General features: G+C 44.6%; 3 protein-coding genes and 1 pseudogene across 5 annotated transcripts; 1 reads left to right on the top strand and 3 right to left on the bottom strand.

Moving 5' to 3' along the window:
* Positions 1-4,919: 4,919 nt before the first annotated feature.
* Positions 4,920-18,788, bottom strand: LOC130704508 (zinc finger protein 501-like). The gene is made up of 3 exons (XM_007175441.3): positions 18,439-18,788; positions 15,815-15,941; positions 4,920-14,500 (listed from the first exon to the last, which is right to left on the bottom strand). Exons 1-3 carry the CDS (start codon positions 18,655-18,657, stop codon positions 13,335-13,337), a joined length of 1,512 nt encoding a protein of 503 aa, XP_007175503.2. The 5' UTR covers positions 18,658-18,788; the 3' UTR covers positions 4,920-13,334.
* LOC130704507 (zinc finger protein OZF-like) lies at positions 18,781-30,768 on the bottom strand. Of its 3 annotated transcripts, XM_057533434.1 has the most exons (6): positions 30,525-30,768; positions 27,312-27,350; positions 26,444-26,573; positions 25,392-25,518; positions 22,603-24,058; positions 18,781-19,000 (listed from the first exon to the last, which is right to left on the bottom strand). In XM_057533434.1, exons 3-6 carry the CDS (start codon positions 26,507-26,509, stop codon positions 18,916-18,918), a joined length of 1,734 nt encoding a protein of 577 aa, XP_057389417.1. In that variant the 5' UTR covers positions 26,510-26,573; positions 27,312-27,350; positions 30,525-30,768; the 3' UTR covers positions 18,781-18,915. The 3 variants fall into 3 exon arrangements, with proteins under 3 accessions (XP_057389417.1, XP_057389416.1, XP_028020642.1); XM_057533433.1 differs by lacking the exons at positions 18,781-19,000; positions 26,444-26,573 and having other exon boundaries at positions 19,783-24,058; XM_028164841.2 differs by lacking the exons at positions 18,781-19,000; positions 25,392-25,518; positions 26,444-26,573; positions 27,312-27,350; positions 30,525-30,768 and adding an exon at positions 25,242-25,292 and having other exon boundaries at positions 19,783-24,058.
* A 3,537-nt stretch (positions 30,769-34,305) lies between these two features.
* Positions 34,306-37,640, top strand: LOC130705697 (zinc finger and SCAN domain-containing protein 5B-like; annotated as a pseudogene).
* A 9,522-nt stretch (positions 37,641-47,162) lies between these two features.
* LOC103013979 (zinc finger protein 548-like) lies at positions 47,163-55,975 on the bottom strand. Its single transcript, XM_028164842.2, is given in 5 exon segments — positions 47,163-47,320; positions 47,323-48,846; positions 50,375-50,510; positions 53,105-53,146; positions 55,725-55,975. Coding segments are annotated over 5 exon segments (1,827 nt in total). The 5' UTR covers positions 55,740-55,975; the 3' UTR covers positions 47,163-47,210.
* Positions 55,976-57,534: the final 1,559 nt, after the last annotated feature.

Here is a 57,534-nt window from a genome sequence, read left to right on the forward strand (position 1 = left end):
AGGGGGCATTTGAACCCTGAGGTAAAGGATTGGATTACATAATCCTCTTTCCTTGCTGGGGACAATATAATTTCACCAGCAATTGCAGTAACAATGCATGGAGAGTTGATATCATCTCAGAAAAATATTTGTGAAATTTGGAAATTGCTGAAATCTATCATTATTTAATTATTCAAAGTTAGTGGCCAAAATAGCCCTTGGCCATGTGAACAAGGTTAGGCTCTCAGTGCAGTTTCTAGAGACACTGAAGTCTGAGAAGTGAGGGAATGAAGCAGAGCACGTAGTTACACAGGAAACTTGGCTAGCTTGTGGTTATAGCTTTGTAACATGTGATCTATTATTTATTTATTTAAAATTTTTTATTTAAGTACAGCTGGGAGGGCTATGTAAAGAGAGCAGACAGCTTTGCCAAAATGCTAAAAACAAACAGGGCATCTGTAGCATCATATTTACTCCCTCCTTAAGAAACTCTCATTAAGTGCCTACCCCATTCCAGGCACTACTTTGGCTGCATCAAGATCAAGAGAGACAAAAACGCCTGCCCTCATGAGTCTGAATTTCCAGTCAAAGGAGATGGACAGTAAAAATTAATGACAACACAGTCAATTACAGAATACATTTATGTGTTTTGAGTGTTAGCCAAAATTTCAGAAATGAAGACCTGATTGAACTAAACAGGCATTTACTTAGGGCTTGTTAGGACACCCGGGAAACGTAGATGCGAGAAGCACTTGAATTGTTACCTGAACTACAAAATGGAGGAAGCCTATAAAGGCAAAAATGTAAGGCCACAGTTAGTTCCATGAGCTGTTTGTCAAGAATTATAATTGGAGCTGTCAAGAAGTAAGGGTGCTTATAAAGCAAGGATTGGTTAGGGTCAGAAATGGCTATATAGTTACAAGAGGGGAATGTTGAAACTGCAAGGTTGTAGTTAGCAGAAGTTTTAAAAATGTCTAGTGTCTGTTATCAAACTGAACCTGGGTCTGCTCACCTACTTTCTTCTGATTGGTTGCTGGTAAGGTCACAGGGTGATTTTCAGGAATCTTCATCATCAACTTTCTGGTTCCAACCAGTCTCAGGCCTACGTGCTTGTTGTCATCATGTAGTCACCATCCTCCACCTGGCTGGAGGTCTTGTTTCTGCAAAACAACTCAAGAATATGCATCAGATTGTTATCTATAACCTTTCAGAAGGAACTAGAATTCCTGTGAGTATTTTACCACTGAACTATTGTTCCAACTGTCATTACTGTTTTTATTTGACTGCTTTTCCTTTCTTTCTGTACTCTCTCACCTCTCTAGTTAGTAACTACTTGAATCTGTTCTTTGGAGCTCAGGGAAGGCCTAGGAAACTAAAGTCTTTCTCTATGTACAGGAAACAAGGGGGACTTCCCTGGTGGCACAGTGGTTAAGACTCTGTGCTCCCAACGCAGGTGGGCCTGGGTTCGATCCCTGGCCAGGGAACTAGATCCCACATGCATGCCTCAATTAAGAGTTCACATGCCACTACTAAGTAGTTCACCCACCACAACTAAAACCTGACACAACCAAATAAATAAATAAATATTAAAAACAAACAAAAAAAGAAACAAGTGGGACAGACTTTTGTACCCAGGAGGGCCCTGCAGGGTCCTGTTCAGTTTCAGAAACAAGGGTACCATGGCTTGCACAGTCTGGTTCAGCTGGGCCTCAGAGGCGCCTCTGTAACGTCTCTTCTTGTGCTTTTCCTCTTGGTCACCTCCACGTGGACCCAGCGCTCTAGAAGCCCATACAGGTGGGAAAAAGCCAGAGTCCATAACAATGCCATCCCTAAAGGATGCAGGAAGTTCCACTCACCTGGTGTGCACTGCATCTTAAGAGCACTTTGCTAAGCCTTCATTGGCTCAGTCACTACACCTGCAGACTGAAGTGACTTCTGGGTAATACAGTTCCCAAATGAAGCACGTAGATCTCCAAAATGTGATTCTTTTTCATACTTGAAAACACGGGTACTTAACTGCTTAGCAGGGGAGGTGAAGACAATATTTAGACTTGCCAGAAAGGTAAAAATGAATAAAGAAGCTGTACTGTGGTGTGTATTCACTGGCCTAACAAATGTACCACAAGCACCTAAGGAGTTTCAACCACAATAGTAGGTGCATGGGACATATTGGGAATAGGTTGTCAGCTGTTCCGTGTATACAGCACAAGTCCTGTATTTCACAATTTTGTCCAGAGTCCTTTGACTTCGTCAGCACAACATAAACATCCTACATCCCGCTTTTTGCAATGATTTCCAAAACGCCGGCAGTTAGATTTGGACAATGCTTTATGGTTTCTCTCAGGTTTGACTGAGGGAAGACTAAAAACAGATACTAGCAAATAAAGTGCTTACTTTACATAGTCAGGAAAGGGGAAAGGGTGTTCCTTGGCCACAGTCCAAAGTCATGAACAAATAATCATCGTTTCTAAGAGATAACTTTCGATAAATACATGTGTCCTCAAAATCAGCGGGGTCAACGACAGCCTCAACAGAGAAACTAAGCTTTTGGAAGTTAGCAAATCATTGATAGGGACAAGCTTTTGAAATTTAACCAATCGGTGATAGACTACCGCTCCCCAACCCGAGTCCTGAAAGACAGCCAATCAGTGACAGCTCCAGGCTCCTAAGCAACAGTCAATCAGCAACTACCTCAGTTCCATACCCCAGCTTCTGAAAGTCAGCTGGTCAACAGGAGTGGCCACACTAACACTGCTGAAAGTCCAGAAATCCTTCAACACACACTTCTGAAATTCCTCCATTCCTGAATGACTGGCTCCATAAAAGATAAATGCAGCTCAAGCTTTGTTCTAGGACACTGCCTGACAACTACAGCTCTCCCTTGTATGCATGCATAAGGTCCACATTTTTTGTATAAATATTAAGTTCAATTGATTGTTAGCTCAGAAGTTTGCAACCTTTTCAATGGTTCAACATTTGTTTATGACTTCTTATGAGTTTAGAGTTAATGGCTATGTATAGATGGCAATTTGGGTGGCGATGCAAGGAAAAGAAAAGAGAAGGGCACTGAAACCTTACTGAGGCAACAGGCATATTCATTATGACAACTCTGATGATGGGTTCAATGTCTATACATATGTGAAAATATGTCATGTTGGACACTTTATATAAGTGCAGTTAATCTACATCAATAATCCCTCAATGAAGCTGTTTGGGGAAAACTTTTTCCCATAAAGTGTTAAAATGCTATTCCTTCTAGAATATCAAACAACTGACAAAGCTGTACTGATCATCAGGACCCTCTCCCCACGTCTTACATGAGTCAACTCTGATTCCTTGTCTACAAAACGGGAGAATAATGGAAATATGCCCACTCATGTCACCAAGAATGATGGCTAGGACACAAAAGACCCATCCCTGAAGAAGAGAATCTCCCTTCACTCCCTCATGAGGTTCCTGCCTTGCCATTATGGTTTGAGGGAAACAGCCCAGAGAGATTACAGGGATCCATAAAACCTCTGGCTCTGCTGCTCTGCCAATAAACTGGCTACGGGGACTGGTCTGTAGGTCCCGAGTTCTGTACACTCTCTTTCCACCTGGCCAGTTACTCAGATATTCACAGATGCCCCTTTGGAAGTGGCTTATCCACTCTACTTTGGGGCAGTCTCCACCAGTCCCTATTAATCCAGTCACCATTTCTGTACACAATATGGTTCCCAGCCTGGGCCTTGTTAAGTTTTATGTCCATGGACATAAACCTACATGATTTTTCTTCCTCAGGACACACAGCTCCTAGGTGGGTAACAGGAGACAGCTATCTGTCAATAATGCCATGGAACATCCACGAAGTTCATGGTACTGTCAAATACGCTATTGTTTGCAAACCAACTGCCCCAGTTTGTGGAATCACAAATAATATTCACATCCAGGTCAGGAGATCCTGGTGCAGGGGTCCTTCAGACTTTCCTAGGAGGCCTCAAGCAGCAATGCAATTAGGCCAAATCTACACTTAGAGTTGTGCTTTGTCCTCCTGCTATTTCCTTTGGAGCACACAAAGTTGAGAGCCCCAGAACTCTGTACTTTTTATTCTGGCAGAGCCAAATTCTGTTCTCAACCCACAGCATACAGTAAACAGAAACCCAAGAGTAAAGGTGGCTTAGACAATAAGACCTAGGGGAGGGATGGAGTGGGAGGTTGGGGTTAACAGATGTAAGCTTTTATATACAGAATGGATAAACAACAAGGTCCTACTGTATAGCACAGGGAACTATATTTAATATCCTATGATAGGGGCTTCCCTGGTGGCGCAGTGGTTGAGAGTCTGCCTGCCAATGCAGGGGACACGGGTTCGAGCCCTGGTCTGGGAAGATTCCACATGCCACGGAGCAACTAGGCCCGTGAGCCACAATTACTGGGCCTGCGCGTCTGGAGCTTGTGCTCCGCAACAAGAGAGGCCGAGATAGTGAGAGGCCCACGCACCGCGATGAAGAGTGGCCCCCACTTGCTGTAACTAGAGAAAGCCCTCACACAGAAACGAAGACCCAACACAGCCATAAATAAATAAATAAATAAATAAATGGATCATCACGTAACAAAAAAAAAAATCCTATGATAGGGCTTCCCTGGTGGTACAGTGGTTAAGAATCCGCCTACCAATGCAGGGGACACGGGTTTGAGCCCTGGTCCAGGAAGATCCTACAGGCCGTGGAGCAGCTAAGCCCATGCGCCGCAACTACTGAGCCTGTGCTCTAGAGGTCGCAAGCCACAACTACTGAGCCCATGTGCCACAACTACTGAAGCCCACAAGCCTAGAGCCTGTGCTCTGCAACAAGAGAAGCCACTGCAGTGAGAAGCCCGTGCACTGCAATGAAGAGTAGTCCCCGCTTGCCACAACTAGAGAAAGCCCATGTGCAGCAATGAAGACCCAACACAGACAAAAATAAATAAATAAATAAATTTATTTATTTATTAAAAAAAATCCTATGATAAACCATGTGGAAAAAAATATTTGAAAAAAATATACATATATCTGAATCACTTTGCTGTATACCAGTAATAAACACAACATTGCAAATCAACTGTACTTCAATAAAAAAGAAAAAAACAAAGAAAAACACCCAATAATAACTTTACTGCAAAAACCAGCAAGGTGAGCCAGCAGTTACTAGGGTGGGTAAAATGGAGGCTCGAAAAAATCTGTCAAGAATGTTATAAGACAATCAATAATGACCCTGAAACAAGAGAAACCTCTGTAAGCCGCCAGCCAACAGCAGATGGAGTCCTCTGTCCAAAGTGGGTGATGTCCACACCTGAACAAATCAAAGGGGTGGGCATGAGGTCTCACCAAAGGGCTCAAATGGCTGGCGAATACTCCAGAAAAAGCAAGAGACTACAGCAACCTGTTCTCCCTGCTTTCTAAAAAAATTGAGATATAATTAACATATAACATTTATTAGTTTCAGATGTATAACATAATGATTCAGTATTGGTTTATACTGCAAAATGATCACCACAATAGGTCCACTTCACGTTTTCCTCATAGTTACATAAGTTTTTTATGTTGAGAACTTTTATGATTTACTCTTAGCAAGTTTCAAACATGCAATACAGTATTACTAACTATAGTGACCATACTCCCTGCCAGCTAATATCAGGAGAGTGGCTTCTATAATACACATGGGCAGTGACAGAACTCCAGTGACAGCCCCAGGCAGGTCGGAAAGTGCAAAAGAGTTCACCAGTTTCCCACAAACCTGGCCCTTACCGTGAATCTCCCTAGTGAGGATGTCCGGATGTACGAGATGCAGTTTCTGGGGGTTATCTCCCTCGCAGGGGCTAATCTCCAGAACTTTCATCTGTTATTATGTTAAAAAGCCAAGAGCACAGTGGCTGCACGTGTAACGTCTTTCTCCAGTGTGAGCTTCCTGGTGCCGAATGGAGACAGACTAGTGGCTAAAGACTGTCCAACATCTGCCATACTCATAATACCCTGCTGGGTGTGGAGTTGTTCTGTAAGATCAAAAGGTTCTTGATGGTGGAACACATAGCACAATGACACTGGGATACATGAAAGACAGAACTGTTTGTTACTTACAGCTCAGAATGAGAGAAAGACATTAGACAGGGCAACAAAGAGGGCTGAGCCCAGGGACAGGATTAACAGCAAGCTGGAGCTGTGGTGGGCAGTTTATATGTGGCAAGAGTGATGGGATTAGCTAGGTTTCATGAGCTTTCTGTGGCTTGCCTATTTTGAACAATTGTATGGGTTCCAGAACATAGGGGCTATCACTAAATGTCTGACACCTTGGTGTCTGGTAGTCCAGAGTATGAGAGCCTGATAAGGAAATTGGTTGGGGTTGTGGGCTTCATCAGCTGTTCTAGAAGGGGAAAGGACAGTCCTTCTCCTGCCAGGGCTTCAAAACTGAGTCAAACCACTTTCAAAAACTTAAAAAGTATATATCAAAATGCTGTGGTATTGACATACACACACATATAGGAGAATGGAATAAAAGCACAGAAACAAACCTTCACATACATGCTCAGATGTTTTAAAAGGGTGCAGAGACCATTCAAAGAGAAATGAGTTTTTTCAGCAGGTGGTGTTGAAAAAACTAGATATCCATACATAAAAGAATGAAGTTGCACCTGCACCTTACATGATATAAGCTTCAAGCTGTACTGGTGTAAAATGGTACAGCTACTATGGAAACAGCCCCTCAGTTCCTCAAGAAATTTACATATTGAAATAATGATCCAACAATTCTACATCTGGAAACATACATAAAAAGGACAGAAACCAGGGCCTCAAAGAAACATTTGTGCAATTGTGCTTACAACAGCATTATACGCAATAGCCAAATAGTGAAAGCAACCTAAGACCCCACTGATGAAGGGATACAGAAAAAGTAGCATATACATAAAATGGAGTACTACTCACTCAAAAAGGGCGGAAATTCTGACACATGCTAGGACGCAGATGAACCTTGAGGACATTGTCTTCAGTGAAATAAGCCAGCCACAAGAGGAGAAAAACTTTATGACTCTTATGTAAGGTACCCAGAGTGGACAAATTCATAGACAGAAAGTAGAATAGCTGTTGTCAGGGGATAAGAGAAGGGGGATGAGGAGTTGCTGTCTAATGGATTTAGTTTCAGTTTTATAAGATGAAAAGACTTCTGAATATTTGCACAAAAGGTGAATGTATTATTACTGATGAACTTACAGTTAAATATGGTTAAGACTGTAAATGCTATGTTACAGGCATTTAATCACAATTAAAAAAAATTTAAACACCTGCAGAGCAGTACTTCCCCGTGCTAAATCAGACTTTTCCCACATTCACTGCGTTTATATGGCTTTTCTCCCATGTGAACTCTCTGATGAACGAGCGTGAAGTGGTCTTTTAACGCACTTCCCACACTGGCTGCACTCATAAGGCATTGGCCTAGTGTGAGCTCTCTGGTGTTCAATGAAGCCAGATCTTTGTGTAAAGAACCCTCCACATCCAAGGTGCTCATATAGCCTCGTTTCAATGTGGATTTTCTGGTGCTGAACCACGTGGAACGGTCTGATGAAAGTCTTCCCACTTTCGCTGCAATGGTTTTTCTGGTGCTCAACAAGTATGTGTTCATGGCTAAAGGTTTTACCACATTCACTGCACTTGTAATCATTCTGTCCACTTTCAAAGGTCTCCCTGCCCCCCATGTCGCTGTGTGGCTTCCCTCATGTGAGGGGCCTGGTTCTGGAGAAGGCCTGAACTGGCCGGAAAGTCCTTCTCTCCTGTTCAGCACGTCAAGGTCCTTTCTGCCACATGAAGGCTGCAGTTCTTCACCAATGAAGTCCTCCCTTCATCCCATCTGGGGAGTTTCTTCCTACTCGGCTCCTTTTGGTGCTGGGAAAGACTCACCACACACATTTACACCTCTTGCTCGGGGTGTGTCCCATCATACTCAGCCAGGCGCAAAATGTCTTTCAAGAGTGGGCCACACATCACATTAAGAATGAGACTTCTGGGACTTCCCTAGGGATGCAGTGGTTAAGAATCCGCCTGCTAATGCAGGGGACATGGGTTCAAGCCCTGGTCCAGGAAGATCCCACATGCCGTGGAGCCACTAAGCCCACGAGCCACAACTACTGAGCCCGGATGCCACAACTAATGAAGCCCATGTGCCTAGAGCCCATGCTCCACAACAAGAGAAGCCACCACAATGAAGAGTAGCCCCTGAGTGTTGCAACTAGAGACAGCCCATGCGCAGCAACGAATACCCGATGCAGCCAAAAATAAAAAGATAAATTAATTAATTAAAAAAAAAAAAGAATGAGACTTCTGGATGGATGGACCTGGCTTTGGAGTCTTGACCTGTGACTCTATAACTGCATCACCTTGCTCTGAAAGCGCCTCCTCATCCTGGGCTCCGTGTCGACAAGCTGGAAGGAGAGAGATGCCAATAAACGTGGCCCCAGCAGAAATGTGTCTCAGACACACTCAGCAGTAAGTCCTTAAGATTGCTGAGATGCGTGGGGCCAGAGCCTGTGTGAGGAAGGCCTGCTGTGCAAAGCTGAGCCTGAGAAGCTCATCTGATGGCAGAGCACAGACGATGGGTAAGAACACGAGGAAGGGTCTTCAACTTACCTTTCAACAAAGCCTGGCTACTGGTGACTGGTGAGCAATGAGTAGAAGGCGGTGTCCAGACCCAGAATGTCTGAATGCATCACAGCAGCTGGGCTACAAGGAGTATTTAAGGACACATGCACATATCCCAACACTTTAAGTGCAGGTCAATGTTGACAGCACTGCAAAGGGAGCAGTGGAAGGGAATGGGTGAGAACCAGAGCCAGAAGTGAAGAGTCAAAACATCAACAGCGGACTTCCCTGGTGGTGCAGTGGTTGAGAACCTGCCTGTCAATGCAGGGGACACGGGTTCGATCCCTGGTCCGGGAAGATCCCACATGCCGCGGAGCAACTAAGCCCATGCGCCACAACTACTGAGCCTGTGCTCTAGAGCCCGTGAGCCACAACTACTGAGCCCGCATGCCACAACTACTGAAGCCTGCGTGCCTAGAGCCCATGCTCTGCAATGAGAAGCCACCACAATGCGAAGCCTGTGCATTGCAACGAAGAGTAGCCCCCACTCACCGCAACTAGAGAAAGCCCGCACGCAGCAGCGAAGACACAACACAGCCAAAAATAAGTAAAATAAAATAAACTTATAAAACAAAACAAAACAAAAAACATCAACAGGAAAGTAAAGGTAGAAACTCTTGGACTCTGTCGCTGGTACCACACACTGGTGGATATAGGACACAGGCCTGGTGTGATGGGAACCCAGCTCTGATACCTCACCATTTCCTCACCCCCATACACAAGGGCCACATTCCTTTCAGCCTCCCTTGATGCTACAGGAAAAACATCCACCCTCTCAGGCACCCAGGGCCCTCCTATTGCTCAAGGTGAGCAACCACCTGGGCCTGAGGAGGCCAGTCAAAGAAGAAAAACAGGGAAAGGGAGTGGGCCCCGTCCCATGAGATCACACATTCTAAAATTATAAGGACATTAAAGGAAGGTCTTAAAAGAAACAAGCCAGTGGTCTCCTCAAGTAGTGACCAGGTCAGCATGTGAACATCCTGGCATAAGCAGGCCCCAAATTCTGTCAGCAAAAGACAGTGGAAGGCCTGGGACACCGAGGTTCCATGCTGCTGGACAGAGTCACCCAACCACGGACAGGGAAGGCTGGTGGGATCTTTCACACAAACATCAAGATTTCTGACTCCTGAGCCCTGTCTTACAAGACCTCAGAGCAGCAGGGATGGGACTGCTGGGAGAGAAGGAATACAGTGCACAGAGCCCAGCCCTGGCAGCAACGACACACATGCCAGGAAACCAGGAAAGGAAGCATTACCCATGGTCTCACTGTGGGAAGCTCAGAGGTTTCACTTGGCTTGCTCTGACTCTGGTTTGGTAAAAACCTCATATTAACAGCTTGAAACTGCCCAGAGTTGGAGCATTTATACCAGGGAAACTGGCAAACGCAACAATCAAGGGTTGGCTGGGTTTTTTTTCTTTTTACTAACTGTCTAGACTTAAAGTAATGGAGACTATGCTAATAATGAGGACTACACATGGTGAGTAATGTCGTGAATAGAAACATTTATTCCACCCAGCAAAGTCACTGAAGAAAAGTCAAGTTCCAACACATTTATTGTCTTCTTACTTACTAAAAAGAAGACATACACCTGGCAAATGAACACAAAAATGTTCAACATCATGAATCACTAGGGAAATGCAATCAGATCACAGTGAGATACATCTCCACACTTTAAAAACAGATAATATTAAAAATACTGACCATACCAACCTAGTTCTGGTGAGGAATATAGGGGAACTGGAATGCTCCCATACTGTCGATGGGAATGCAAATGGGTACAGTCATTCACTTTAGAATACGAATCCCTATGTTCATATAAAGAATTTTATGTACACGTTCATAGTAAGCTTATCTGTGATAGCCAAACTGGAAACAAACCACAAAACCTCATCCTTTAACAGAGAGATGGATAAACAGTCAAATTGTGGTATATCTAAACAGTACATTTTTCAGATATTAAAAAAATGGTCTCTTCATGGAGACAAATTAGATGATTCTCAATATAATTATGCATTGTGAAAGAAGAAAACAAATACAAAAGTAAACATTAAGATCACAGTGATATTAAAAGTCTAGAAAACACTAGCTAATTGAATGGGAAAAAAGTAAATCAAAGGACTTCTCTGGCAGTCCAGGGATTGGAAATCTGTGCTTTCACTGCCACAGCCAAGGTGTAATCCCTGGTTGGGGAACTAAGATCACGCAAACTGTGCAGCATAGCTGGAAAAAAAAAAAAAAAAAGTAAATCAATACTAGCTACCTGAGAGCCCTGGGAGAGATGTCAGAAGTTGATATGGGAATGATGGATGTTTGTTATTATGATGATGATTCCACGGCTTTAGAAGTATTAAAATTTACCAAGCTGTACATTTTAGGTATGTTTATTTCAATGCACACAAACTATACAGCTCAACTAAATTTTAATAGGAATTGGTTTCACATAAAAATCTGAACCTCTTTTCTGAATCTCTTTTCAGTAGAACTGTGGCAACCACAGCTCAATTCCATCACCTCTCCTACTCTCATGAGGGGATTCTGTCACAGCAGCAATGAAGACTGGCGAGCAATAAAACGTGTTTCCACTTAAGCTATCCAGGAACTCTGCCTGGGTTCTAAAATTCACATGCCTGAACTACATGATTTCTACTCTCATTCCCCATTGTTTTCACTGTGCAGCAATGGGCTTCAGATAAAAAATTTGCAGACGCTACGGGAATCCTACAACCTTTACGTTATTCAGTCTGACACAGACTGGGGGCTCAGGGGAGAGAAATAGCTCTGTAGCTCCTGAGAATTTCTGCAAAAACCTTATCCTAAACAGCCATAGTCATGGGAACATTCGTGGATGCAGCTTTAGAAAAGGCTCATCCCTTCTTGTTGCTAGTCTCTCACACCCTATTAATTCCCAGAGTGTTTCTGTACCAAATATGGTTCCTTCCTGATATCTGTAATCTAACACTCAGGAACACCAGCTACCACATTGCGGACATCATAGCACACGTGGACATAATGGCACACGGCTCTTTTCCAGCTGGACCTAGAGAACTTCTTCTCTTGAACAGTACTGGAGGCATGATGTGACATCCCATGTGAAAAAGAGAACCATTCATACTGCTCCAAAAATCACTGGTGGTTCTCACAACTGTCCTCATCGCAGGGTGATCTTGGTGCCCACCAAAACTTCTGACATCCAGGTCACAACATTAGTCCCACAGAGCCCTGCAGTCTACCCCAGGAGGCCTTCAACAACAATTCAAATTAGTGGAAACTATTCTCCGCCATGATACTATCCACAGTGAGGTATACAAACTTTGGAACACCCACAAAACCTGTTCCTCTTCATCCTGACAGTCCAATTTGGTTCTCAACATCAGTCTAACAGTGAACAAACCCCAAGATGAAAGGTGGCTTAAATAATAGTCTTTATTATGGCATAGAGCAGAAAAACGGAGGCAGATAATTCCCAAACAGGGTGACTTGGACTTAAATAAAATCCACCATTAGCATGGTATTAGACAATGCCACCAAAGAAGGCAAACCACTGTGAGCCACCAGGAGAAACTGGACAGGATCCCCATGATCAAAGCTGCTTTGGTCCTGTCATAGGCAGTTGACAGGAACTAAGAGAATGACAAAACCCAAGTGCTCAGGGTCTCCATGCTTTTCTACAAGGGATAGGAGAGCACAAAAGCTGACCTACCCTGATCACACTGAGATGACTGATTCCCAGTATTGGGATCTTTCTTAGAGATAAGAAACTCACAGTGACATTAAGTATGGCAAGGGCCCTGCACAGGTTAGAAGTAGAGCATAGCTCTTTAAAAGCTTCCTATGAACCTGGTACTCACAGGCAATCTGCACACTAGGGCTGTTTAGATGTAGGGCATTCAACTTCCAGTTGATGACTCCCTCACAGAGCCTATTCAGTATGATGTACTAACTAAGGAGACAGCTCATTCAAAGCTCTCCTCATCTCATTTGAAGGCCTTTCTCCAGTAGGAAGTTTCTGGTGACGAATGAGGTTAGACCTTCTGCTGAAAGCTTTCTTACGTTCACTGTGCTCACAGGATCCATCTGGCCTGTTAAGTTTCTGGTGCTCAGTCAGAGCAGACTCTGACAGAAAAATGTTCCACATTTGCTGTACTGGTGATGCCTTTCTGTAGCATGAGCTTTTTGGTGTTGAGTAAGTTGGGAGTTTTGGCTGAAGAATCCTCCACATACAGTGCACTCATATGGTTTTTCTCCAGTGTGAACTCTGGTGCTTAATGACAGTGGAGTATTGACTAAAATGTTTCCCATATTCAATGCACTTATAAGGCCTTTCCCCACTGTAAACTCTCTTGTGCAAAACGAGAGTAGTTTGGCTAAATCACTTCCCACACTCACTGCCCTTATAAGTCTTTGCTCCAGTGTGAATTCTCTGGTGTACAATAAGGTTGGAGCTTTGGCTAAAGAACTTCTCCTTTCACTGCGCTCATAAGGCCTTTCTCCAATGTGAATTCACTGGTGCCAAACAAGTGTGAGTGGGTTGCTATTTAAAAGTTTTCCCAGGGGCTTCAACTAAAGATGCCGCAACTAAAGATCCTGCATGCTGCAACAAAGATCAAAGATCCCAGGTGCCGCAACTAAGACCCAGCACAGCTAAATCAATCAACCAATCAATAAATATTAAAAAAAAAATGTTTTCCCACATTCAATACACTTATAAGGCTACTTTCCATTGTGGACTCTCTGGTGCTTAACAAGTGAGTCTTTGCGACTAAAGGCTTTTCCACATTCACTGCACTCATAAGGCCTTTCTCCAGTGTGGACTCTCCAGTGCCGAACGAGACTGTCTTTATAAATGAAGGTTTTCCCACATTCACTGCATTCATAAGGTCTTTCTCCAGTGTGGACTCTCTGGTGCCGAAAAAGGTTTACTTTAGAAATAAAGGCTTTCCCACATTCACAGCACTTATAAAGCAGTTCTCCAACATGGAGTCTCTGGTGCTGAACAAGTGACTTTTTGTGTCTGAAAGCTTTCCCACATTCACTGCACTTATAAGGCCATTCTCCAGTGTGGACTCTCTGGTGAACAAGTGACTTTTTGTGTCTGAAGGCTTTCCCACATTCACTGCACTTATAAGGCCATTCTCCAGTGTGGACTCTCTGGTGCTTAACAAGTGAATTTTTGTGTTTGTAGGCTTTCCCACATTCGCTACACTTATAAGGCCATTCTCTGGTGTGGACTCTCTGGTGCTGAATGAGCGAGCTTTTCCAGCTGAAGGCTTTCCCACACTCACAGCACTCATAAGGCCTTTCTCCAGTGTGGATTCTCTGGTGCTTAAGAAGTATCCCTTTAAAGCTGAAGGTTTTCCCACATTCACTGCATTCATAAGGCCTCTTTCCAGTGTGGACACTCGGGTGATGAGCCAGTTTGTGTTTCCAGCTGAAGGCTTTCTCACATACATAGTATTTATAGAGGCTATGTCCATTGTGAAAGGCCTCTGCATACTTGGCGTCCTTTTGTGGAGTGACCTGGTGCTGGAGAAGGCTAGAGCTACCAGGGAAATCCTTCCCAGCCTCCTGGCATGTGAAAGAGTTCTTGGATGCATGGACTATGTGGCTCCTCATAAAGGCCTTACCCATGTCTCTTTTAAAGAGTTTCCCTCCACTGTGCTGGTGAAATTTCACACCTGACACACATAGTTTCTGGCCAGGAATTGTTCCCAGGTCTTCAGCTACACACAAACTACTGTCTAAGGCCAGGCAGCACCTCTCCCAGGGATAGGACTTCCAGATGGACAGGTCTGTCTTTGAAGTATTTATTCGTGGCACTTCTACAGAAACATTATGCTCAGAAGTTATCTCCTTGTGCTCTGCTCCATGCCAACAACCTGAAAGCACAGACATATGGATGAACTTCATGTAGATTTTGGAAGAAGGAGGCGGCCCCATCACAAATATGTGTCTGACGTACCAAGAAATAAATCCATGGGACTATTTTCCAGACAAGGGAGCTGGCAGCATGCTAAGGAAAGGACCTCTGTGCAGCACTGTGCCTCTCCATGTCACAGAACAGGGAGGACTAACCGGGCAAGACACAAGGGTGGTGGGAGCTCACGGAGGAGCCAGGGGTCCACAACTCACTACTCCGGAAACAGTTGACAGGACTTGGTTGTTGGTGACACTCGTGTGCTGTGTGGAAAGCTGTATCCTGGACCAGGAAAATCCGACTGTCACTGAGTAGCTGGTGTAAAAGGAGTATTTTAAAAATAGGTGCAGACCTCATGACACATTAAGTGTAGGCCAATACTGGAGAGCACAGCAGAGTGAGGATGGAGAGGTCCAGTGAGGGGTAACCTTGGGTTGAAAGTCAGAGTAGAAATGAAAGAAGGAGCAAAGTATCATGAATGGGTAGGAAAGATAGAAATGAGAAAAACAGTCACTGTCCTTGGCACCAAAACAGTGCTCAGCACAGGACATGTGCCTGATATGATCTGAACCCAGCCATAATATCACTTCCTCCCCCTGATGCCAATCACCAGGGCCAGGCCCACTTTGAGCCCCCCTAGCTGTGGTTGGAGTCATGTCCACTCTGTCACATACCCAGGGTTCTCCTCCCAGCTCCAGTTGGAGAACAACATGGAACCTAGAAGATGCAACTTCTAAGGGAAAGATAGCACAGGTGAGTGGTCAGTACTGGCCAGGGGAACAACCAATCCCCCAAAAAAAACCTCAGGAAAGAAAAATAATGTCACAAAAATACTTGTTGAGGAGGGTATCATAGAAACAGCCTAGTGGACCCCACAAATAGTGACCATGTTGGTTCACAACAATGCCCGGTATACTCAGGGCCCAGGAAATGTCACCTAAAAGAGAACAGAAGCTGGAGCACAGAGGTGGCATGGGCCTACAGAGTCAACTTAGCTAGGAGTGGCTGAGAATTATGGAACCCACTGAACTAATTCCAAGTTTTTGAAGCAGAAAATCTTCACTGAACAAACCTCAGAGCAGCTGGTATTGGAGCTCCTTGTGAAAGGAGGCAGTCTACACACTCACCCAGCCTTGGCACTTACAGCATAGATGACAAGGAAGCATTAATAGAGATGTGCCCACTGTCTCGCTGTGAAAAGAGCAGACTTCCCCTTGGAAAAAGAAAGAAAGGCAGGGAGCAGCCCAGGATGCTGGGATAGGTGTGAGGGTCTTACCCAATGATGCAACAAGTGCAAAGGTCTCCAGCAACACATCGCGGTACAGGAGTCTCTGGGCCTCATCAAGAAGCTTCCATTCCTCCTGGGAAAAGTACACAGCCACGTCCTCAAAGGTCACAGGGCCCTGTGATGATGGGACAGATTTGTACATAAGCAGCCTCTCTCCCCAGGACCCCATAAGTACTTCTAACCCCAGCCCGTACTCACTCTGGGTTCATCATCCACCCCAGCTCCGTGACATAGAGGGCAGTGGGGCCCAATGACTCTTCATGCTTCCTTGATCAGTATGTACAACCCTGAGCAACAACAGGCAGGTGGACAGATAGATACCATCTAATCTGTGAGCCTGGTATGCAGGGCCCTTTCCCTTTCCTCCAAGACAACAGCCTGAGTGTACCCACTATCATGTCTCCCAGACACAAGCAAACTTAGCCCCATCCTTCTCTCTTATACTCCTAGTACTAGGGCCTGGGGCAATTACTTCATACACCTTCCCCACATGCATATTACTTACTGGACCTGCTCATACATCTGATCCCCATCACCACCACCCGGCCCACAAAATTGGCATGTCTCCTGCCTCCTCACATACCCTTCTGCACACGGCATCAGAAAGTGCCTGCCAATGCAATAGGATCCCACCGTACCCCAACTCTCCACTGGTGGTTCCCAGCCCTCTTCTGAAGGCTTTCCCACTAGGCCTTGTTCCTGACTTCTACCTCAGTCACAACACGCAGATCTAAATACGCCTGGTCAGGTTCATTTCCATATAGCACATTATGTCTCTTCACCAGTTACAATCTTTGCCCATATAACACCCATTCGAAATCCACACCCACTTGACACACCTTAGGTGAATTCATCTGACGTTGTGACAAACTCCCCAAGTTCCACCACAAAAGGCTGGTGAGTGCACAGGAAAAGAAATAAGCACCAGCCTGACTTTGCTATTACTTCACCTCCATTTCTGCCTTCCCTCTGCATCAATTTCATGGCCACTCTCCCATAAAAACCTGGGCCACCTGCTGGACTTTCCCTACCCCCTACCTTCCCGCTGATGACCACTCCTCTTGTCTGTCTTTGTGACAGACCCCCTCTCTTCCCTTGTTGCCTAATGGCATCCTGAAGCCTTCCCCAGCACTCTAGCGCTGCATGTTCAGCTGTCCACTTTTCTCCTATATTTGGGAGTCACTGGAACATCTGAGACTCAACATGGCTGAAACCCAGTTCACCTGGTGCTTTCACTGCCATGGGCAAGGGTATGATCACTGGTCAGGGAACTAAGATCCCTGCAAGCCACATGGTACAGCCAAAAAAAAAAAAAAAAAAAAGAGGGAGAGAGAGGGAGCAACAAGAAGGAAATGGCACTAGAAAATTAGTTTTGTGATAAAGAGGTTGTGGCTAGAATCATAGTTTGAGATAACTGGACATTACTGATAACTCTTTAAACTTAAGACAAAGGAAACAATCTATAGGACCTGACCTCTATTGCACCCTCATTATATAAACATGGAAATATCTTCTTGGGTTCTAAACATCTTGATAGGGATTCCCAGCATTATAACTTTTTATTCTTACAATGATTCGTTTTATCCCCTTTAAAAAAGGGATTTTAACAAGATGTCTTAATCATTTTCTCTTCCAATACCACCAGAGAACGATGATGTAACAGTAAAATAAGTACTATTAGAAGAATAAAATCACTGAAAAAGCAAAAACCCTCTAAGTGCCTGTATACTGTAAAACTGTTAAGTTTACCTAATGCACGATGAATGTGTATGAAAATACAATTATGGGATAGATTAAGACTAAGTATAATCATCTCATTCAAAGAACTAAGTTAAAATTAGTTAACTTGGAGCTAAACAAGATCAAAAAGTGGGAATGTTCATTTAAATATAATAGTAACTTTAATATACACGCTAGACAAGTGCATTCTTTATATACCCCACAACACATAGCAGATATGACTGCAATACGAAGTTTATAAATACGAAAGTAGACCAAACAAAAAAGCAAACAAAAAACCATAAACAAAGAAAAGCCTTTTAGAAGAGGATCTATAAAAACATTTTAATCATATAGTAATATCTACAGAATACTTCACAGAAAGGAAAATGAATGGATACTCACGAAAAACATGGGTAAAATAACACCATACTGTGCAAATGAAGAAAAACACAGAATTCTTATATGATTCAATTCATAAAAAATTTTAAAACAAGCAAGCAAAACTAGAATCATCAAATATTTCCCACATGGTTGGCAAAACTATCAAAAAAAGAAAGAAAATGCTTACTTGAAACATCAGCCAGTACATTAATTTTGGGGGGATGCGGATAATTGCTTTGCAAGAACCCCACAGGCGGCTTCTGGGGGTCCTATTTATATCGCATATTTTGACCTGAGCGGTGAATAGATATTAGTTTTAGAGCTTACTGAACTGCACATTGAAGTTCTCTGCAATTTTCTTTTTCCACGCAGGTCATATTTGAAAATTCGGAAAACCAAGGTTTTGGGGAATAAAAATAACTATAGAACGCTGGTAAGAGAACACAGATAAAATAAAACACTGCTGAATGAGAAGAGTTGGGTGAGGGCCCGGATGACGCAGCATTTACCTGAATCCGACACATCTGCACTGTCGCCGTCGCTAGAGGAGTTTGTGGGCGAAGGTGGGGCCCGAGCACAGGCGCCCCTCCCGGCCCCGAGAGAGAGTCAGGCCAGAGGGCAACCACGCCGAGCCTCAGACCAAGCTCAGAGCAGCAGGCACAGCGCCTTCCGGGCTCCCTGACCTCCGGCCGGCCCTGCGTTGCGAACTTCCCCACCTTCGAACACATCCGAGTTTACAAAATGACCACGGCAGACGCCGGAAAAGCCGCCCAGACGCAGTCCTATAGCTCGGAAGTGCCTCTTTAGTGAGACTTCATTGGTCCAGGGGCGCCGAGGAATGGGCGCAGTACCTTCAGGGTAATGTAGTTCACAGGCCTCCAGGACCTGGCAAGGGGCAGTGCTCCCCTCCTCCAGGAAAGGTGCCGTCTCTCCGCCAGGGTTGCTGGGAGTGAGGCTCTGAGGAAGGGGGCGAGGTTCCACGCTTCTTAAAATGGACGCACCAGATTTTCATGTAGTCTTTGCTGATCACAGAGAGGTACACGGACATAATATATGAGATGTTCCCAAAACCTACAAAACCAAATGGGCACATGATACCAGGTTGTCACTCAGACACAAAGTGCATCCATCCATAGCTGGGGTCTAATAAACACTGTATTATTGCTCTTCCAATGGATGTAGGCTAAAGCTTTAGACTCAATTTATGAGTTTCACTGTGTTAGGTCAGGGTCAAGAGAGCAGAAACTCCAGACAGGGCCATGGTGGACAATACAAAGGAGGAATGTGGGGCGGCCAGAAGCAGGGGGACAATTTGTTGTTTCTCTGGTTCCCTCAGAAAAAAGTAGAGCCAGTGACGTTGTCCACTTATGGACACCACTTTTGAACATGCATCCGTGAAGAAGCATGTAATGAAACACACCTGTACACACCGATTACCTCGCCTTTTCTCTAACTCTGATTGGCCTTTCCTCACACTTTAGACCACCCTGCCTCTTTATCCCCTAAATATCACAGGCACCTTGCCACCGGGAGGGTGGATCTGAGAATTGTTCTTCTGTGTCCTCACTTGGCTGCCTTGTGAATGAAAATACTCCCCAGCAAACCTTGGCATCTCAGCGTTTGGCTTGCTTTGCCTCCGGTTCAGTAATAACCTCATACACACAGCTTGAAATTGCCCACAGTTGGAGTATTCATACCAGGGAAATCGGCAAACACAACAACGAAGGGTCGGTTGGCTTTTTTATTAAGTGTCTAGGCTTAAAGTAATAGAAGTATCTTAATAATGAGTATACGTAGTAATAATGTTGTGAGTACAAATACCTATTCCACCCAGCAAAGTCACCAAAGAAAAGTCAAATTCCAACACATTTATTAACTTCTCAGTTACTAATAAGAAAACAGACATTTTGTCAAAGAAGACATACACTTGGCAAATGAACACAAAAACGTTCAACATCATGAATTGTTAGGGAAATGCAATCACACCACAGTGAGATATGTCTCCACGCTTTTAAAACAGGAAATATTCAAACTATTGACCGTACCAACCAAGTACTGGTGAGGAACAGAGGGGAACTGGAATGTTCCCATACTGTCGATGGGAATGCATTTGGGTACAGTCATTCATTTTAGAATGAAACCATGTGTTCATATAAAGGATTTTATGTACGTTAATAGTAAGCTTATCTGTGAGAGACCGACTGGAAACCACAAAACGCCATCCTTTAACAGATGAATACCAGTGAAATAATGGTATATCCAAAGAGTATATTATCATGAAAAAACCGAATTATTCACATCGGCAACTTAGATGATTCTCAAAGTAACTATGCATGGAGATAAAAAAAGACAAACACAAAAGTAAACATTCAGGCTCCAATGATATTAAAAGTCTAGAAAACACTAACTAATTGAATGGGAGAAAAGTCAGTCAATAGTAGTTGCCTGAAAGTCCCGGGAGAAATGTCAGAAAGTAGATATGGCAGTGACAGATGTTTGTTATGATGATGGTTCCGTGGCTTTACAAGTACTAAAACTTACCAAGCTGTGCATTTTAGGTATGTTCTGTTCAGTGCATACCAACTATACAGCTAATTAAATTTCAATAGAAATTGGCTTCACATAAAAACCTTAATCTCTTTGCTAAATCTCCTTTTCAGTAGAACTCTGGCAACCTCACATTAACCCCATCACCTCCCCTTGCCCATGGGAGGGAATCTGTAGCAGTAGCAAAGAAGACTGGTGAGCAGTGAAAGTTGTTTGCACTTAAGTTATCCAGGAACTCTGCCTGGGTACTAAAATTCACATGCCTGGACTACACAATTTCCACTCTCATTCCCCATTGTTTTCACTGTGCAGCAATGGCCTTGAGATAAATTATTTGCAGATGCTGATTCCTAAAACCTTTACATTATTCAGTCTGACACTGACTGGGGGCTCAGGAGGAGAGGAACAGCTCTGGAACTCCTGAGAATTTCTTCAAAAACTTTATCCTAAACAGACACAGTCACTGGAACATTTGTGGATGAAACTTTAGAAAAGGCTCATCCCTTCTTGTTTGCTTGTCTCTCACTCCCTATTAATTCCATGAGTGTTTCTGTATGAAATATGGTTCCCACCTGATGCCTGTAATCTAACACTCAGGAACACCAGCCTACCACTTTGGGCACATATGGCACATGGTCTCTTTTCCAGCTGGACCTAGAGAATTTCTTATCTTTAACAGTACTGGGGGCATGATGTGACATCCCATGTGAAAAAGAGAACCATTCATGCTGCTCCAAAAATCACTGGTGGGTCTCACAACTGTCCTCATCTCAGGTGACCTCGGGACCCACCAAAAATTCTGACATCCAGAACTCAACATTAGTCCCACAGAGCCCTGCAGTCTACCCTAGGAGGCCTTGGACAACAGATTGGACAGAAACTGGAGTGAAAACTATTCTCTGCCATGACACTATCCTCATTGAGGTATACGAAGTTTGGAACACTCACAAAACCAGTTCCTCATCATCCTGACAGTTCAATATGATTCTCAACACCAGTCTGACAGTGAACAAATCCCAAGATGAAAGGTGGCTTAAATAATAGTCTTCATTATGGTATAGAGCAGAGCAAACTGAGGCAAATAGTTCCCAGAGTGACTTGGACCTTGAAAAACCTATCCTGAGCATGATATGAGACAATGCCACCAAAGAAGTTGAACCTCTGTGAGCCACCAGCAGAACCCAGACTGGATTCCCATGGTCAAAGCTGCTTTGGTCCTGACAGGACCAAAGAGAATGACAACACCCAAGTGCTCAGGCTATTCATGCATTTCTAAGGGGATAAGAGCGCACAAAGATCTACCTACCCTGATCACACTGAGGTGACTGGTGCCAAGAATGGGGATCTACCACTTGGGTGAGGTAAGAAACTCACAGTGACATAAAGTCAGAAAGTACAGCATACCTCCTTAAAAGCTTCCTACGAACCTGGTACTCATAGGCAATCTGCACACTAGGGCTGTTTAGATGTATGGCATTCAGCTTCCAGCTGATGACTCCCTCACAGAGCCTATTCAGTATGATGTATTAACTAAGGAGACAGCTCATTCGCTGCTCTCATCTCATTTGAAAGCCTTCCTCCAGTATGAACTTTCTGGTGATGAAGGAGGATGAAGTTAGACCTTCAGCTGAAAGCTTTCTTACATTCACTGCACTCATAGGGTTCATCTGGGCTGTTAAATTTCTGGTGCTCAGTCAGAGCAGACTTTGACAGAAAAATTTTCCACATTTGCTGTACTGGTGATGCCTTTCTGTAGCATGAACTTTTCGGTGTTGAGTAAGCTGGGAGTTTTGGCTGAAGAAATCTCCACATTTATTGCACTCGTGGTTTTTCTCCAATGTGAACTCTGGTGCTTAATAAGAGTAGAGCTTTGGCTAAAACGTTTCCCACATTCACTGCACTTATAAGCCTTTGCTCCAGTGTGAACTCTCTGGTGTGAAATGAGAGTAGAGTTTTGGCTAAAATGCTTCCCACATTCACTGCACTCATAAGTGTTTGCTATAGTGTGAATTCTCTGGTGGACTTTAAGGTGGGAGCTTTGCCTAAAGAACTTTCCACATTCACTACACTCATAAGGCCTTTCCCCAGTGTGAATTCTTCTATGTTTAATGAGGCTGGAAATGTACCTAAAGACTTTTCCACATTCACTGCAATCATAAGGCTTCTCTCCAGTGTGAATTCTCTGGTGCTGAACAAGCTTGCGTTTACAGCTGAAGGCTCTACTGCATTCTCCACATTCATAAGGCCTTTCTCCTGTGTGGACTCTCTGGTGCTGAACAAGTTTGCTTTTAGCGGTGAAGGTTTTCCCACATTCACTACACTCATAAGGCCTTTCCCCAGTGTGAATTCTTCTATGTTTAACGAGGCTGGAAATGTACCTAAAGACTTTTCCACATTCACTGCACTCATAAGGCCTCTCTCCAGTGTGAATTCTCTGGTGCTGAACAAGCATGCGTTTACAGCTGAAGGCTCTACTGCATTCTCCACATTCATAAGGCCTTTCTCCTGTGTGGACTCTCTGGTGCTGAACAAGTTTGCTTTTAGTGGTGAAGGTTTTCCCACATTCACTGCACTCATAAGGCTTGGCTCCAGTGTGAATTCTCTGGTGCACAATAAGTTGAGAGCTTTGGCTAAAGAACTTCCCACATTCTTTACACTCATAAGGCCTTTCCCCCGTGTGAATTCTTCTATGTTTAATGAGGCTGGAGTTGCATCTAAAGGCTTTACCACATTCACTGCACTTATAAGGCCTTTCTCCAGTGTGGATTCTCTGGTGCTTAAATAGTGTGGGTTTACGGGTGAAGGTTTTCCCACATTCACAGCACTCATAAGGCCTCTCTCCAGTGTGGACTCTCTGGTGCTGAGCAAGTCTGTATTTGCGGCAGAAGGCTTTCCCACATTCACTGCATTTGTAAGGCCTTTCTCCAGTGTGAATTCGCTGGTGCCGAACAAGTGTGTGTTTGTCGCTAAAAGCTTTCCCACATTCGCTGCATCCATAAGGCTTTTCTCTAGTGTGGACATTCCAGTGCTGAACAAGTATGTATTTATAGCCAAAGGCTTTCCCACATTCATCACATTCATAAGGCCTCTCTCCAGTGTGGACTCTCTGGTGCTGAGCAAGCCTGGACTTCCAGCAGAAGGCTTTTCCACATTCGTGGCATTTATACTGCCTTTGTCCATTGTGAGAGGCCTCCACACACTTGGTGTCCTTTTGTGGAGTGACCTGGTGCTGGAGAAGGCCAGAGGTACCAGGGAAATCCTTCCCAGGCTCCTGGCATGTGAAAGACTTCTTGTATGCATGGACTGTGTGGCTCTTCATAAAGGTCTTACCCACATCTCTTCTAAAGAGTTCCTGTCCACTGTGCTGGTGAAAGTTCACACCTGCCCCACACAGTTTCTGACCAGGGTTTGTGCCAAGGTCCTCAGCTAGATGCAAACCACCTTCTAAGTACAGGCAGAACCTCTGCCAGGGATAGGACTTCAGGGTGGACAGGTCTGTCTTTGAAGCATTTATTTGTGGCACTTCTACAGAAACTTTCTGCTCAGAAGGTGTCTCCTCATCCTCTGCTCTATGCCAACACCCTGAAAGCAGAGAAATGTGGGTGAACTTCATGTAGATTTTGGTAGAAGGATGCAGCCCCATTACAAATATGCATCTGACATAGAAACGAATAAATCCATGGGACTATTTTCAGGACAAGAGAGCTGGGGCAGGTTATGAAAGGACTGCTGTGCAGTATTGGGCCTCTACATGTCACAGAACATGGATGACTCACCAGGTTAAAGACACAGGATGGGGTGGAACACACAGAGGAGCTGGGGTCCACAACCCACTCCTCTGGGAACGGTTTTCACCAGGGCCTTGGCTGCTGGTGCCACATGTGCTGTGCTGTGTGGAAAGGTGTGTCCAGGCTCAGGAAAATCTGTCACTGAGTAGGTAGTGTTCAAGGACTATTTTAAGGATACGTGGAGAACTCATGATACATTAAGGTAGGCCAATATTGGAGAGCACATCAGAGTGAGGATGGAGAAGACCAATAAAGAGTGGAAGACAGAGAGGTGAGGGATAATCCTGGGTTCGAATTCAGAGTTGAAATGACAGAAGGAGCAAAGTATCAAGAATGGGTAGGAAAGACAGAAATGAGGTACACAGTCACAAGCCTTGTCCCTAAAACACTGTGGGGCACAGGACGTGTTCCTGATATGATCTGAACCCAGCCATGATATCACTTCCTCCTCCTGATGCCAGTCACCAAGGTGGGTCCCACTTTGGGTCTCTCTAGCTGTGTCTGGAGTCATGTCCACTCTGTCATGTACCCAGGGTTCACCTCCCAGCTCCAGTTGGAAAACAACATGGGACCTAGAAAATTCAAGTCCTAAGGGAAAGACACGACAGGTGAGTGGTCAGTACTGGCCCAGGGGGACAACCACTCCCAAAACAACCTCAGGAAAGAAAAATAATATCACAAAAAAAATCTTTGAGGAGGGTCTCACAGCAACAGCCAAGTGGACCCCACAAACACTGACCACATTGAGTCCCAACAATTCCTGAAATAGTCAGGCCCCAGGAAATGTTAGCTAGAGGGCAGAGCCAGGAGTACAGTGGTGTATGGGTCTACAGAGTCAACTTAGCAGGGAGTGGCTGAGACTAATGGAACCCACTGAACTAATTCCAAGTCATTTGACCCAGAAAACCTTCGCTGAGAAAACTCCAGAGCATCTGGTATTGGGGATACTTCTGAAAGGAGATTGTATACACACTCACTCAGCCTTGGCACCCACAGCACAGCCAACAAGGAAGCAGTAATAGAGATGTGGTCACTGTCTAGCTGTGAAAAGAACAGAGTTGTCCTATGGAAAAAAGGGGAAAGGCAGAGACCTGCTCAGGATGCTGGGATAGGTGTGAGGGCCTTACCCAATGACGCAACAAGTGCAAAGGTCTCCAGGATCACATCACGGTACAGGAGTCTCTGGGCCTCATCAAGAAGCCTCCATTCCTCCTGGGAAAAGTACACAGCCACGTCCTCAAAGGTCACAGAGCCCTGTGATGACGGGGACAGATGTGTACATAAGCAGCCTCTCTCCCCAGGACCCCATAAGTACCCCTAACCCATACTCACTCTGGGTTCACCATCCTCCCCAGCTCCCTAACTTAAAGGGCAGTGGTACCCAAAAACTCTTCGTACTTCCTTGAGCACTAGATACAACTCTCAGCAACAACAGGCAGGTGGACAGATAGATGCCATCTAAGCTGTGGGCCTGGTATTCTGGGCCCCCTCCCTCTCCAGCGAGACAACAGCCTGAGAGTCCCCAGGATCACGTCTCCTAGACACAAACAAACTTGGGCTCATCGTCCTCTCTTAAACTCCTGGTATGAGGGCTCTGGGGCAATTTGGTCACACACCTTCCCCACATGCATATTACTCACTGGCTAACTCCTCATATATCTGATCCCCATCACCACCACCCGGCCCACAAAATTGGCATGTCTCCTGCCTCCTCACATACCCTTCTGCACACAGCATCAGAAAGTGCCTGCCAATGCAACAGGATCCCACTGTACCCCAACTCTCCACTGGCGGTTCCCCAGCCCTGTTCTGAAGGCTTCCCCACCAGGCCTTGTTCCTAACTTTAACCTCGGTCAAAACATGCACATCTAAATACGCCTGGTCAGGTTCCACTTCTGTGTTCCTCACTATGTCTCTTCACCAATTAGAACCTTGTCCATATAACACCCATTCAAAATCCACACCCACTTGACACACCTTAGGTGAACTCATCTGACATTGTGACAGAAACTCCCCAAGTTCCACCACAAAAGGCTGGTGAGTGCATAGGAGGAGAAATAAGCACCAGCCTGACCTTGCTATTACTTTACCTCCATTACTGCTTTCCCTCTGCATTAATTTCGTGGCCACTCCCCCCACAAAAACCTGGGCCACCCGCTGGACTTTCCCTACCGCCTACCTTCCCGCTGATGTTCACTGCTCTTGTAGTTCTTTGTGACAGCCCAAGTCTCTTCCTTTGTCCCATAAGGGCATCCTGAAGCCTCCCCCAGCACTCTAGCGCTGCATGTTCAGCCGGTTGTTTCCTATACCTGGGAGTCAATGGAACATTTGAGACTCAACACAGCCAAAACCCAATTCCTAATATTCTCACTGAAAATGACTCCTACCACTGACTTCCCCATCCCAGTTCATGGCACATACCCCCTTCCAGATGCAAAGGGAAAAAAACTTTTGGAGTCATCTGTGAGCCCTCCACATCAAAATATCTGGTCCACCTCTACTTAAGAAACAAATCCAGAAGCCAAGTATTTCCTACCTCCACATCTGTCACTCTCGTCCAGGCACAACAAATGTGCTTCTAGAGGATTACAAGAGCCTCCTTGATTATCTCCTTGTCTTCCTCTCCCCAAGTCTGCTGTGCACACCGCAGCCAGGGGTAGCCTCTTAAAACCTAAGTCACATCACTTTTCCCCTCTGTTCCAAAAATTCCGTATCTGCCATCATTCTCAGAACAAAAACCCAACTTCTCAGGCTACCATTCTATGCCTGACTCTGGCCCCCTTGTTCTCTGTTCTCACCAGACATTAACAGAGACCTACAAGTCCTAAAACACTCCCATCTCAATCTCATCCTCAAACATTTGTACGTACTACCCCCATACCTGAGACAACCTTTCACATCTCAGTCCATTGACTGCCAAAATGGGAATCTGTCCATATAACCTCTGGCCTGGACTTGGAAACCTGGGCTGAGGGTTTCTCTAGGGTCTACAGCCACCAAGTCCAGGAAGAGTGACAGCAAAATACTTCCAGGACACCTACACTCACCGGTGCAGAGTTCATAAGTGGTTCTGTTGAACGTGGAACCTGTGGGAAGACCAGGGCCATGTAATATTAATTCCCATCAGCAACATAGACAAAAAAGAAGATTAATGAGTGAAACATTTAATATTTCAGGCAAAGACAAATACTTAAGGGAAAAACAAAGCATGTAAAAGAGGGCAGAAAGTATTTTGGAGTTGTGCCATAAAATCATGAGGATATCTTGAGAAAAGGCTTTCCAGAAGTGGAAAACACAAGTGCAGAGACTCTCTGTCAGAGTCACGTCTGGCGTGTTTGACTACCATCTATGAGGACAGTGTGACTGCAGCCCAATGAGAAAAAAGAATACAGGATCATGTTGGCAAAGAAATGGTTGTGTCAGGATATATAACACTATTAGAGCCCTAAGCCACAAATACCAAATTAAGTCTCATTTCATGTACAGCTCTGTTTCTGACACTTGCATTTGATTCCCTTATTCTGCCTCTCCCTTGCCAATAACACATTTTTCTCTTCTTGTGGCTTGTAGTTGGCCATAACAGCTGACCAGGAGTTTTTATACTTCCTTTTCAAATTTTACTTTGGTTATGTTAAAAATTGTTTTGTATAAAATTCCAATTTACATAATCCATAGATTAAGTTCTGATTTGAATTATTATAACATTATATAATAGGATTCAAGAACATGTACTTTTTTCATTTATTCATATTCTTTGATATATCCATGTTTTTTTCCCCACAAATGTTCAGAGATTATTTGTAATTTCCTAAATGCTTTTTTCCATTGTGATAGAGAATGGAACTACCATTTACTGGCTTCACATCCAAACTGAATCTGTGATAAAGGGGTTGTTGCTAGAATCAGAGTAAAAGTGCTTGCCCTTCAGCAGTTTGGGATAACTGGTTGTCATTTCTGATACTTTAAACTTAAGAGAGGGGAATTCCCTGGCAAACCAGTGATTAGGACTCCGTGCTTTCACTGCCAAGGACGCGGCTTTGATCCCTGGTCTGGGAAGTAAGATCCCGCAAGCAGCATGGTGGGGAAAAAAGTAAAGTAAAAGTAAAGTAAAATAAAATAATCTTAAGACAAAGGAAACAAGCTGTAGGACCTGACCTCTAGTCCATCCTCTATGGAAATATCTTCTTGCTTTCTAAACGCCTTGAAAGGGATTCGAAGCCTTATAACTTATTACCCTTACAATGATTCATTTCGTCCCCCTTCAAACAAGTATTTTAACAAGATATTTCTTAATCATTTTCTTTTCCAATACCACCAGAGTAAGAAAACTTAACAATAAAATAAATATTATTATAAGAGTACAATCACTGAAAAAGCACAAACTCTCTAAGTGGACGAACACTGTAAAACTGTAAGTTTACCTAATACATAATAAGTATGTATCAAAATGTAACTATGGGGGACTTCCCTGGTGGTCCAGTGGGTAAAGCGCTCCCAATGCAGGGGGCCCAGGTTTGATCCCTGGTCGAGGAACTAGATCCCACATGCGTGCTGCAACTAAGAGTTCACATGCCACAACTTAGAATTCTGCATGTCGCAACTAAGGAGTCCGCATGCCACAACTAACAGTCCACATGCCACAAGGAAGAGTCCACATGTCGCAATGAAGATCCCGCGTGCCGCAACTAAGACCCAGTGCAACCAAAATAAATAAACAAAATATTCCTTTTTAAAATGTAACTATGGAATAGATTAAGTAGAATCATCTCATTCAAAGACCTAAGTTAAAATTAGTAACATGGAGCAAAACAAGATCAAAAAGTGGAAATGTTCATTTAAATACAATAATAATTTTAACATATACCCTAGACAACTGTATGCTTGATATACCCCAGAAGACATGGCAGGTATGACTATAGTAGCAATGTTTATCAATACAGAAAGCACACACCATTGTAAAGCAATTATACTCCAATAAAGATTTTTTTTTAAAAAATACAGAAAGCAGACCAGAAAACAAAGCAAAACAAAACCAAAACAAAAAACAAAAAAAGTCTTCAACAGCAGAATTTAAAAGGAAATTTTACTCATATATTCATACTAAAGAATACTGTACACACACACAAAAATTAACGGACAGCTATGAAAAACATGAGTAAAGTCACGCCATGTTGTGCAAATGAAGGAAAACACATCATAATATTTACCTGATACCATTCATAAAAAGTTTTAAAACAACTGAGCAAAGGTTAACTGCAGTCGTGGAATAATTTCCACGTAGTTGGTGAAATTATCAAGAATAGCAAGGGCTTCCCTGGTGGCGCAGTGGTTAAGAATCCGCCTGCCAATGCAGGGGACAGGATTTGAGCCCTGGTCCAGGAAGATCCCACATGCTGCGGAGCAACTAAGCCCGTATGCTACAACTACTGAAGCCCGCGCACCTAGAGCCCGTGCTCCGCAACGAGAAGCCACCCAATGAGAAGCCCGCGCACCTCAACAAAAAGTAGGCCCCGCTCGCCGCAACTAGAGAAAGTCCGCGTGCAACAACGAAGACCCAACACAGCCAAAAATAAATTAAAAAAAAAAAAAAAAAAAAAAAAAGAATAGCAAGAAGGCGGCTTCCCTAGCATTGCAGTGGTTAAGAATCCGCCTGCCAACGCAGGGGACACAGGTTCAAGCCCTGGTCCGAGAAGATCCCACATGCCGCGGAGCAACTAAGCCTGTGCGCCACAACTACTGAGCCTGCAGGCCACAACTACTGAAGCCCACGTGCCTAGAGCCCGTGCTCCACAACAAGAGAAGCCACCGCAATGAGAAGCCCGCGCACCGCAACGAAGAGCAGCCCCCATCTCTCCAACTAGAGAAAGCCCGCGCGCAGCAACAAAGACCCCATGCAGCCAAAAATAAATAAATTTTTTAAAAAGAAAAGCTTACTTAAAACATCAGACAATATCTTAACTTTTGGGGGATGGGGATAATCGTTTTGAAGGACCCCACTGGCGGCTTCTGTGGTCCTATTTATACCGCATTTCTTGACTTGAGCAGTGACCGAATATCAATTTTAGAGCTGCTTATTCAACTACACTGGGAAGTTCTCTGCAATTTTTTTCTACACGGGTAATATTTCAATATTCAGAAAGCCAAGGTTTGGCGGGACAAATAAATATAAATATAGGACACTTGTAAGAGAATATTGCTAAGAACAAAAATACTGCAGAATAAGAAGAGTTGGCTGAGGGCCCGGGGGGCGCAGCATTTACCTGAATCGGATCCATCAGCGCGGCCCCTTCAGCACAGTTTGTGGGCGAAGCAGGGGCCCAGGCCCGGCGGCCCCTATCCCGGCCCCGAGACAGAGTCAAGGTGGATGGCGCCCACACCGAGCCTCAGACCCGCCTCAGAGCAGAAAGCACAGCGCCCTCCAGGCTCCCTGACCTCGCACCGGCCCAGGGTTGCGAAGCTCACCACCGGTGAACAGACCCAAGTTTACAAAATGTCGCCCGCCGTCCACGCCGGAAAACCCGCCCAGACGCGGTCCTCTAGGTCGACGCTCAGGAGCAGTGCCTTCCGGGTAATGTAGTTCACAGCGCTCCAGGCCCTAGCAAGAGGCGGTGCTCCCCGCCTCCGGAAAAGTTCCGCCTCACCCAAAGGGTGACTGGGAAGGAGTGTCTAGTCTCTGAGTACCAGGGCGGGGTTTCAGCTTCTTAAAGGGGACGCACCCAGATTTGCGTGGAATGTAGTCTGTGCTGATCACAGAGAGGTACAGAGACATAATATTTCAGATGTTCCCCGAACCTACGAAACCAAGTGGGCACATGATACCAGGGTGTTGCTCAGACACAAAGTGCATCCAGACATAGTTGAGGTCTAATAAACAGTGTCTTATTGCTCTTCCAATACATACAGGCTGAAGCTTTAGACTCAAGAGTTTCACTGTGCTCGGTCAGGGTCACGCGAGCGAAGACTCCAGACAGGGCCATGACGGGCAAGACAGAGAAGGGATGTGGGGCGGCCAAAAGCAGGTGGACCATGTGCTGTGTCTCTGGTTCCCTCACAAAAAACGTAGAGCCAGTGACGGTGTCCCATCCAGTGATCAATACATATTTCTTACTCCACATTTTGATATGTGTTCAGTTCTTTTTTATTTACTTATTTATTATATAAATTTATTTATTTATTTATTTATGGCTGTCTTGGGTCTTCGTTGCTGTGCGCGGGCTTTCTCTAGTTGCGGTAAGTGGGGGCTACTCTTCATTGCGGTGCGTGGGCTTCTCATTGTCGTGGCCTCTCGTTGCAGAGCACGGGCTCTATGTGCGCAGGCTTCAGTAGTTGTGGCGCATGGGCTTAGTTGCTCCGCAGCATGTGGAATCTTCCCGGACCAGGACTTGAACCCGTGTCCCTTGCATTGGCAGGCGGATTCTTAACCACTTCGCCACCAGGGAAGCCCCAGTTCTTTTTTAGAAGCCAAGCTCTACCTGACTGAAAAGAAGAGTGACTTACCACTTGCTGCTTTCTGCCTGGAGTGTGACTCTATGGTCACAGTCATACTTTATTTGGAAAGGGGGAATCTGAACCCAGAGATAAAGGACTGGATTACATGATCCACTTTCCTTGCTGGGGAGTCAATATAATTTCACCTGCAATTGCAGTGACAATGCATGGAGACTTGAGATTATCTCAGAAAAATATCTGTGAAATGTTGAAAGTGCTGATATCAACCATAATTTTAGTTATTCAGAAGTGGTTGCTGAAACAGCTCTTGGCCATGTGAACAAGGTTAGGATCTCAGTGAAGACTGAAGGAACACTGAAGTCTGAGAAGTGATGGAATGAAGCAGAGCACGTAATTACACAGGAAACTTGGCTAGCCTGTGGAAATGGCTTTCTAAATTGCGATTCATTATATATTTAAATCTTTTTTTTTTTTTTAGTACAGCCTGAGGGGACATGCAAAGACAGCAGATAGCTTTGCCAGAAAGCTAAAAACAAACAGGTATCTGTCCCATCATATTTATTCCCTCCTTAACCAACACTCATTAAGTGCCTATCCCATTCCAGGTACTATTTTGGCTGCATGGGACACATCAATATCCAAAATGTCAAGGATGCCTGCCCTCATGAGTCTGACCTTCCAGTCAAAGGAGATGGAGAGTAAAAACTAATGACAACATAGTCAATTACATACTTTTATGTGTTATGAGTGTTAACCAAAATTTCAGAAACAAAGGCCTGAATGAAAGAAAGAAGCATGTATTTGGGGCTTGTTACGACTGCAGCTGGGAGACACAGATTCGAGAAGCACTTGAATTGAGTTCCCCTGGACTACAAAATGGAGGAAGGTTATAAAGGCAAAAAACGGAAGGCCACAGTTAGTTCCATAAGTTGTTTGTCAAGAATTACAATTGGAGCAGTCAAGATGTAAGGGTGTTTGTAAAGCAAGCATTGGTTGGAATTGGAAATGGCTTTAGAATTACAAGGGGGAATATTGAAACCACAGGGTTGTAGCTAGCAGATGTTTTAAAAACGTTTAGTATCTGTTATCAAACTGAACTTGGGTCTAATCACCTACTTTCTTCTTTTTAATTTTTATTTTATACTGAAGTATAGTTATTTACAAAGTTATTGTAACAGTTGGTTGTCTGTTTTATATATAGTAGTGTGTATAATCCCAAACTCCTAATTTATCCCTCCCCACCATATTTCTCCTTTGGTAACCATAAGTTTGTTTTCTATGTCTGTGAGTCTGTTTCTGTTTTGTAAATAAGTTGACTTGAATCATTTTTTAGATTCCACAAATATCATATTATATTTGTCTTTCTCTGACTTACTTCATTTAGGATGATAATATCTAGGTCCATCCATGTTGCTGCAAATAGCATTGCTTAATTCTTTTTTTCTATCTGAATAATATTTCATTGTGTATATATACCACATCTCCTTTACCCATTAATCTGTTGATAGACATTTAGGTTGCTTCCATGTCTTGACTATTGTAAATAGTGCTGCAATGAACATTGTGGTGCATGTATCATTTCCAATTATTATTTTCTCCGGAATTATGCCCAGGAATGGGATTGCTGGATCATATGGTAGCTCTAGTTTTAGTTTTTTGTGGAACATCCACACTCTTCTGCATAGTGGCTGTGAGCCATGTTATATTCCTACCAACAGTGTAGGAGGGTTCCTTTTCCTCCAGCACCCTCCAAACCATATGGAGGCCTCTTGAATAAATCAAGGTTTCTCCTGTTGGAGTTTTCATGGGAAATTGAATCTACCCGGATTATCTAAAATGGTTCCTTCCATGACCTTTATCAAGTCACTGGGATGATTAGGTTATGGGAATGCACCCCTGGAATTTCCCCCAGCTCTATATAGAGACATTTCAGCTCCAGACACACTTTGAGAGCCAGTCCCCGACTTGAGCAGACTGAAGGCAAGAGGGCTCGAAGGGGTAAGTGACAAGCGGGAATGTCTAAAGAGAGTGATTAGAAATCAGGACAGATGGAGGCGGGCTTCAGAAAGCTTTGGCTTCCTATTCACCTTGCATTAGCTCAGAGAACTTGTGAAAGCAATGGATCTCCCTCAAACCCCACATTAACTATGGTTGATTGTTGAACTCTTCTGTGAGATGAGAAGAATGTTTCCACACATGTTGGTGTGGTGTGGTGTGGTTCATTTTTTCAGCAAGGGTTCTGAACCGCGGCCCTATAGACATTTTTGACCAGATAGTTTTTTGTTTTCCTACAAAGGTGGATGTCAGAAGAATAACAGAATGGATTATAGTTCCCGGTATCAAATATTGAAACAGTGGGGGAGTGGTGTCCAGTACTGGGATGAGGGATGTAGGAGAGATGGAAGGGTGGAATAAAGTGAAAGACATCAGGTTCATTCTTTTTGTTTGTTTGTTTGTTTTTGTCCCCAGCCTTCTGAACAGTGACTCTTTTGCAGAGGAAAAGCAGAGGAAATCCCTTTCCATAGGGGTCAACTGGGCACCAGCTTCTAGAAGCGTTTGCTCAGAGTCCTATTGGAAAATTCCTCCATCAATATGGCTGAGGACCAGACATTTTTCCAGGGTCATGGAAAACTCCCCAAAGGCCCTAGATCAGAGTCACCAGTGTCTGTGCCATGCCAACACACACTTATGGAAAAGCCAGACTGTGACTGGGAGACGTGGCACATTCGCTTCAGAACATTTAGCAGCTCGTAGGAATCCGACCCCGTCCAGGATCTGAGGAGACTCTGTGAGCTCTGCCATCAGTGTCTGAGGCCAGATCGTCACACAAAGGAGCAGATGATGGACAAGCTAGTGCTGGAGCAGTTTATGATCTGCATGCTGCTGGAGTGCCAGGTCTTAGTCAAGGAGAGTGGAGTGCAGAGTTGCAAAGACATGGAGGACATGCTAAGAAATAATCAGAAACCCAAGAAATGGGTGAATGGGACCCTTGTGATTGGTATGGGAAAGGGAGAGGTGGGGTGGGATCTGCAAGCTGGGGATTGAACAAGATAGGACCTGAGTGATTGACTCTAAATCAGTGATTCCCAAATGGCTGAGAGTTTGTATTGGGCATCGTTGAGAGATATTGATCTTTTAAACAACAAAAAAGTACGCTTGTGTGGTATGATGTCATCGGATGCCTTGAGAGCTACTTTCCAGGTCTTATAGGAGACCGATCTCAATTTAGTTTTTCCCTCACAGACTACAGTTCGCATACAAGGAGATGAATATCTTGTGCAAAGCTTGGATATTGAGACGTTTGAAGTTGAGCTCAGTGACACCAACGATGAGAAAGACCTACCCAGGGATCCCCAATCCCTTGTTAGTGAGATACCTCCAAAGAATGGCCAGCAGGTAAGCCAAGAGCTGCAGAATCCGGCAAGAGCCAAGGAACTGTCAAGAGGGCAGGTGAGTGTGTGATGCGCCGATCCCTAGAGAGAGTCTGGGAGAAGGTAAAAGAGGTTCAGATGGGCGTGGCTGCTAGAGTAATTGGTAGATTTGGCAAAGGACACAAATAGACCCATTGACTCCATGAATTCCCATGGATGCATTCGGTTCCTAGACATTTTCAAGACAGTGTGAGAATGAAGACTCATCCATCTTTGTCCCTCCGCCATGAAAGCTCGTGGCCATAAGCGTGGGGAGAAAGAAATCCTGTCTCAATGGGATGGTGCTGGGTCAATTTGTCACGGGTGAATGCTTTGACAGCTGTTTCCCCATGGTCGTTTTCCTCAGAGGCACTTCATATTTTGGAATATTGTCAATCCCTTGAGTTGAATGAGGAGTTCCCAACTGGAGTGGTTTTACCTCTCAGAAGATATTGGAGAAAGTCTGGAGACAGTTGATTTGTCCAAATGGGGATGGGGGTGGGGGATGCTATTGTTTTCTAGTGAGTAGAGACCAGGGATTTGCTGCTCATCATCATACCATTCACAGGACAACTCTCATCATAAAGACAAATCTAGGCAATGTATCAAAATGTGCTGAAGTCGGGAGACCTGGACCTAGAGTCCTTTGCTCCAGAGTCAGGGGCAGAGAGAATTTGCGATGACTTGGAGAGACGTATGTGTAGTGAATTCACAGTGCCAACTGTGATATCCGGACTTGATTGCAAGATGTGGTCAGTATAGATTAAGGACAGACTTGGGAATTAGGAGACAATTATCAATCGGGGTGTTAGCGTGGCCCAGAAGAAGTCAGGGTATATCCCCCAAACTGATATTTGGAAAGTTGGAGTCTTAGACTAGGATATGAGGGGGATGAGGGAAGAGGAGACAGAGCTTTCTATGGGCTAAGATGGATGAGTTATTGACTCTGCTTGGTTGCCCATTGACAGGACCAGAAAGGTCTCCTGCCAGAGATCATTCCTGAAACAGGTGAACTAGAGGGTCTGACACCCAAGGAAAACTTGGAGAAGGACCTGATGGAAGACATGGAAGAGACAAGAACCCGTCAGTCTCAAGAGCTTGAACTTCCAAAGCGTCGTGGTGAGTATAAAAACTTGAAATCCAGAGGAGTTAGTGACTCACTTCCAATGGTGGCACGGAGCTGGGTACCCAGCATTACCATTCCTTGTGGGGGGGCAGTGGGGAGCTGGTTCTCTAATGCCAAACTTCTCCATCATCACCTTTCCAGAGTGTTTCATAATCTAGACTCTTAGGTATTTTGGTTGATGGGAAGTCCTCAGCCAACATCAGTGCTGGGTTCCAGTGAGGTTGGCACCACGGAAAATGCTCCTTGTTAAATGTTGTGTGCTGAATCTCTTCTTTCAGCACATTCTGGGAGGGTAGAGGGCGGCAAGAATCCCCAAGAAGGAACTGATATTTCAAATGTGGATGCTGAATGTTTTCGTCTTGTGTTCCAGAGGGAGAAGTTTCGACTAAGAGTGGATACAGAAGAGGTTCTCCAAGGGGTCTCAGACGTTTCAAAAGGAAACTGGCCAACATTCCCAGTTCCCAAGAAGTGCATCAAGAAGGAGCCACAGGGACTTTCCTGGTGGTGCAGTGGTTAAGAATCTGCCTGCCTGTGCAGCGGACACGGGTTCGAGCCCTGGTCCGGGAAGATCCCACATGCTGTGGAGCAACTAAGCCCGTGCACCACAACTACTGAGGCTGCGCTCTAGAGCCTGCGAGCCACAACTACAGAGCCCGTGTGCCACAACTACTAAAGCCTGTGCGCCTAGAGCCCGTGCTCCTCAACAGGAGAAGCCACCTCAATGAGAAGCCCATGCACCGCAACGAAGAGCAGCCCCCACTTGCCACAACTAGAGAAAGCCCGCGCACAGCAACGAAGACCCAACGCAGCCAAAAATAAATAAATAAATTTATTAAAAAAAAAAAGAAGAAGAAGGAGCCACATCTTTGGACAAAGGACATTTCTCAGGACAATTTGGGTCCCATTCTGTTGTTTCACCTAGCACAGTGGGACCAACCAGTCCTCCTGAGGGAAAAGAAGCCAAGGGACGGGCACCCTATTAATGTAGGGTATGCAAGAAGAGATTTCCTTATCAATCTCAGGTTATCCTTCACCAGAGGACACACACAGGAGAGAGACCCTTTCGATGCAATATCTGTGCCGAAGGGTCCATGCAGTCTTCCGACCTGTGAACTCACGAGCGTATCCACACAGGCGAGAAGCCATACTGCTGTGATCTCTGCCCCAAGAAGTTAACCCACAACTCCACGCTGCGTGCTCACAAGAGGACCCACACCAAGGAGAAGCCTTTCCGATATGAGCACTGCGACAAAGCCTTCAGCCACAGATGGAACCTCAAGGTTCACTGATGCACCCACTCTGGGCTCAAACCGTACATGTGCCCCGAGTGTCACAGCGCCTTCCGTCAGCTAGGAAGTTTCAAACGCCACCAGAAAACACATTCAAAATGACTCACCCAGGGGTTTCCCTTGTGGCTCAGTGGTTAAGAATCCGCCTGCCAATGCAGAGGACACGGGTTCGAGCCCTGGTCCGGGAAGATCCCACATGCCGTGGAGCAACTAAGCCCGTGCGCCACAACTACTGAGTCTGAGCTCTAGAGCCCGCGAGCCACAACTACTGAGCCCACGTGCCACAATTACTGAAGCCCGCACGCCTAGAGCCCGTGCTCCACAACAAGAGAAGCCACTGCAATGAGAAGCCCACACACCGCAACGAAGAGTAGCCCCCGCTTGCCACAACTAGAGAAAGCCCGGGCGCAACAACGAAGACCCAACACAGCCAAAAATAAATTAAAAAAAAAAAAAAAAGACTCACCCAGGACTCTGCCCTCAGGTCCAAGTCCCTTCTGCTCCAAGAAGGAAATTCAGGATGATTTGTCACTTCTGAGATACAAAGGATGGATGACATGTGAAGAACTTAGGAGGATACTGGAACCCAATTGGGTTCCATCCACATGAATTAGGAGGATCTTTGGGTGATGACTCATTTTCCCTTTGGCTTTTGTTTTCTACTTTATATAGCCTATTTTCTTATAAGTTTTTGCTTTGTGTTGTTCTTTTTCTTCCAGTGAATGTATGTCTCATTGGCTTTTAGTACTTCAGCATGAAACTGAGGCTACTGCTGATTGTCTTCATGTTAGGCGTGATTTGTAAAATAGGATGCTCCAGGTAGGGCGGCCAGATTAAACATAGGATAACCAGTGAAATTTAAATTTCAAATAAACAAATACATTTCTGTCAAAGAGTGTTCTGTGTATTTCCTTCTCCAAGATTTTCTACATGGAGTAGATAATAGCTGTGTTTTTGTCTATGTGGTCTTTATTTCGTTGAGATTTGTACCCTCTATACTTGTTCGCGTATTGCTTCCTTACGTATTTAGAAAAAGGAAGGTTTCCTAAATTGATAGGCGTCATTCTTTTTCCCTACTGGTGTACAACCTCTGGTTTTCTAAATGCCTACTCCTAAATAGGTTCTTCTCACACTTTAGCTCATCAGCTGATTTTAGACAAAAAGTCTTTTAAGACTTATTTCATGAAAAAAGGAAAAAAAGATTAGGTAACCCAATTCGGTTACAACTATCAGATCTCAATTCTCTGACTCCCTCAAACTCTCCAGGCAATGAGAAAAAATTCCCTAGATCAGGAAAGCCAATCTATTTCCCCCGAAAATGCAACCCATAAAATCTAAAATAGATAAAATACAATAAAGAAAATCTACTACCAAATCAATGTGGAGACCTCTTTAATAAATCATGGTTTCTCCTATTGGAGTTTCCATGGGAAACTGAATCTATTTGGATTCTCTAAAATAGTTCCTTCCATGACATTTATCCAATCACTGTGCTGATTGGGTAACAGGCAGTGACCCCTGGAATTTTCCCTAGCTCTGTGTAAATAGAGACATTTTAGCTCCAGACACACTTTGAGAGCCAATCCCCGACGTTTTATTTTTAACTTCTTATTTTATATTGGGGTACAGTTCATTAACAATGTTGTGTTAGTTTCAGGTGTACAGTAAAGTGATTCAGTATACATATACGTGTATCTACTCTTTTTCAAATTCGTTTCCCAATTAGGCTGTTACAGAATTTTGAGCAGAGTTCCCTGTGCTATACAGTAAGTCCTTGTTGGTTTTCCATTTTAAATATACCAGTGTGTACATGTCAGTCCCAAACTCCCTAACTGTCTGTCCCCCCTGCCTGCCCTTCCCTCTGGTAACCATAAGTTCATTCTCTAAGTCTGTGAGTCTGTTTCTGTTCGTGAATAAGTTCATTCGTATCATTTCTTATATTTCGCATATAAGTGATATCATACGATATTTGTCTTTGTCTGACTTACTTCACTCAGTATGACAATTTCTAGGTCCATCCACGTTGCTGCAAATGGCGTCGTTTCATTCTTTTTAATGGCTGAGTAATATTCCATTGTATATATGTACCACATCCACATCTTCTTTATCCATTCTTCTGTCAATGGACATTTAGGTTGCTTCCATGTCTTGGCTATTGTAAAGAGCACTGCAATGAACATTTGGGTGCATGTATCCTTTTGGACCATGTTTTTCTCCAGGTATATACCCAGGAGTGGGATTGCAGGATCATATGGTAGCTCTATTTTTAGTTTCTTAAGGAACCTCCATACTGTTCTCCATACTGTTCTTCATAGTGGCTGCACCAATTTACATTCTCACCAACAATGTAGGAGGGTTCCCTCTCTCCACATCCTCTCGTGCATTTATTATTTGTGGATTTTTTGATGATAGCCATTCTAACTGGTGTGAGGTGATATCTCATTGTAGTTTTGATTTGCACTTCTCTAAGAATTAATGATGTTGAACATCTTTTCATGTGCCTCTTGGCTATCTGTATGTCTTCTTTGGAGAAATGTCTATTTAGGTCTTCTGCCCATTTTTTAATTGGATTGTCTATCTTGATGATATTAAGCTGCATGAGCTGTTTGTAAATTTTGGAGACTAATCCCTTGTTGGTCACATCATTTGAAAATATTTTCTCCCATTCTGTGGGTTGTCTTTTCATTTTGTTTATGGTTTCCTTTGTTGTGCAAAAGTTTTTGAGTTTAATTAGGTCCCATTTGTTTATTTTTGTTTTTATTTCCATTACTCTGGGAGATGGATCAAAAAGCTATTGTTGCGGGCTTCCCTGGTGGCGCAGTGGTTGGGAGTCTGCCTGCTGATGCAGGGGACACGGGTTCGAGCCCTGGCCTGGGAGGATCCCACATGCCGTGGAGCAGCTGGGTCCGTGAGCCACAAGTGCTGAGCCTGCGCGTCTGGAGCCTGTGCTCCGCAACAGGAGAGGCCGCGGTGGTGAGGGGACCGCGCACTGCAATGAAGAGTGGCCCCCGCTTGCCGCAGCTAGAGAAAGCCCTAGCACAGAAACGAAGACCCAACATAGCAATCAATCAATCAATCAATCAATCAATCAATCTTTAAAAAAAAAAGCTATTGTTGCGATTTATATCAGAGAATGTTCTGCCTATGTTTTCCTCTAAGAGTTTTATAGTGTCTGGTCTCACAATTAGGTCTTTAATCCATTTTGAGTTTATTGTTGTGTATGGTCTTAAAGAATGTTCTACTTTAATTTTTTTACATGTAGCTGTCCAGTTTTCCCAGCACTATTTTTTTTAAATTTTATTTATTTTTGGCTGTGTTGGGTCTTTGTTGCTGCGTGGGCTTTCTCTAGCTGTGGCGAGTGGGGGCTACTCTTTGTTGTGGTGCATGGGCTTCTCATTGCAGTGGCTTCTCTTGTTGTGGAGCACGGGTCCTAGAGCAAGTGGGCTTTAGTAGTTGTGGCACACGGGCTCAGTAGTTGTGGCTTGTGGTCTCTAGAGCACAGGCTCAGTAATTGTGGCACATGGGCTTAGTTGCTCTGCAGCATGTGGGATCTTCCCAGACCAGGGATTGAACCTGTGTCCCCTGCATTGGTAAGTGGATTCTTAACCAATTCTAAACCCCTACTCATTTCAGGAACTGAAATGTCTCTAGTGGATTCTTAACCACTGCACCACCAGGGAAGTCCCCCAACACTATTTATTGAAGAGATTGTCTTTCCTCCATTGTATAGTCTTGCCTCGTTTGCCACAGATTAATTGACCATAGGTGCATGGGTTTGTTTCTGGGCTTTCTATCCTGTTCTATTGATCTATATTACCGTTTTTGGTGCTAGTACCATACTGTTTTGATGACTATAGCTTTGTAGTATAGTCTGAAGTCAGGGAGCATAATTCCTCCAACTCCGTTTTTCTTTCTCAAGTTTGCTTTGGCTATTCAGGGTCTTTTGTGTCTCCACACAAATTTTAAGATTTTTTTGTTCTAGTTCTGTAAAAAATGCCATTTTTAAATTTGATAGATATTGCATGGAATCTGTAGATTGCCTTGGGTAGTATAGTCATTTTGACAATGTTGATTCTTCCAATCCAAGAGCATGGTATATCTTTCCATCTGTTTGTGTCATCGTCGATTTCTTTCATCAGCATCTTATAGTTTTCAGAGTACAGGTCTTTTATCTCCTTAGGTAGGTTTATTCCTAGTTATTTTATTCTTTTTGATGCAATGGTAAATGGAAGTATTTCTTGAATTTCTCTTTCTGATCTTTCATTGTTAGTGTATAAAAATGCAACAGATTTCTGTGTATTAATTTTGTAGCCTGCAACTTTACCAAATTCATTGATGAGCTCGAGTAGTTTTCTGGTAATGTCTTTAGGATTTTCTATGTATAGTATCATGTCATCTGCAAACAGTGAGAGTTTAACTTCTTTTCCCATTTGGATTCCTTTTATTTCTTTTACTTCTCTGGTTGCCATAGCTAGGACTTCCAAAACTATGTTGAATAAAAGTGGCAATGGGCTTCCCTGGTGGCGCAGTGGTTGAGAGTCTGCCTGCTAATGCAGGGGACACGGGTTCGAGCCCTGGTCTGGGAGGATCCCACATGCCGCGGAGCAGCTGGGCCCGTGAGCCACAATTACTGAGCCTGCGCGACTGGAGCCTGTGCTCCGCAACAGGAGAGGCCGCGATGGTGAGGGGCCCGCGCACCGCGATGAAGAGTGGCCCCCGCTCGACACAACTGGAGAAAGCCCTCGCACAGAAGTGAAGACCCAACACAGCCAAAAATAAATAAATAAATAAATGAATAAATAAATAAATAAAAATTAAAAAAAAGTGGCAAGTCACTCGTCTTATCTTGTTCCTAATCTTAGAGGAAAAGCTTTTAGCTTTTCACCATTGAGTAGGATGTTAGCTGTAGGTTTTTATGGCCTTTATTAAGTTGAGGTATGTTCCCTCTATACTATCAGCTATCTTGTTGCTTGTCAAAGACATGTTGACTGAAGTTTTGGAAGATGTTTCATGACCTTCAATATGCAAGAAAAGACAGGGCATAAAGGAGAGTTGGAGAGGGATATCTTTCTGGCCTTGATAATCATTGATTGCTTTCTGACCTAGCAAGTAAAATTTATTGAGATATTTATTATTCTCTATCTGAGATATTTTCCATTTCTTTTAAAATCTGAAACCTGTCTGTAAAGGAGAGCAAATAATCACATGCCATTTTCTGCCAAGATAGCGGGTGACCTTCTAACCGTTGAAGCCCATGGGCAAAGGGGGCATCTTACCTGGGAAACAAAGGTTTGGCATTCCATGGTCTCATCTCCTTTATGGAAACTGATTTAGCAATCCACCTGAAATTGCAGCAACAGTGAATGCACAGGGAGTTGAAATTATCTCTGAAAATTCTTACGAAATGGATATTACAAAAAGTTAATGATAATGATTATGTAGTTATGCAACGAAATTGACAAAAATTGCAGAGAAACGTATGCTACAGGCGAAAGAAAGTTAAGATCTCAGTGAAGTGGGAGTGAGAGACAGAGACGTCGGAAAAAGTCATAGAATGAAATTGAACCTGTGGCTGTGCTAGAATCTTGGCCACACTCAGGGTTTTATCTCCAAACAGTGCTTCCGTTTCACATTTGAAAACGCTGGACTCTAGCAACTTGGAGAGATAGGGTCGAAATGACATTTTGAAGAACTTACTGGAAATGTAAAAAATAAATAGGAGAACCATAATGTCATGTGTATTTACTGCTCTAACACGTGTTCAATAAACCCCTACTCAGTTTCAGGAACAGTGGTAGGTTCATGAGACACATCTGCCATAGGGTGGCCAGTTCTGTCTATACCGGATATTTCCTGTATTTAATGATTTTCGTCCCGGTTCCTATACTGATTTGTCAGGCTGCCTTAAGTCTCTTGTAGTCCGCTTTTTGAAATGCTTTGCAAAAACTTGACACAGTATTGATTGTTCCATCAATACTGGAAATGATGCGCAGTCAACTATAAAACAGCATGTAATAACAGTTAAGCATGAGAGATATAAGTTTTCCACTACTAGCAAAGAAGACGATAAAATAAGATTGTTATTAAGAAGAATGTGGGTAAAAAAGATTTTTAAAAATCAAAGGAGAAGTTGTAGTGGTCTTCCACACTGTACAGCATCATCTGTCCTCCAGCTCACAATGCTACTTATAGCCTGTGTCTCCATGAGGAATGTTCAGTGGACAAAGGAATCAAATCAATTGGATGAGACTACCCTGGAAACTATGAAACAAATTAAATGGAATATAGAGAGTAACTACAAGGAATTTTATAAACAAATACTACAAAACAAGGAAAAGTTGAGAAGCAAATTATCAGGTAAGTATACTTAAAAGAGGTATGAAACTTAGTTATAATTTCCTTCAGAAACACAACAAATGATTTTTATATAAGTATGTCCCATGCAACATTTTCCTCTTATTTCAGTGTATATGTGCATAGGGAGTTAGAAAAATTCAAAATGTACTGGGCCAGATATTGTTTACTAAATCTAGCAAGCCTACTTTTCCACATTATTATACCTAATAACCCTCTCAAGTAATTTCTGCTACTCATCCCCTCAATGGTAAATTCTGCATGTTGGGAGGCCTTTTTCTTTAAGGGAGAAAAATTCCACCAGAAGAATAATATTATAAACCTGAATTGGAATATAAGGCAGCCATTGGTCATTTTGGGCTCCTCATGCCACTTAGGAAGAAAGGGAAATGCTCTACTGCCCAGGTGATGATGATTACTCTTTTTTACCAAGAGGAACCTGAGTTGCTGCTCTCAATGGACTCCTGGAGCACAATGTACGGAATCTGGGGCATTATCCAGGGAATGTGACAGTAAATCCATGTCCAAAAATAAACCTGCAACAACACGATGAAGGCAGGATCCCTTGGAGAGTCGGACCATTCTGGTTTTGAATTTTTGGTTCATCCACCAAATTAAAAAGCAAACCAAAACAAAGAAACCTCTGCCTAGCTGAAGGTCTGGCAAAGACAAAGGTGTAGGATGGGTGATGGACAATGAGTGAAAATTAAAATAAAGTTCAACATGTGACCAGTTAAGAAAACAAGAAATCTCACTATTGTGGATATCTTCTTTTTTTAGGTAGGAGAGATTGACTATACAAATTGGCAACGGGCACAGCAAATATAAAATAGAACTCAAGACTGCTCTCATGAACCTAATAAGAGTTGTTGATTTTCAGTATTTTCAGCTTTTTACTTGCTGTTAGGATGGAGTGGTAACTTCCAGCTTCTTACAGGACAGAAAACGGAAGTCCCTCTATCTGTTCTTTTCTTCATTTCTAGGGTCTTTGACTTATTTCTTCATAAGAATCTAAAACTCATATGCCTAAAATTACACAAAAATAGGCACATTTAGATATTTTAAGTATCTTCTCTTAATGCCTCAAATCTCTAAATTTTGACTGTCATGAACTTTATGAAACAGAAAGACTTAAATTCAGATACAATTATCTTAAATTTTTCATTAAGTACATTGTGCACATTGGGACTTTAAAAATACAACCAGACAGTGGCCTCTGTGATTGTACCAGACAGTGGCCTCTGTGATTGTTTCCTAGCTCTCACTCTAAAACTATTCTTTTGATTTCCTGGTCTATAATGCCTGCTGACCTTTGTAAATTTTCATTTTCTCAAGAGCCACCTGGTTTGAGGATTACATGATAAAAAGATGACCTCAAAAGGAAGGAATTGTACCAGCAGACTGCCTTTGGTCTTGACTGCAACTGTTTACTGGGTCTCCAGCCTGCTGGCCTACCCTGCAGATTTTAGACTTTGCTGGCCATCACAATCACATCAGCTAATTCCTTTAAAAATATCTCTCTCGTTTCTCTGTCTCTACACAAAATGCACGCGCTCACACACATACACAGATGGTTCTATTTCACTGGAGATCCCAATATATCACAGAACTGAACACTTAAAATAATGAGATGATAAAGTTTATGTTAAGTGAATTTTACCACAAAAAAATGATTTTTAAAATTCCCTAAGAACCTTTATGACACAAAGATACAGCTTAAAGACACTAGAAAAAAGCCAAATAAGAGAAAAATCTAGAACGATATGTCAGTGGAAGCTTGTATATGACACAGATGGTTCAAAATTCTTTCATTTATAATGAATTCATATGAAACTGAATTTCAGTTTAAATTATTTAGTTTCAACTTCACTTCCCACTTTAAACAACTTTTTCTCATTGATTGTGAGAAAAAAAACACATTTCTTACAAACAATGCAGCTCTAATACATAACAAAACCTTCCTTATTCTTATTTAGTGTCATTCCTTTGCACACACATGAATAATACTAAAAATATATTCATACACTCAGTGAAAACAGTCGTAACAAGGAAACCTGTAAGATTCCCTTTATATGACATTCTAGAAAACGGAAACTACAATTTCTACCTGGAGATGGCAACTTGGGTAGGCTTGGGAGACAGAATACAAAGTGGCTAATGGAAACTCTGTAAGTAATGGACATGTTCATTATCGTGACTTTGGTGATAGTCCCATTGTGCACACAGATGTGAAAATACATTTTACAATTTTAATATAAATGAAATTGAGTATGTCAGTACCTCAATAAAGCTGTTAATAAATATTCCATATAAAATCTGGATCTCCTCTTTCTCTAAATAGCATCATATCAGGCAAACTTGTATTGACCTTCAGAACCCTTCCCCATGTCTTAGGTCAATTCTGATTCCTTCTCAAAACAGAAGAAAATGCTGACAAATGCTTCAATATGGGGAAATTATGCTAAGCTAAATAAGCCAGTTGCAAAGAGGTGAAAAATTTATGATTATACTTGTATAAAGCATCCAGAGTAATCAAATTCATCGACCTGAGTGTAAAAAAGAGGTTGACAGGTGAGGTAGGGAGGGAGTAGAAAGAGATGTTGTTTAAGGGGTATGGAGTTTCATTTTTGCAAGATGAAAAAAATTCTGGAGATTAGATGTGAATTTTTAAACACACTACACCCAACAATTTAAAAAGTAGAGGGTAAAGTTTGTTACATATATTTTACCACAATCAAAGAAAAAAAAACAGTTCTCAGGGACAAATTAGAGCAGACATTTTGCTGAAGTCTTTCTGCATTTGCAATACTCTCTCTGGTGTGAACTTTTTGGTGCTGAATGAGGTGGGAGTTTTGGCTGAACATATGCCCATATTCGCTATACTCAGACCTTTCTCCATTGTGAAACAGATGTTTAATGGGGTTGGAGTTTCACCTGAAGACTTCCATTCACTGTACTTAGAAGGCCTTCGTCTGGTGTGAACTCGATGTCTAACGAGTGGGGAGCTGTACCAAAACAACTTTCCATGCTCGCTGTACTCAGAAGGCCCACTCCAACATAACTCATGAGGTACTTCTCCAGTGTTAGGAGTTTGTAGTAGTACCTAATTTACCATAACCTCTGCACTCGTAAGGTCTTTTGTTTTTTAATTGAAGTGTAGTTGATTTACAATGTTTCAGGTGTACAGCAAAGTGATTTAGTTTATATATATATATATATATATATATATATATATATATATATATATATATAAATAATTCTTTTCCAGATTCTTTTCCATTATAAGTTATTACAAGATATTGAATATAGTTCCCTGTGCTATACAGTAGGCCCTTTCATAAGTCCTTTACCACTGTGAATTCTCTGCTTCATGAGGTTGGAGTTGTATCTAAAGAATTCCCCACATTCACAGCACTCATATTGTCTTCAGTGTGGATTTTCTGGTGATGAACAAGGTGGGACTTCCTAATGAAGGCTTTCTGACATCTACTGCACTCATAAGGCCTTTCTCCGGTATGGATTTTCTGATGCTCAACAAGTATATGCTTGTGGCTAAAGGCTTTCCCACACTCTCTGCACTCATAAGGCCTCTCTCCTGTGTGATTTCTCCAATGTTTAATGAGGTTGGAGTTGTACCGAAAGAATTTCCCACATTCGCTGCACTCGAAAGGCCTCTCTCCACTGTGAACTCTCTTATGTCTAGTGAGTCTGCAGTGGTACCTAAACGCCTTCCCACATTCACTGCACTCGTAAGGCCTTTCTCCAGTGTGATTTTGCCAATGTTTAATGAGTTTGGACTTGGACTTAAAGTATTCCCCACACAAGCTGCACTCATAAGGCCTTTCTACAGTATGAACTCTTTGATGTCTAATGAGGGTGGATGTGTACCTAAAGAATTTCCCACACTCAGTGCACTCATAAGGCCTTTCTCCAGTGTGAACTCTCTGGTGTTTAATGAGTGTGGAATTATACCTAAAAAATTTCCCACATTCATTACACTTATAAGGCCTTTCTGAAGTATGAACTCTCTGATGTCTAATGAATGTGGAGCTGTACCTGAAAAATTTCCCACATTCGCTGCACTTATAAGGTCGTTCTCCACTGTGAACTCTCCCATGTCTTATCAGTCTATAGTTGTACCTAAAGAATTTTCCACATTCTCTGCACTCATAAGGCCTTTCTCCATTGTGTTTTCTCTGATGTTTCATGAAGTTGGCATTGTACTTGAAGAATTCCCCACATTTGCTGCATTCATAAGGGCTCAATCCAGTGTGAACTCTCTGATGACTAGCGAGTGTGGAGTTGTACCTAAAGCATTTCCCACATTCACTGCACTGAAAAGGCCTTTCTCCAGTATGGATTCTCTGGTGCTGAACAAGGTGAAACTTTCTAATGAAGGCCATCCCACATTTGCTGCACTCATAAGGCCTTATACCAGTGTGGATTTTCTGGTGCTCAACAAGGATCTGTTTTTGACGGAAGGCTTTCCCACACTGAGTGCACCTGTAATCACTCTGTCCACTATCAAAAGCTTCCCCACACTCAGTGTCCCTGTGTGGCTTCCCCGCACTGTGAGGGGCCGGCTGCTGCAGAAGGCCTGTGCTGCCTGGGAAGTCCTTTCCGTCTCTGCTGCATGTCAAGGTCCTCTCTGCCGAGTGAATGCTGCTGTTGGTAAGACATGAAGGCTGCCCCTCATCCCTTCTGGAAAGTTTGTCTCTAATCTGCTCCTTCTGCTGCTGGAAAAGGTTTGCCCCACAAATATATAGCCCTTCATCAGGGTACATTCCGTCATGCTCAGGTAGGTGCAAAAGGTCTTTGGACAGTGGGTCACACATCTCATAGGGCTGGCCCTTCTTGGTGGATGGATCTGGCTTTGGAGTCCCAACCTCTGACATCCCTACAGAAACACTTTGCTCAGAAGGTGCCTCCTCATCCTGGACTCCATGCCAACAACCTGTAAGCAGAGAAATGCTGGTGAAGTGCATGATGATTTTGGTAGGAGGGGCAGCCCCGTCAGAAATGACACACCGAAGACTAAAGCCAGAGAGAGGAAGGTCTGCTGTGCAGAGATGGACCTGCGTAGCTCCCATGATGCGAGAGCCCTGACAATAGGCAAGGACTGAAGGAAGAGTTACTGCCTCAGTCCATTTGGGATGCTATGACAAAATACCACAGACTGGCTGGCTTATAAAGAACAGAAATTTATTTCTCACACTTCTGGAGACTGGAACCCATAGATCAGCCTGCACTCTCCTGGGTTGCAGACTTCTCATAGTGTCCTCACATGGTGGAAGGAGCTAGGAAGCTCTGTGGGGTCCCTTTTATAAGGGCACAAATCTCATTCATGAGGGCTCTGTCCTCATGACCTAATCACCCCGAAGGCCCCATCTCCTAATACTGTCACCTTAGGCATGGGGTTTTCAACATATGGAACATGGGGGAACACAAACAGTCACACCAGAGCAGGGAGGAGAGGCAGGCCTCCAAGTCAACATGGCCAAGGCTACTGGTGACAGGTGAGCACTGTGTCAAAGGCTGTGCCCAGACCTAGAAATACTTGATACAAAAGAAATGCTAAAGTTCAAGGACTATTTAAGGATACATGCAGACGTCACGACATCTTACATATAGGTCAAATGTTGAACACTGCAAAGGGAGCAATGAAACAGAACATGTGACAAGTCACATGTGAGAGTCACAAAAGTGTGGTTGGAGTGTGACAGAAGAAATAAGAATGGGGAAGAAATGAGGTGTGGCACTGGTCTGAGCATCAATCAATAGTGAACACAGGACAGGTTCCCAGCTCTGACATCACACCCTTTCCCAGGACCTCACACCAAGCCCGGGTACTTCTGAGTGTCTCCTGCCATTGATGTAGTAATGGCCACACTAGAAGGTACCCAGAGTCCTCCCCATTGCTGCAGGTGAGCATTGATGTGGCACCTGAAAGAGGTTAGTCTTATGTGAAAGACAAAAAAAGAAGGGGCCAGCACACGTAGACAGAGATCCAACACAGGGCTTCCGGCATTCTAAAATTATAAGAACTTCACAGGGGTTACTGTGGTAACAATCAGTGGTTCCCCAAATTAGTAACTAGGTTGGTGCTAAAATTCCTGGCACAGGAGGCCCTAAGAAATGTCAGCAAGAGGAAGGGGTAAGGCCTGGCGCAACAAGGGTCCAAGCATCTAGACTGAGGACCCAACCAAGAACAGGCCAGGTCTGAAGGGGTCTCAGACAAAATCTACATTTCTGACTCCTGAGCCCTATCTTGGAAGGACTCGGAGTAGAAGGGATGGGGCTCCCTGGGGAGAAAAATGACACTGTACACACAGTCCAGCCCCTGCACCAACAACACATATGCCAGGAAACCAGGAAAGGAAGCAGCACCCGTGGTCTCAGTGTGGGGAGTACAAAGCTTCCCCCTGGGAAAAGGGAAAGAACAGAGCACAGCCCAGGGCACTGGGTGAGCGTGTGGACCTTACCTAGGGAGGTCACAAGTGCAAAGTTCTCCGTCATCACAGCATGGTACAAGTGTCTCTGAGCTTCATCAAGGAGGCCCCACTCCTCCTGGGAGAAATACACAGCCACGTCCTCAAAGACCACACGGTCCTGCCAAAACTGGAAGAGTTTGGTTCATGAACAGCTTCTTGTTTTAACTATATTTTTGTGGTTGCTGTATTTATCTATTTGCCATCCATTAATTACAGGGCTAAACTAATGGCCAAATTTGTTTACATCTCCCTTGCAATCCAGAGCCCATACTCTCAACCAACTCCTTACCTAACTCTCACGCACCAGGTCAGTATTTCCCCTGCCCTAAAGCAGCCCAGGGCCAGGTAACAGACAGCTAGGGACAGTTCCCATAGCCCAGGTACACAGAATTATACAAACTAGTCACCCATAAACTTTTCATCCAATCCTCCCTGCATTTCCCTCAAAAGTCTAATAAAGGCTCTGACCTTTGGTGTCCCTTAGCTTGTGCTCACGCCTCCTGACTGAATCTGGTGCTTCTCCAGGTGGCCCTGTTACATAGTGTGCCTCCTCCTCTCGGGAAATATAAGTAATAAAACTGTCTTTCAATGTCGTTGGCCTCTCTGTATCACGACTCACTCGCCTCCACAAGTTAAAATCCTGTGGGTGCAATCACTGATGCACTTCCCTTTCCAGGACCTTCAGCCCTCCCCCTACACATCCGTCCCTGCTCAACCTCCTCCTGGACGTCCCACCATGAAAGATATACCAGGTCCCAGTGGCACCAGTGCCTGCTCTCTCCTCATTACCATTGATCACTGTGTCCAGCACACAGCATAAAACACATGGGGGAGGGAGCAGAAAACCACCATCGAGGGTGTGGACCTGCATGCACGGCCCTACCCCTCTCCTGCCACAGTTTCCCTGGGGTCCCCCAGATGTTGACCCTCAGACAAACTCAGACTTCTCCCTGTCCTCAAGTGCCCAGTGCCAGGGCCCAGGGCCAACCATTCACACTCCTCCTTACCTGCATCTCACTTGTTGGACTGCACCTTCCTCATGACTCTGACCCTTCCACAGTGACAGTTCCACAGACAGCCCCAGCCCACACCATAGGTACTTCCTTCACCTCCTTACAGGGCACTCTGCACATGGAATCCAGGCAGTGAATGGAAATGCATCCAGCATTCAGCTCAGCCCAGTCCTGTCCCTGAACACCAAAGTCCCCTGGGGCCAGGGCCTGCCCCAAGCCCTGCTTAGACGGTCTCACCACCTGGCCCTGTTTTTTCCTTCCTCCCCAGCCACCCTTCCTATGTGAGACCTCATGTCCCCTTAGCCCTCTCCCTCTTCTGTGTTGCACGAACTGTCCCATAAGCAGTCAGCACCTTCTCTCCTCACGTGAAGCCCAGATACACAGACCTCCCCACCCACACTGTCATTGCACCCTAAGTCTAGTGACTCTCCTAGCTGATCCCATTTCCTCCCTCAACATCCATCTCATGTCCGCTCTGGCCTCAGAAGACGCTCACGTCTACATCCCGCTGTCACGCACAGACAAGGAAACTCTGCTTCCTCATCTGTCTTGGTGATGCGCATCACCACCAGCCAGGTACCCAACCCACAGATCTAGTCCTGAGGCCCTTCATTCTCACTCCTTGTCCTCTAATGGCATCGCCACCATAAACTAGAAATGATGCCGCCTAAAACTTACCTTCAGCTTCATCCTAGTCCACACACTGGCCACTCTGTTGTGGCCGTCTCCATCCTGAATCCGTCCTCTGAACTCCAGCCCTCTGTGTAAAGGTGCCCACTCAACACCTCCCCTTGGGAGTCTCTGCAACATTTGTGACATGGACAAAAACGGACTCTCCTTATTCCACCTGAAAATTCCTCCTAAAGCTGACTTCACCCATTTTAGTTGATGAGGCATCCATCCTTCCTAACAAGTCCAGAAACCTGAAGTCATCCCCAATTCTTCCTATCAGCCCACTTCCTTAGTCCCTCACTCTCCATTACATAAGACATGGACAGTACAACACTGTAAATCATCTATACTTCAATTAAAAATATACTGATACATTTTAAAAAATAAATACAACATGGGCAGCTCTAGTTCAAAACACATCCAGAAAACAATCACTCCCTAATTCCATAGCCACCACTCGGGTGTAGCCACCACCAACATTCACCTAGATGACTACAGAAATTCCCCTCAGGTCTCCCTGCCTTCACTCACACCCTTGTCTGTCTTTTATTCTGCAGCCAGAGGGAATCTGTTAAAACATGAGTCATAGCACCTTCCTCCTCTGCTTCAAACCTTCCCTACCTCCCATCAACCTGAGATGAGAGAACCAGGACCTCAGGCTATCATTCAAGGCCTGATACCTGTGAACCCCTATCCCAGCTCCCCATTCCCACCAGATATAACAGAGACCTGCAGTCCCCTGAACATCCCACCTCAGTATCACCTGCAACTGTCTGAACATTCAGAATCCTGAATGTAGTCAGGACTCTCTGCCACATCTTACCCCATCAGTTGTCAGAAATGGAACTGTTCTATATAACCTGGCACTAAATATAGGATCCTGGGCCTGGTGAAAGCACAGGGTCTACAGAGGCAAGAGAGAAAAAAGGGATAGAAGTCCTGGGACACTACCATTCCCTGAGGGCATACAGATCAAGATGATAAAACTATCAGGGTGATAATTGGGATGGGTGAGAGGTGGGACCCCTCCACTCACCTGTACAGGGTCCATAAGCATTTCTGCCACTGCCATGGGACCCTGGGGGAAGAAGGAAGCCATGTGAAATGGGTAACAGTGGCAGGATCCTACAGCAGAGCTAGACCACCACTTCTGCCCTACCCTGGTGTAATAGGATCTCAGCCTGAGAGTCTAAGCTCGGTTCCTCACAAAACAGTATTGTCTCTTACTAGCTGAGTGACATTGGAGAAGGGTTAAACCTCCGTGAGCCTCAGGGAAAAGAAAAAGTTTATGAAGATAAGAATGCTTCCAGGGCTTCCCTGGTGGCGCAGTGGTTGAGAATCTGCCTGCTAATGCAGGGGACACGGGTTCGAGCCCTGGTCTGGGAAGATCCCACATGCCACGGAGCAGCTGGGCCCGTGAGCCACAATTGCTGAGCCTGCGCGTCTGGAGCCTGTGCCCCGCGACGAGAGGGGCCGCGATAGAGAAAGGCCCGTGCACCGCGATGAAGAGCGGTCCCCGCACCGCGATGAAGAGTGGCCCCCGCTTGCCGCAACTGGAGAAAGCCCTCGCACGAACCGAAGACCCAACACAGCCAAAAATAAATAAATAAATAAATAAGAAAATCCTTAAAAAAAAAAAAAAAGAATGCTTCCAACCTCACAGGGGTCATATTGTTATCTAACGTAAGGAGTACATACCATGTGTCAGCTATGATTGACCATAGGAACAACGGTTTTGTATGTATTTTCAGTGCAACTGAAGTGATACAGTTTTGAAATCTGGGGTCTTTACTTTTACTGCTTTTTTAAGATCTCAGAGGATGTCATATAAAACTTTGCATTGTAAGCAAATACCTAGAGGTAAATCAATGCCAAGCCAATTACAAAGTGTTTGCATAAATTTAACTGAGTGAACAGGCTCATTTCTAATTGCCTGTGTGTATTTAGAGGAATATTGATTAATTAGTGTTTAAATTAGTTTTCATACATTCTTAAGTTAATGAGTTGTCGGGAGGGGCTGAGCAGGCAGGTCAGCTATAAGTTCATTCAGCAACCAGGCCTACCCACTAAATAATCCTCAAAAGGGAGCAGTGGATCATCCCTCTTGCCCTGAGGGGTGGAGGTGAGGTGGCAGTGCCCTCGTCTAGGACCCACTGGCTGCACCACTCTGGCTCACCTTCCCCTTGCTCCATCAGGAGTGGCCCTGAGGGTCAGTAGAGCCTGCAAGTGGAGAATCCACACCAGCACACACTGCAGGCTCCACAGAAGGGAAGCTCCTTACCCCATCCAGGCCTCCCTTCCTACAGACAGAGGCCAGAAGCCCTCCTATGTCAGGTCTGCTCTTTTCTGGAGGAAGCATCAGGGATGCCAGCACCCAGCCCTCATGTCCTCCCTTCCAACTCTCAGCCCTCCCTCACCACAGGGCCCATCTCATGTAACAATCTTAAGCGTCCCTGGTGGCGCAGTGGTTGAGAATCTGCCTGCCAATGCAGGAGACACGGCTTTGAGCCCTGGTCCGGGAAGACCCCACATGCCGCGGAGCAATTAAGCCCGTGCGCCATAACTACTGAGCCCACGCTCTAGAGCCCGCGAGCCACAACTACTGAGCCCGCGTGCTGCAACTACTGAAGCCCGCGCACCTAGAGCCCGTGCTCCTTAAGAAGAGAAGCCACTGCAATGAGAAGCCCACGCACCGCAACTAAGAGTAGCCCCTGCTCGCCACAACTAGAGAAAGCCCGCGTGAAGCGACAAAGACTCAATGCAGCCAAAAATAAAATAAAAACAACAAAAAAACCCCAATCTTAAGCCTCCCTCCTCAATCTGATCCCCAGGCCATGCCCTGGTCCAGTCCACACCCTCCACTCCTTTGATATCTCCAACCCTGCCCCCTTCCTCTACTTCCAGACTTTATGTTCACCTCCCCATATGGTATCTCCATTTGGTGACATCTCCATCTTGATACATGTCAGAATCAGCATGTCCAAATACAACTCATGATCTTCCCCCTGGAACCTGCTCCTCGCGCTGACTTCCCCATCTCCCCACTTTCAGATGTTCAGGCAAAAAAACTTGGATGGTACTTCCAATTCCCTACTTTTGCTTACAACCGTATTTTATGCAGCAGGAGATCCCATTTACTCCAAGTTTGAGATTTCTCCAGAATCTCATCCCATCTCCCAATGTCGCACTACCTTCCTGGCCCAGCCCCTGCCATAATTCTCCTGGGGTCTATCGCGGTGGTCTCCTCAGCAGTCTCCCTGCCTCCATTCGCATCCCATTCTCCCAATTTTTAACTTCTAACTCTGGACAGGGTTTTCCCATCCCCATTCCCTTCACAACCTTCCATGGATTCCCCTTGCTCAGGTTGCCGTTTCAGGTGAGACACTTCGCCCCCCTCTGTCCACGACAAAAGCGACCCCAGGTTTCCCCAATGCTGCCGACTCCGTAGCACCTGCAATCCGTGCACCGGCGGCCCCCGAGGGAACTCTCTCCCTCACCCCAGTCCACTGGCTGAAAGGGAACCCCTCCCAAGGCCGCCCTCTGTTCTGGACTCTGGGGCTGACCGGCAGGGAATTGAGCGGACCCACCACCTTCCGGATCTGGGACTCGGAGGCGGGGGTCGGGCCGGGTGGGGGCCCGGGAGACGAAGCACCCACCTGAGCCGGCCTCATCAGGGCCACCTCGGTCACCGGCCGGTGGGAAGAACCGAGCCGGGAGAGGCGGCGAGCGGGGCGGGAACTAGGGCACCGCCGTCAACTACGTGCGCACGGGGCCTCACAGCCGCCTCTGGGCAGCGGGCCCAACTTCTCTCCTCCCGCTTTTCGCTCCGTCACCTCGGTGCCCACCAAGCGACGCCGACACCCTGCACCGGTGAACAACCCGACAGCCACCGAAACACTACCAGAGATAACGCCGGAAGTCCCGCTCCCAGGCGAGGAACACGCACGTATGCGTCCCTGCCCTAAGCTTTCATTGGCTCAGTCACCGCCGCTTTGCACCGTAGCGACTTCTGGGTAATGTAGTTTCCGCTGCCACCACTTCCGTCTATGATCTGAGCAGAACTCACTCCCTAAGTGGCTGGTAGTGGCTTTGAGGCTCCTTCAGGGGCACAGAGAAGCGGAGTTCCCTGGCTCCAACGATGGGCGGGGCGTCCCCTGCTCTTAAAGGGGACGCACCCAGATTTCTGGAGAGCAGTCCAGGAAAACTTACAGAAAGTTTAGTGACCTGTTATTTCAGACTGTGAAACAGAGCAAGTTCCCAAATCTACACATCCAAAGGGACACACCATATTATAATGACACTCTATGTGCACTCATAGCTGTCCGCTATGCTGTCGCTTTTCAACAACTTGTAACCTAACAGGACTCTATAGGACTTTCCTGGAACAGATTCCTCCCCGCCATCCCATGTCCTCTGATTGCCTGTTGTCTGTAGAAGAAGTGTAGCCTCCTAGGCCTCCCGGAGGCAGGAAAGACAGGGACAGGCCCAAGGACAGCCTCCTCATGCATAAGGATTAGGCAGAAGCAAAGCCACCTACTTGTTTTGCACTTAATGCGGCCATGGTGCATGGAGGAATGGCTGGTGTGTTTTTTTTGGCGGTGCTGCGCTCTTGTGGGATCTTAGTTCCCCGACCAGAGACTGAACCCCAGCCCACGGCAGTGGAAACGCCGTGTCCTGACCACTGGACCGCCAGGGAATTCCCTGGAATGGCATCTAAAACAGAAACTTTGCAACATCTCAGCAAGAAACTCTTGACGGTGAAAACCATGGAGCGAGTGTGTGCTTTGAGGTAAGAGATAGATAGGCTTCGGGGTAACCTGCTGCAACTGGTTTCATGCTGACCCTTTTGATAAACTACTATTGGGACTAGGAGCCCTAATTGGATGAAAGATGAGAGGGTCCACCCCAGCCTCCACATTCTTGTGGTCAAGGAGACTTCCCAGACCCACACATGCGCAGAGGGGGTTCTCAAGTCGTCCTCTAGTAACTTTGGCTACATTGTAATATCATTATAATATGATTAGCATTGCAATTTTGACACCCACCCCCCATAGGTATTGCTTAGGTCTTCCTGGGAAAGATTCAAAATGGAGCCTGGTGGAAGCCCAAATAAGGAATTGCAGATGACACTATCTTATGGGAGGGAAAAGGGGAGTCACCCTGGCCCAAACCCTGGAAGATTAACCCCATACTAACAACCTAAGCTGCCCCTATTGCACGCAGCTCACTCCGTGAGCTAGCCTTGTGCTGTCCCACATGTACTGTGCTTCTAATGAACTCTGTGCCTGCCTTGCAATCTTAGTCTCTTTGTTGAATTCTTTCTCCAAAGAAAACAAAGACCGAGATCGTCTCGTTAGCTAAAATCATTCCCTGAGTTCCAAAGAGTAAATTTAATCAGAGAAGTGAGAAAATCCAGAAGGAAAGTAAAACAGTCAAGCAAGACAAAATAATAATTGTTCACTTGTT

The sequence above is a fragment of the Balaenoptera acutorostrata genome, chromosome 19 (assembly GCF_949987535.1).
Source record: "Balaenoptera acutorostrata chromosome 19, mBalAcu1.1, whole genome shotgun sequence".
NCBI classification, from domain to species: Eukaryota; Metazoa; Chordata; class Mammalia; order Artiodactyla; family Balaenopteridae; genus Balaenoptera; species Balaenoptera acutorostrata.

What these genes read in the sequence shown, in the direction of transcription:
- LOC130704508 (XM_007175441.3), bottom strand. Translation starts at nt 18,657, where the DNA reads ATGTGTTCGAAGGTGGGGAAGTTCGCAACGCAGGGCCGGCCGGAGGTC. An exon ending in TGCAGATGTGTCGGATTCAG is followed by an intron (nt 15,942 to 18,438) that starts GTAAATGCTGCG and finishes CCATCATCACAG; the next exon opens with GGCCCTGTGACCTTTGAGGA. An exon ending in TGCACTTGTTGCATCATTGG is followed by an intron (nt 14,501 to 15,814) that starts GTAAGACCCTCA and finishes CTGTGCTTTCAG; the next exon opens with GTTGTTGGCATGGAGCAGAG.
- LOC130704507 (XM_057533433.1), bottom strand. An exon ending in CACTTATGAACTCTGCACCG is followed by an intron (nt 25,519 to 27,311) that starts GTGAGTGTAGGT and finishes CCGTCATCACAG; the next exon opens with GGCTCTGTGACCTTTGAGGA. An exon ending in TGCACTTGTTGCGTCATTGG is followed by an intron (nt 24,059 to 25,391) that starts GTAAGGCCCTCA and finishes CTCTGCTTTCAG; the next exon opens with GGTGTTGGCATAGAGCAGAG.